General features: G+C 45.5%; 1 protein-coding gene across 4 annotated transcripts; it reads right to left on the bottom strand.

The window, feature by feature from the left end:
* Positions 1-26,699: 26,699 nt before the first annotated feature.
* On the bottom strand, positions 26,700-63,395 carry ESRRB (estrogen related receptor beta). Of its 4 annotated transcripts, none has more exons than XM_032188951.1 (6): positions 62,986-63,395; positions 53,060-53,176; positions 39,983-40,093; positions 39,155-39,316; positions 33,287-33,556; positions 26,700-26,944 (listed from the first exon to the last, which is right to left on the bottom strand). In XM_032188951.1, exons 1-6 carry the CDS (start codon positions 63,380-63,382, stop codon positions 26,700-26,702), a joined length of 1,302 nt encoding a protein of 433 aa, XP_032044842.1. In that variant the 5' UTR covers positions 63,383-63,395. The 4 variants fall into 4 exon arrangements, with proteins under 4 accessions (XP_032044842.1, XP_032044845.1, XP_032044844.1 ...); XM_032188954.1 differs by having other exon boundaries at positions 39,155-39,351; positions 39,973-40,093; positions 62,986-63,391; XM_032188953.1 differs by having other exon boundaries at positions 39,155-39,349; positions 62,986-63,103.
* Positions 63,396-71,796: the final 8,401 nt, after the last annotated feature.

Below are 71,796 nucleotides of genomic sequence, written 5' to 3'. Positions count from 1 at the left end.
GCAGAGAAAACTGCTGTCCAGGGCTGATTTTTGTGCAGGATAATGGATGGAGGAGATGGATTACCAAGTGATAAATCACACAGAGAAATTGGCTGGTGCCAGAACCCATGAGCAAGGAGATAGCTGGCATGCTCTGAAGCGGGTATTGCCATCTCCACCTAAGGAGCAATAGCCTTTATACATACACAGTAAAACAAAACGAGTTAATTACAGGGCAGCTTCTTGCAATAAGGCATTTACAACAAAACAAGAGTGGCAAAGGGAACATGTCAATTCATGTCTGTCTGTATATCTTTATTATTTTTGGGGGAAAGATCAAGGGAAATCCTCTTTGTTCTCATTTTTCCACTTTATTCTCATTCATTAAAGCCCTTAGTGTTATTTTGTAGGGAGAATCAAGGAGAATCACAGGCATCTTTCAGTAAGGAAATAGAGGACCTAACTGAGCATGACACAAATCAATCCTATTCCACATGGTTTGTATGCACTCCCTCTGTCCTGTCAGGCAAAGAATGGTTGCTGGCACTCACTATATAACTCTGTAATCAATTATACTGCTCCACATCACATCACCCTGAAGACCAATGATACTTCGAGCTCGGTGTACTCTGGGCTGGGCACTAGACAGAGTTACTTGGAGATGGTGGAAATTTGGCTTAGTCCTACAACATCTTCGTGTGGGCTGAAAGACTATACTATGCTAGGCACTCTTAAGCGCATCGGAAAAGTGTGCAGTGATGTGCTCTACATGTCAGATTTCCTGAAATGTGCAGCAGAAGTAGGGGCTGTGCAGCTCTCTAGGAGGCTAGGGAGAGGCTGGGAGCACCCAAAGAGTTTGCGAGAGAAAATCTTTGAACTCATTATTTTCAGGAAGACTGCAGCCCATGGGCACCTAAGCTTTGTCCCATCAAAGCTTTGGGTAGAATCTCTAAAAGTCTTGTGTGTCTTGAGACTTCTTCAGTAAGCGTAACCTGACACTGTTGTTTTTAATAATGTAAAGGATTTGACTGAACCTTGGCAAAGCCATCCATTACACATGGAGCTAACTCATAACTTCTGTGACATGTAGGGTAACTGAGATCCACTCTGTACCCAGACATATGGACACTGGGTTAGCATCTAACACACCAGTAGGGTGGTGGCACTGACCATCTCTTTTAGGTAAAGATCCTTGAAGCTTGACCTATATTTTTTGAACATGATATTAGAACTGTGGTTAGACAGTTGATTAATCTTCCAGCTGGCTCCTCCCAAGGACCTGGCATGTATTGAACACTGAAATGACAGATCCACTACCTTGCTCTGCTGTCTCATTGTTGAAAAACCCTGTGTGAGTGATTTAATGTTCAGAGTTTTCCCTGGAAATCCCTTCTATTTCACAGCAGTTTCATTCTAGAGAAAGAGGTGGTGACATAAGATTGCCTTGAATCAAGCTTTTTTGAACTTAAGTTTTTAGATATTCTGACAGTTCCACTGTTTCATGGCAGTATGAAATTTGACAGGTAAAGAACTTGTAAAAAGGGCGCTTTTTTGTCATTTTCAAGAGTTGACTGCTGGAAATCACTGTTTACATGCTGTAGCTCATGTTTTCCTGGGAAAACACTGTTAAGGTATCAAGGCAGTAAGTAAACATGCAGGCTCCAAGCTGAGGCAGAAAATTATGTTGAGTAGGCTGAAATCTGGCAGAGTTGCATAAGGCTGTGGAGCTGAAACTTCTGGCCTTGCATGGGACTGCCTCACAGCCCACCTCACCTTCTTTTGAATCCGTTAGATAGCTGCCCCTTGGCCACATACCCAGGGCTCACATGAGATTAAAAGCAAGGTCGCTGCATTCTCTGTACTACCTCCCAGTCCTCTGTGTGATACCAGCCATCTTCTCCCCACTTTAAAACAATACTGACTCCTCTAGCTGGGAGCAAGAGCACCTCAATGGTAGAAAACCATTGGATTTGGAGTAGAATAATTTTTCTGACACCCACATTTGATGTGGGGGGAAAGGATGTGCCTGAGTCTTTTTCTTCAGAGCAACTAAGGCAGGATCTATGGCCATCACCACTTCTCCCTGCTGCCTGTTCTCAGTACTGTCACCTTGCTTGTGAAGGCACTTTGTTCAGGAGTCAGGAGAGAAGGTTTGTCCCTGCAGGCCCAGCTGGGTGACACCAGCACCGGACTGAGAACTGCCTCTTTGTTCCATAGAAGGATGCTGGACCTTGCTGAGGGGACTGGATGTTTACAATACTATCACTGCGATAAAGGACCCTTCTCCTCTCGAGAGATCTCCAGGCAGTGCTTATGTTACCTGCCACATCCAGTGTGTCTTGAAAACAAATCTCTGCGAGGAAGGTTATCACAGAGCTCTTTATCCGATTCCCTCATATGTCCATCACATGAGGAAAACAATTAGGCTGTGCTGCCTACACCTCGCTTAGAAGAGAAAGGAGCTGGCAGGACTTAGGGTGTGCTGGAAAAGAGGGAAATGACTGTATTTCAGAATGCCTGCCTACAAGAAATCTCCGGTGCCCATTTCAGATTTTTATTTTATTTTTTTTTCACTGACACTAACAATGAAAAGGAAATGGACTTAATACTTGGGCTGCCTAAAGCATTTGGTTTGAATGACTCATCTATTGCATTCAGACTCTCCATCCTGCAACACCTATTTGCCAATTGCTAATTAGCTGGCATTGAATTCTCCAAATAGTACTGAATACTTTTTCTGTGATAAATTTGTTTAAAGAAACACATTTGACTCCCCTTGGAGAGAAAGTGGAGTTGATGTATGTTACAAGGAGGGACACATTTTCTTTAAGCATACAGCAAGATGTCTGATTGCAGAAGGTTTAACCAGAAGGACAGAAAGGCACAGAGAGACTCATGGATTTTGGAGGTAATACTCTTTATTTTATTAAAAAATTTCACTTAGCATTTTCTAGAAGTTGACTGGCATTTCTTACTTCTGTGACATGACAGATACAGGCTTAACACTGACCTTTCTAGAGTCTTAGAGTAGCAGAGTTTATCTCTGCTCTGAAACATGATCACAGTCAACTTTTCATTAATAGAGAGGGCTGGGATGCCCCAGATAATGGGGAAAAAAAAAAAAAAAAAGAAAAAAGAAAAAGAAAGAAAAATACATTTTTGAAGACCATCTTTGAATGTTACCTTCTTGTTAGCAGTTATGTTAAGTTAACCTTACTGACTCTGAAATGAAAATAAAAGCATGTGTGATCTTTTACTTTGTAGTTCTACTGAGGCAGTGGTGCCATGGGGAAAGATGCAGGATGCTGTTCCTCCGCTACCAACCAAAGGGTGCGATCTGACTTCCCAGAAGGCACATGGCAGGAGGCAAGGGAACGGTTGTATTGTGCCTGTAGCATTAGTCAGAACCAGACAGGATTTAAACAGCAGAGCCATTCTAAGTAGCAAGGCACAAGAAATTAGATGATTTTCTGAGGCCTGGGTGAGTTTGTATTCGCAACAGGTAATGACAGCATTATAAAACCTAAGCACATTAGAGTTGGAGTCATTAGGCTTCAAGTACTCACACCATCTCAGAAAGTTTTACCCACCATTTAATTTATGGAAGCACAGGAGAAACAAATAGATATGTATTTACATTACATTATGCACATATACACATACATGCACTGATGGCCAAGTGTTTTCAACAGAAACAATTCATTTTGTGCATCAGAGCCCAGCTATACTGACCTTAGGGAGTCCAGCAGGGCTCATCTCTTTCTTCTGCAGAAACAGCCTCCAGGTTTTATGGCAACAGGCTTTCAGCTTCTGCTTAGGAAAGATCTTGAACCTGTGTAGCTTCCAGGGAAGTTGCTGGTGTTTCCAGGTGCTCAATAGTACTCTGAACTGGAGCTTAGACAGACTTTGGAGTAGCCTGGGTCTCTTTATTTATGTGCTTATTAATGGGGATGTTCTGGGAGGGGTTTTTTCATTCCTTTTTATGGACATGCCTGGGTTTTTATAAGAAGACGTATCATATAAATTAACTCATAAATCTTTATTGTGGTCACTTCAAATACTCTGTGATTCACAGTACAAAAATGTGGTGCCTTGGTTTACCAAGAGGCTGCCTAACTAAACTTGCTTTCCTGAGTCTCTTCTGCTGTGCTAGGGCGTTTCTCAGACCACATATCAAGTTGCATTTTTATTATTTTTAAATGCCTCCATGCTTAAGTGCTAGAAATCTATCTTTAATTCCAGGCACTAATATCTCTGGAGAAATGCTTTTTTACATTAATTCAAAACAAAAAGAGACTGGAGTAAAAAAAATGGAGGAGTTCAGAGTCTGGTTATGCTGCTGAGACTCCAAAGAGTGAGTAAGAAAGCATAAGACAGTATCACCATTGCTCCCTCCAATAAGGGGACAGAATTGCCTACCTGAGTGCCATAACTCATTTACCATTAACAGGCAATAGGGATTTCTTTTTATCTTGTACAGTAATTTTGTACTCTTAAAGGAAGGAAAAGGACCTGTGCAAAAGCAAAACAGAAGTTGGGATAAAAAGCAATGAGATAGTTGGTCTTGACAAGATAACTGGCTAGAGCCTGTTTATCGTGAGTTCAGAAAATCATCTGATAAGGTGCCACATGGCGATTAGTGGAGGAATCAGAAGGGAAGAGGGGGGGACAGCAACAGGTGGTGATGAAAGTCGAAGTATTGTGCTGGAAAGAGGCTTTTCCAGAAATGATCTAACCATTAATGGCTTTGGCCATACAATTGGCATGGTGCTGGTGGAAGCTCTGAAGCTGGGAGGCATTTTCAGTGTAGAGATGCTTCCAGTAGACAAGAGGAACTTGAAATTGCCCAAGGGCCTGTTACAGCTGCTCCCAAAATAGCACATACAATTCCACCAATATCCCAGAAGGATGGGTATGAACTGGAACAGAGCACACAAAGGTACTAGGATGGCCAGTGATATGGGAAGCCTGTTTTACAAGATTTAGGAGCTTTGCTAGTTCAGTCAGGCAAAATGAGGAAAGAGGGGCTATGATTTCTGTCTATAAATACATCAAGCCACAAAACCCTCAAGAGAGAGAACAGCTATTTAAGCTTAAGGACAATGTTGGCACAAGAACAAATGGGTATAAATTGTCTGAGAATAAATTAGTCTGGAAATTAAATGAAGGTTTCTAAGCATCAGAGAAGTGAGATTCTGGAACATCCTTCCAAGGGAAAAGAAACAGAATGAATTTTAAGATGGAGCATGATCTTTCATGAAAGGGTGCCTGTGATGTTGCTGGTAGCAGGAAGAGGGTGGACTGTATGACCAAGAAGTCTCTTCCAGTCTGTGCTCTCACCACCTTTCCCCTGCCCTCACCCTAGACCATGCCCCTTCTCTTTTTTAGTACTCTGAGCTCCACCTGCTCCCGCTCTGAAGGCACCATGGACCCCTTATCAGAATTCTGCATTGCAATAGGTTGTTTTTAATCCTCCCCATATCTCCCTTATTTTTTTCCTTGCCGAGCTTGCTGGGCTGTAATGTTTCCCTTCGTGTAATCCATCACAGACACAATGTCGCTTGTGCAAATTAAAATGCACCTCGGAATAATAAAAAAGGGGCTTTTTTTTTTTTTTTCTTCCTTCCCAGCAGCAGTTCCTCAACACAAACCATTTGTCTCTGGGCAGGAATTCAAGAATGTTAACCCTGTGTGTACTCCTGTGGGGTACACAGCACCTCCTGTGGGAACAACAACTACTGGAGACCTATGCAGTGAAGGAGGCTGCCTTGTGGAGTGGACCTCGCAGATAGCTGGAACTATAACCCAGTCCTTTGCTCCTGAGCGCATTAATGGTAAGGCCCAATGCAACAAATTAAAGGTCCTCCATATCTGAACAAAACGGTACAACCCAGGAAACCTTCGTAGGAAACCATGTGGTGAACTCAAAGAGTGGTTGGAGCTGAGCATTGTATAAAGGGTCACCAGGCTATCCCATACTGCTGTGTAGTTCTGGAGGCTGTACTTCGCCTCTAGGTAGGGCGCTGGTAACTTGTGCCTTCGAAATAAAGTTACAATGAATCCTTGCTGAACCAATTCCATCCTAGCTGAGACAGTGCATCTAAGAGGTTAAGTCAAGGACAGGGTTTTATGTCTTCTTTCTTTCATTTGGGGGGAGGGTGTGAATTTCTCCTCGGTGGCATATAAATTCTTTAAAGTTAAATATGCATCTTAAACACCCATTTCATATGACAAGAAAGGTCCGGAACTGGACTGAGAGGTAGGCACGTACTAGAAGATCTGAGTGCTTGGCTGTAGAGAGGATGTGGCTTTGAACAGCCACCTAGCATGGAATGACACAGGAATAGTAGTTGGGGGGGTGGACAAAGACTGAATACAGTCCCTGGGAGGGGAGCACTCATGCTTGGATGGAAAATGCTTCCATAAGGTCATGATTGAGAGATAAAACATATTTGTAGATAATGGCTTTGGCTTTTGGTTTATGGCTTAGGTTTTTGTACATCCTAAATTTTTCTCAGGCACAGTTGGATGATTTTTCTTAATTCCCCAAAGAACCGTTTCACCCTGGACTTTGACTCCCATCAGAACTGTTTTATTTACAGTAAGGGTAGGTCACCTCTCCCTCCAGCAGGACCAATATTTCTTACTCTCCAACTCCTTTCTTGCATCTCCTTCTCCAGATCAGGAGCTTGCTAAGCTCCTCAGTGCAAGAGGTAATGGCAGTATTAGTGCAGTAACACTTCCACAGCTTTCCATGTCAGGCATGGGGTTTGAATCATCCAGTTTGACGTGGGGAGAAAGCTTATTCACAGAAGGGGAACTAGAACAGGCTACTCAGGATACAGAAAAGAAAACAAAACATTTCAAAACTTGAGGTTTCTGGCAGAGGAGATTTCTTCATTGTTCTTAATTCTTCTTTGGAATAACAAGGTCAGGAGTTGTTAGAAAAATGGGCACATACCCAACAGTGGGGAAGTGCACAGGCATGCTGAACACGACCAGCAAGGTTGCCAGAGGAGGCTCTTCTCTTTGGGTTGGCCTGATTTTGCCCTCACTAATCCAAGGGACCTCAGCCATTTTACTGTGCTGTAGAAGCTGGGTAGGTGGCTGGTATTCACTTTGTAGAGCAGCGAATTCTATTGATATAATAATTGGCTTTGTATTAACAGCAAGGCTGCTCTATTCATCATTTCCTTCAGGGGTCCCAAACAAATGACATAAAATCCTGGGAGATTGTTCCTTTTCAATTTATTATTTTTTCCAGCTCTTCCTACTGCAAGTCTTGCTCTTTCCAAGCTTCATCCTTATCTTCTGAAAAGAATAATTCCAAGTTGGATCTCTGCTCGTAATTCTCGGTGCCAAAGAAATAGTGCTGCCTTCTTGCAGTGTAATTGTCTTCTTTAATCTCCCTCTCATAATGCAAATCCTCTCATAATTCAAAGAGCCACAATTTTTTTGGAAAACTTTCCGTTTCCAGTAGATCTAAAAACAGCCTTAATTCCTTCAAGACTTATTTCCAAATGAAAAAAGGCTTAAGTGATCGAGCTGTCTGTCTGTGACTGTCAATCTGTCTATAGTTTTTCTCTCATTCCCAACAATAATTTTTGAATCTGTTATCCCAAATGGATTTGCTGAAAGAGATTCAGAAATCTTAAATGTGCTGGGCCCTAAGAAGTTCCCTGGACAGGGAAGAAGACTTTTCAGTGTGTGCTTTGGAATAACATTTCCAACCTCACCCCTTGCTAGACAGAAGGCAGTCCTTTAAAAGGGGTGCATGAATGTCCTAACAGTGGGAAAAACCCTGACTGGAGTTCATACACGTTTACATGCAGCACAGTAAATTCAGTGCCTGGCAGAAATCAGTAGGAAGGTGAGATTCATTCACCCTACTGCTCATGATGCTGTATTTAAGGACTTCAGTAGATGATTTCAGAGTTACACAGCTGTGCTCAGTTCTATCTGGTGTATTAATTTGCGTGTTCCTTTCTAATGCCTTCTTCCAGGCTGGATTTGTATTTTCTGTTGCATTTTTTTCACAGGACATACGTTGTTCATACCTGGCTTTTTCTTCTGAACACTCACTTTTTTCCCATTTTGCTGATTCTTTTGAGTGCAGGCTGACTTTAGCAAGGCAATTCATGTTGCTTAAGTTTCTGTGTCCCTGGCAAAGAGGTGAGGGAGAGCTGGTAAAAGCAAAACCAGGCATGACCAGCCTGCCCCATCCCATTCGTGACTCTACCCTTGCCATAAATCTTTTCGTCACTGCCAAGTTGTGGGTAACAACAAAAGCAGGAAGGCAGCTGCATTGAGCAGGATAATAACTCACTGAACCTGCTCCTCACAAAGACTGGCAGAGGTGATTTGGCATCCCTCCCTTCACCAGCTACTGCTTTTGCCCTGGTGACCTCCTCCTGTGAAGATGGGGTAAGCCCCGGGAAGGGATTTTTGTTCTTGTCTGAGGAATGGATGGCAAAGTTCTCTGGGGATCCTGAACCTGAGGGAGTATTGTGAAGCATATTTGTTGCTGTGGCCCTCATCTTCTGGACTTCTCTCTCCTTTTTATATTAGGGCCCCAATGCCATCACCTTGCTTTGCAGTGTCCTCAGAGTACCCTTGGGTAACTACTAAGGCAGCGTGAGAAGAAGCCCATGATCATCTAGAGCTCTCTACTGCACATCCTCTTATAACTATTCTGCATTGGCATCCAGCACTGACTTTGCTCTGCCTATTGAGTTCAATGTGCTGTGGAGCATCTGAGGTTCTTAGCTAAGTGTAGAGAAATAACTTGCCCTTTGTCCCATGCCCTCTTCTGCAGGAACCCATTGGCTCAGAGCAGAAGTAACCTGGTAGCTGTGTGCTTCTCTGGAAAGCAACCACACTGCCCTGTGCCCACATCTTGTTATGTGCTGGCATCATTGCTCTGACAGCATGAAGGATGTTTGGTTTTGTTCCTAATGCTGTTATCATTTATCATCCTATTGTAAAGCCAGAACCCACTGCTCACCCGCCCTCTGTCTGTTCCAGGTTTTCGACTCCCCTGCTTTCTGCTATTGTCCAGGTAGGGAAACAACTTGTATCATAGAAACAAGCTGTCTTTCCCCTGGGTACTAGAAAAGAAGAAGCATCCTTTCTGCTCCCTGAAGAGACTGATGATGATGCTGTGACTGATGATGATGCTGTGACTGATGATGATGCTGTGACTGGTTTTTAGCCCTTGAGCTTTGGAGAAACAACTCCAATTATGGACTGGAGAGCTGATAGTAAGCTTACTTGATAGTTGGTCATCACATAGAGATGGTAGCTGGTCCTGAATATGGAGAACTCCTATGCAGGTGATGCCTTTGGAAGATCTTAAGTTTTCTAATGCTAGAGATGGAGAGAGGGATGCAGTGTGCAAACTCCCTGCTCTTCAGATAGTGTAAGATCCTCAAAACTGCCTGGGCTGTAGCATGCCTGGAATATTTCATAGCCAGAGCTGTGGAATATGTAGGGGTAGAAAACGACTGAAAGAGTATCCTGTCTTATTCAGTCTTGTATCCAGGCCTCCAAATGATACAGAAGCAGCCCTCTAAGTGCAGATCAACAGGCCCATAAGTTTCTGTGGGCAAGCTGAAGTAACTCAGAGGCAAGGAGAAGCATCTGTTGGGACTTGGAGATGATGAGGTGAGGAATGGAGACAGCACTCACCTTGTTTGCTCTGGCAATGATTTCAGGTAACAACAACCTGAAGTTGACAAAAATGCACATTGCAGCTGGAGGTATGCAACATACTGCTAACATTTATGGTGTAACCATGAACTGTGCCAGAATGATTTTTCTCCTGCCTTTCCTGCCTCAGTCTTGATTGAGTAGTAGTGATGCATCTCATCTCTAGAAGCCTAGAAACATTGCCCTGTGTTTCCAGAAATATTGTGTACACCCTGTATGGGATTCCTCAGCCTGCCTTGGAGGGCCAGGCTGCAATGATAAGACTGTTTGCAGAAGGACCAGCTTTGCTCTTGCTATGCTCAGAAGGGTTTTGATAGGTATTGGACTTCGGGTAGAAGCTTGTTTGGTATGAAATCTTCCAGTAAGCAGAATGACCTCACTCCATGGACAGGCTTTATCCTATGCATCTGTTGGAGCTGTCAGCATTAGATTCTTATTATCCTTATTTATAGAGCAATATAAGTGCTCTGAGCACTTCACAGATACATAAAAGAGAAGATTTCCATTCTCTAAGGAGCTGGCAGTAACTCAGATGTACAGGAATCATGGGACAATAAGTCAAATTCTGAGGAGGTGTCCTGGATTCAGCTAGGATAGAGTTAATTTTCCTCCTAGTAGCTGGTATGGTGCTGTATTTTGGATTTAGGATAATAATGCTGATAACGCACTGATGGTTTAGTTGTAGCAGAGCAGTGCTAACACAGAGCCAAGGACTTTCCAGCTTCTCACTGATACTGCCATGCCAGCGGGGAGGCTGGGGGTGCACCAGGAGCTGGGAGGGGACAGAGCCAGCACAGCTGTCCCAAACTGGCTGCAGGGTTTTTCCATATCATATGGCATCACGCTGAGCAATTATATGGGGTGACTGGCCAGGGTGGGGGGAACCACTGCTCAGGGATGGGATGGGCATTGGTCAGTGGGTGGTGAGTAACTGCATTGTGCATCACTTGCTTTGTACATTCTATTATTATTACTATTAATAATAGTAATAATCTTCCTTTTCTGTCCTAGTAAACTGTCTTTATCTCAACCCATGAGTTTTTACTCTTTTTCCCCCTTGAATCTCTTCCCCATCCCACTTGGAGCACTATGTGCCTGTGTGGTGCTTAGCTGCCTGCTGGCTTAAACCCTAACAAGAGGGCAGATGTGGTGGGACAGTTACTCAGGGCAGAAGTCTTTGCAACAAGAGGCTATGACAAGAGGGAAACCCTGTTAGCAACAAGTTCGTGCAGAAAGCAAGTGAGGGTGATGGAGCAAAGGTGCCGATGAGGGAGGCTAAGAGATGGTGGCGAGACAGAAAGCTTAAGAGTTGACTGGGAAGAGAGGGTTTCAGTGGATGACTCAAAAGGAGCCCAACTCATGGTGCTCCATTCTTTTTCTGCTCCCAGCACTGAGAGAAGATTGAGAACATTTGCACCCTCCCTACTCTTCTACTTCCCTGTCTGCTGAGGAGAGGAGGGAATGATGCTAATGACTGTCATTAACAATACTTAAAGTACATCTGCCAGCAAGTGCCAGGGGCTGCATTTGCCAGAGAAGTTTGCTTGTAGCTGTAACTCCTCGCTCAGGTCGGGGCCTTGCCTTCAGTGCTCAGAGAGACCACCAGCTCCTGAAACCAGTCCCGTGCCATCACAGGCAGCCCAGCGCTGGGTCTCATGCTGTCACCATGCTGGGCACTGCCTGTGGGCATTGCAGAGTTGCTAGCACCAGCCTCGAAGAGCTGGCACAGGAGCAGTGGGGTGTTTTTTCCTCAATGACTGCTAGGGCCTGTGTGTATCCCTTCTCCTTCAAGTAAATCCTTGCAGTGTTTCTCTGTAAAACTCTATTTGTCCTAGTTAAGTAGATTCTAAGCTTAATAGCAGCATAGTTGCTTTACTTACCAATATTTGTGAACCCACGTGCCTCTGTGAAGGGAGCTACAGACTGCAAGTCAGCAGGGTCTCCTGTCCATGTCAGCGTACGTCATCCATGCTGACCTCCCTCCACAAGCCTGCTGGTGGTTGTGGAAGAGGGCTGCAAGGTTTTGCTGCTCTTTTTTTTTTCTTTTTTTGTCTGCGGTAATGGACAATGATTTCAAAAAATAAAGATACCGTTGTCCTCCCCCCTCAGCTCCCCCTCTCACTTTGTGCCCTGGTCGAACTAAGCACTCCTGCTGCCTTTTATTAATCTTCTCCCGGGACGGTGCTATCAGCAGCCCATCAGCGTTCGACATGCCCTCAGTCACTAGCGCTAACTCGATTAGGGCAGTGAGGAGTGACTTACAGGGGAAGCTCTTCTCCACAGGCAGTATTTGCATACAGTGATTGATGCTGATATGTCCTCTAAACACATCCACATTTTGCATTTTAAACAAAGCAATTGCTGTAGAACTGTTCCCTGTCACTCAGCGGGATTCCCAGTGTACCTTCCCTTTCTTAAAATGGCCTCTCTCTTTCCCCAGGAGGACTCTCAGGTGGGATGAAGAGAAGGTCGCTGACTCCACCTTATGCTTAGATGGGAGGAAAGAAAAGCCTGCTGTTTGTCCTGGCTTGTGAAGTTGCTTCTGGACAGCTCTGTGCTGCGTGGGCAGTGTCACACGGTCAATGGGCTTTCCACCAAGAAGGTCAAGTTTGAATGGGACAAGTGATCTGAACAGCTCCTATGTTTCCTTTAAAAACTTTCCTGGTCAGATTTTAGGCTCAGGGTGGGCACTCCCAGTATTGACTGTCCCCTTTCTGTCCTGGGAATATATGAGGTGGCTGGCACCCATGCAGTACTGCACATATGTACATGTATGTATGCATAAATGCACCTTCCTTGAACAACTGTCAAAAGAAGCTGTCATGCTTTCTTCCAATTTCTGCTGGGCATTTTATTGGTAGGGCCTGTTCAGATGAAGTTCTGATCTGGAAGTGGTGTCTTAAGCCATATCTTCTGTAGAGGAGAACATGCAGGGAGAAAATGGGTAAGTTTAACTTCTGTTGAAGGAAGGACAAAAGGAAGAAAATGATAATACTGGTATTTACCAAGGGAATTCAGCTTGCTTTGCAAAGAAGACAAAGAAGATACGTTTTTTTTTTTCTCCTTTTTTTTTCTTTTTCTTATATCCTAAGTGTTTCCTTCCTTTCAAAGAAAAAGTAAATTTGCCCAGAAAGCAACGCACTTTGAACAGCAGCAAGGACTTAGCTGTAACTTAGGCTGTTAAGGTCCTTGGAGCTGGCACTCAGTCCTCCCATTTGCATGTGGAGTGCAGGGATCACACAGGAGGAAAGATAATAAAATTTACGTAACACTGTATGGAGGTCCCAGAAAGAGCATCTCCTAGAGGCTGCCAGTACTCTTTGCTTTCTAGGTACTCGTGGTTTGCTGCACTGTTAGGGCCTAGGACCTTCAACAAGACTCAGAGGCCTGTTGGTGCAGTGCTCCAGTGAGACCTAAAAAAGCCTTGCTTAGACATGGTAGGAAATGCCTCTTTTCACCCATTCTGTCATTGCATTCTCATCTCCTGCTTATCTCAGAGGGCTTGGAGTGTGCTGCTGATTGCCCTTCGAGTCTGAAAACCTCATGGTTTTACAAAGCTAGGCACTTCGTTCGTGGGCTCACACTGTCTGGCTCCATAGACACGAGAGCTCTGCAGAGAAGGTGGCCCTTTCATCTCCTGCCACACCATATTAATTTTGCAAATGTGACAAGCTCAGCTTCGCAAAAATAACATATTGCCCGTGTCTTGTTCTATTTAATATTGTATTCAAATGGTCCAAGTGCTCAGCGGTGTGGGCTGGGGGGAATGGCTCTGCAGGTTTCACTGTCACTTGAGTGGCAGCTGGCTTCCAGAGGTAATTATAGCTGTTCGGTGCCATGGTGCACCAGGCCTCTTGGGGATTAGTGGGGCATCAGGTGCACGACGTCTCAGAGGGAAGCACACAGATGCTTCAGTTCCCAGGCCCTAATGGCCATAAGCTTTATGAATCGTAATATCCACTTGGACCTGGGACTAAAGTGAAAAAGAAGCATTGCAATGACCTTGCATAGGGTGTTTTAATTTTCCACAAGTCCAAAAAGGCAAATTTAGACCTAAGGAGCTTGATTAAAAGTGAATTGTATTGCCATCATCTGGATGCATGGAAGGTAATGTCCCCTCAGAAAAATTCTGGGGCTCTGATTTCTAAGTTAGAAAAGAAAACAAAGTCATTATAATTATGAAAATTGTTAAGTTAGAATGTTAACAAAATCTGTAGAGGAATTATAATAACAATTTAACTATGGTAGTATCCAAGTAAACACTGAAGTGAGTTTAATGAAAGTGATACGGGTAATTGGTATGAATTATAATCTAATGTGTTCATTAATGTCACTACTTAGTGACATTAGGTGCTTACAGAATTAGGTGCTAGAAACTTTAAGTACTTAGAAAATTAATATGCAAACTAGATAAAGTAATACGGGATCAGCATGGCCCTTTCTTGTCTTCTTTGGGGTGGGGATTCCAGGCACTGGACTGCATTAAGAGGCATTAGGCAAAAATCCTATATGCTCTACCTGAGCAATAAAAACTGTTAAAACTGATAACTTGTTAAGTTTCTGCTCAAGTAAAGTGATTTTCTGGAGTAATCGCAGTACCAAAAACAAACCTGACAAAGTAATGTGTGTTAATTAGGCTCTGTGATCTTAAACTAATCTAAAAGTTGTTAATCACTAGGCAAAAATGGTTAGACTTGCAAATACTCATGGTAAACAGAATGAAACTGTAGTAGCGTCTGTCTGTGCACCTTCAGGGCACATCAGGTGCAGACTGAGTGCCTCTGCGTCTCCGTGCCTCCGGCATAGGTTAGTGCAGGATGCAATCCTCAGCTTTAGGCCCTCCTGGTTGGGAGCCCTCTGCCTCTGGCCTCTGATGCTTACCCTCAGGTAGGAACCTAGCTGCATTGCCTGGCTGCCCCATAAGGATCCTGTGCTGGTTCCTGTCTTTGCCTCAAGGTCAACTGCTCTTCATTCCTGCAGTGGAGGTTACTCTGTATTTATCAGCTGCTCTGCTCCTGGCTTGCCTCATCCTGGCTGCGTTTTCTATAGCCTGGCCATACCTTGGCCAACATCTTTTGAAGGCTGCTGCTTCCTCCCTACTACTGGTTCACAAAAAGGAGTTGTGCTGCAAGATAAGTGAAAGTCCCAAATCAGTGGGGAGGGGGAATGGATGGGAATGCTTATTTCCAAGGTAAAAGCTTCTAGGCACAGAACCAAGACACCTGCTGGATCATTCTTTTCTGTGTATTTTGCCAAGGAAACAGAAGAGATCAGCCGGCCTTTCTTTGCACCCTAGGGCTCCATCTGGACCAGGCATCCTATAAGGGTTGAAGTAGTAAACTCTTTGCTATAATGTCCTTACAGACTGTTGTATGGCCCTTCTCATGGCACAAGTCAGTCAGCTGCCAGTTCTCATCTGTTAAGACTGGGACAAGTGAGGGACTGATGCTGGAATACCAGGACATCAGGCATAATTTCTGCTGCTCTCTTTTGTTGTAGTACCCACAATGGAAATACAGTTAGTACATGAATAAATACAAATATTTTGCTTATGCAGTTTTTCCCAGGACAGCAGTAGGTGGAATGTGGGAGGATGAAAAGCAGTTTTCTGTAGGATATAGCCACACACACAAAAAAAAAAAGAGGAATGAGGTAGGCAGAAGACTTCAGGAGAATCGAAGGAACTTTTAAGGTACAAGGGGGCAGTGGAAAAGAGGGCAAGGACACTGGAGCAAACTGAAATGAATTCTTTGTGCCAGTCCTTTCCCGTGTTTCTAATTTTACTTGATAATTCAACCAATTTACCTGATTCAAAGTAAAGCTCAGTGGTCTGTGACTTCCCAGATCACCCCATATGCCTTTTTTAGAACAACTTACAGCTTTGGCTACCCTTCATTACTCCAGCAGAACAGCTGATTTTAATGAGAGAAGTCATGTTTTCAGCAGCTCAGCCACTTCCATCCCAGACCCCTACGGATCTCCTGGATGTACATGGTACACCATGCAGGCAATGATTTGTTATTCTTTAGCAGTTTGTTCCAGCATCTGCTCTCCTGACACCTCAGTCTCAGTAGGTGTCTCATCTTCATTACTTGGGAAGGGTAATTCTGGGAGAGATGTCTTTCCAGCAGGTCTCTCTCTCTTGTGGAGACTCATACAGAGAAGCACTATCTTTTGATGTCTGGATAAGTATTTACCTTTATGGCCTGCTTCTCCAAGAGAGACTTTCCTGTGTGATGCAGCAACAGATAATAGCCATCTCTTCTCCATAAATAAAAGTACTAGGAACACATGAATATGGGACTGGGAGGAATGCTGTGGCTCACACATGTACATGGATCACGCTACATCTCAAAGGTAGCTGTAGTTTTGTTGCTGTCCTTCCTGCTGGGCAGCACTCCCAGAACATCCTTACTCCAAGTCTAAAGCCCCTTGTTTACCCTGTTTTGGATTCTTTGCTGCTGGCTATCAAAACCCAGATTTTGGGCAAGAGGTTAAATTCTGTTTCTCAGTCAAAGAGGTGATGATTCCCAGAGAACAGAGCTTGCAGTGAGGGTATGGGGAAACCTCTTGCTGATGGGAAAAATATATTGTAGCTTTTCTGTTGGCTCTGAAGAGTGCTGGGCTTCGCCTGCCTTGTTCAGATGGACTTTCCTCATCCTCTTCTATATTACTGTCCCATCTGGAAGTATGGAATATGCAGTAAAAGCACATAACAGCTGCTTGTCACCCTTCCTGTATGTGGGAGTCTGATTAAGTCCATTGATGCTGAAGCTCTGAATTGACATATTCTCCCTTTTGCTATGCATTTTTCTTCCCTTTCTTTTCCTGTATCAGCTTGTAAGCCATGAGAAATCTCCCAAATTTCTCAGAATGCATCATTAGTACCATGTTTTTTGGGCATGTTCCATGAGAAAAGCAAAAAAAGCAAAAAATAAAAGGGGTCATCGAATCCCTGTCCAAGTTGATTCAAGCAGTGCAGCCATTAAATCTCCTAGTATTTTGAGAAGTCCCAGGCATCACTTACATGAGGTTTCAGCCACTTTTCAGGATGTATTTATTTGCAAGCAGCATGCCTTGAGGAAGGAGAGCAGAACCAGGGTTGCTTTATGCGCACTGAGCAGCCACAGAACAGAAAAGAGACCCTGCCCGAAGAGCTGGCAGTAGGCATCAGGTGGAGAAGGAAATGCTTGCTGGGCTAGCATGGCAGTACTGATACCTGCAGTATCTGTTACTGATCTGCAGAAAGGGGATCGCATTTGCTTTTCTATTAATTACATTTTCCATTAGTTATTGATAGTTATAATGATCACCTTATAATTTTTGTAAACCCAAAACATTTTAATTGCCTCTCTAGGCAGGCAGGAGGTTTTGTTTAGCCCTTACGCATTTACAGCTGACAAAGTACAGGGGACACAAGGTAGTCCACGAGCTTTCCTTTTGTTTAGAAAAGGCAGAATGGTCTCCTGATTGAAGAAAGTTGAGAAACACAGCTGTGGAGCATATGTCCTGGCTTTGTCCTCTCCTTCTGGCTCCTTGGTTCTCTCATGATTCTATTCTCAGACACACTTGGAAGGTGTTTAAGATTTATTTGTAAAAATGTTTTTATCTGCTGTGATCACTAAATGTGATCATGATGGTGTTTCTATAATTGCTGTAACTCAAGTCAGGTTAATAACTATTTTGCCAAACGAACACAGCATCACGGGAATGCCACTTTTCTAGTTCAACACTGGCAACATCACATGCTGCTACGTGCTACCCTGCTGCACGGCCTTGCTGGCTTCTGCAGGTAAATTTCAGGTTCTCTTGAATTGCACCATGGAGCATGAGATGAGCATGGTATTTCACTGACAAGGCAGATGCTGCATAGTTTTTCGTATTGACTAGACCTGCCATGGAAGCTGCCGTGGTCTAGTCTGACTGAGGACTGTGGACTTCATTGCTATCTACTTTGGTTGCTTTGTATTCCTTGCAGAGCTGGAATGTCAGCACACCTCAGGAGAGCCTCAGCAATGGGGAACAATAAACATAGTTAACTGGGGTGCCCCTCCTTCCAAGTGGAAGCTATCCAGAACAGTGAACAAGGATGTCCCAAAAGGGGTTTGGAGCAGCTCAGTGTGGTCAGCTAGCACAAGAGTCTGCATATTCACTGACGTTCTTCCCACCCACACGGGCAGTGTGACAGAGACAGGGCATGAGGAGAGAGGCAGGAGAAAGAGAGGCTATCACAGCAGTGAAGAAACCAAAACACAGTGCCTGATCATGAGAAATCAAAAAATTGAGATGGAAAGAAGAAGCTGCAGTAGCAATTTAGTTTTTTTTCTGCAGCTCTGAAAAGCTAAAAATGCTCAAGGCAGTGGCAGAGCTGAGGCTAGCACCCAGAAAAGATAATGCCTATGCTAATGCAGTTCCCATAAGCATCACTTCCTTAGGACGCTGCTGTATTTTTATGGTTTGATGAAAAAAGCGGTGGGGGAAATAAGTGATTACCCCAGGCTTGGTTACAGGGGTTCATTAGATAGAATAATAGCTGATGAAATTGTATTTCTTAAGACTGACCCAAAGGATCGTTGATTTGTAGTAGCATTAACCACTGGCAAAAAAATATAAACAAGAGTTTGGTTAATGTGTTTGAGTTTAATAATGTAAATGGTAATGGAAAATTACTTGCACAATTGACTGCTTTCAGTGTTGCAATAGAAAAGAATTTACAATGCTGGAAATGTAATTATTGAAGGTGATTATAATTTTGGCTTCAGTTAGATCATTTTCCTTCCAAATACAACACTCTTCACTCCAATGAGATTATTCATAACTTATGTATTGCACTTGACTTAATTGGCATATGGTGTAAATTAAGCCCTCTCAAAAACATGATTTATGTGCTTTGTTCTAACCGATCTATTAAAGGCAGCTTGTTTTGAGTTGATTCTTGCCAATTTAGGCAAAGTGATTTCAGTTTGCTCTGTCGTGGCTTCTCCTTATCTGATCACTGTCCTGACTTATTATTCAACAACTGCAGTTAAGTTGGAGATGTGTGATAAAGCTGATTGAAAATGTAATGCCAGTTTCTTGAAATCAGAGAGCAAAATGTGTAGTAATTTCATTCATCAGAATAATGCACTTTTTATAGCGTGGTCAATGTGCTCATTTTAAGCGTCTGGAGAAGCAGTAGATTGGTATTTATGATTTTTAAAAGCTGAGATTTCTAAACAGAAAACAAATTTTAAAGTGCAATAGGAAGGAATATATTACCGAAAATCTCTTATCTAATACATCAAGGAATTCATTAAAGATCATCTGCTTTTAAAACACATTTCTGCTATAACAAAAAGATTAGATCAGATAAAGGGCAAGGAGTCTTTTTAGTTCCCTTATTTTCAGATGGAAAAAAATGGAGGAGAAAAACCTCTGTTGGGGAAGAGGCCTCAGCCATCTACAGGCAGAAGGATTCTGATCTGTTAATGTTATTATTGTTAGAAAAATATGGTTTAAATAGGTTATTTTTTTTAAAGCTATTTTGAAGAAAAATGCAAACTTCAGTAGTGCTGTGAATGAAAGCATAACCAAGAGACTCAGTGGGTGAATGTCTGCATGGAGATAGATACAGAAAGAGTGACCTGACCCTATCTGTGTGTCAGACAGGGACTAGGGTTTTGTCTTTAAAGTATCCAGCTCAAGTGGTGCAAGGCAGCCATTTACCTTTCTCACGATCACATTTTCCTAACTTAATTGGTGCAGTGTGTACCCAGGGAAAGGGGTAAGGATGGCAGCTGCATTTCAACCCTACAAATAAAGGACTGAGGGTGAAATTGAGAGAGATATAGACTAGTGTGAACAGTAGAAAAAGTGAGCATGGGTCACTGTTCCTTGTGTCTTCTAATACAGGCTGTAAGGGCATGAAATGAGACTTGCTGATGGCATGTTCAGAACAGGCAAGCAGCTACTTCTTTGAATAGTGAGCTAAGGAACTCATTGCTGCTGAGGAGCTGAACACTTGGATTGGTTGAAAAAGTGACTGGACAAATCCATGTAAGAAAAATCATCAGGGGTTATTAAACACAGAGACTTTATCTCTAGCTCCACAAGTCTTTGGTCCTTAAATGGCTGGGAGACTTGCTTTTATACCTCCTTGCCCTTTTTTTATGGCCTCTGGTCATCTGCTGCTGGCCACTTTTGGAGTGAGGGAACTGGCTTAAATGTGCCTGCAGTCTGAACCAGTACAGCTGTTTCTGCATGCGCTACCCAGAGATGGTTGCACAACGCTTTCAGCAATGTTAGCATGTGACTGGTGAGATCTAAGGGCTCCGTGAAGCACTGAAGTCTGTAGCAGTCCGTGATGAGTCAGGGGTAGCTGTTGTCTTTCTCAGTTTTTCCTAGTAATGATGCTTTGAGCCGTTGGCCAGTTCTGGTCTTTCCCGTGACTTCACTCCTGCTGATCATTATTTGGATGCTGCTACTCCCAGGGCTGATGACTTTTCTAGCCTTACCCAAGCCCCAAGGAAGGAAGCACACAAACACCATAACCATGCCGGTCCTCTCAAAGCTGATTAGCACTTATGGAAAGAGACTTTCTGGCTGCAGTTCTTTTGGATTGGGGCTGTTGTTTTTGGCAGGCTGGCAGCAGCCAGGACTGCTGTGTTTTGCTGAACCATCCTTGGGCTTTCTAAACCCCATGCTCGTTAGTCACTGCTCATCCTCTGTCTTTTCCAGCCACCCCCAGCACACTGCTAGGTTAGTCCTCCTGTTCTCCAGGCACAGGTGCTCAGGTTTTTCCACGGTGTCATTTCAAATAGGTTGCAGTGGGAGACACTGGCTTTGTAAAGAAATGGGCACAAAGCACAAACTCTCCAGCTTTCTGTTACTGGAAAGTTGAACACTGAAATCTTCTGTACATTACCTAATGTTTGCTTTTGTTCCATGTGTGATACCTTAGCCTGAAAAATGTTGTTGGTTTTCCTTTTATTTTGGGTGCAGGTAGTCACAAGCAACTACTTCAATCATTTGGAGTTGAAGAACATTTCCTAACAGTTAAACGTGCCTCTAACTTGACTTTAGAGAACTCAGTACAAAGAAACCTCCTCCCCAGCTACTCACAAAAACAAACAAAAACAAAACCCAACACCCTACAATTTAGTATGAAGCTCTCCTGTAAGATACAATTTCAGGTTGCCCTCAGCCTTTCTCCCACTGTTCAGTGCGCCTACTGTAAGCTTTTTTATTATTATTTTTTTAATTCCAGGGTGACTGAATAATAGTAAGGAAAGCCTAGAAGAACCTGATGGTTGCCAAAGCAGAAGGATGCCCAGGAAATGTAAGGAAGGCAGTTGCTACTTTAGAAGTACAGGAACGAGCAAAGCTTAGATCCCTCAAAGTGTTTGAAGTTAGACGCTGATCTCTGTAGCCCTCTAACTGCCCTTACTGATCCCTTGACCCCAGCAGCTCCAGGTGCCTCACCAACTTTTCGGAACCCCCAAACTACTGCTTTTCTCAGTACCACAGATCAATGATTCCTAGGCTGTATTTAACACAAAGTAAAGTCGGGATTAAACTTCTGCTACCATGGTGGCTAAAATCCAAACTTGCTATGAGCTGTTACAACAGTCAAAGAAGGGTGAGGGCTCTAGATGTAGGTGGACTACAAGGGTGAGCGTGAATATACACATGCAGACTTCCTAAGGGCCTGTGCTGGTTCAGACTGAGCCCATCACATAGCAGTATGACTGGGAGGCTGGAGGCAGCTCTTTTAAGTGTAGAAAAGTCTTGTCATTCTTCACCTCCCTCCCAGCTTTGTGCTCATCTTTTTTTTTTTCAATCGTGCCCATTTCTCTCCCATGGCCTCTCCTACCGGCCACTACTTCTTCAGCCACCTCCTCCTCTTCCTCTTCTTCCTCCTCCTGAGGGCAGGCTGAATGGCTTCTTGGTTGCATGTTTTAGAGGAACCATCCCAGTGAGTACCACTGTCTGTTGAAATTGTTTCAAAAAGGGCCTTGGCAGCACTGACTGAGGTGTATGGGGATGGCGGTGCTTACACAGGGTGTGGAGCTGTCTGTGCTATAGACTCAGATGTAGAATAAAAACCTGGGGTCCTTATTTCTCACGTCTCTGCCCCAGTCGCCACAGCACGTTTCCTTCTGCTTTCTCAAGCAGACACGAGCTTGCCCTCCTGCAGCACCTCACCACCAGATCAATGCAAATGCCATGACTTCAGCACTTGTACCCACTTTATAAGCACTGGACGGCTGCTGCAGTGCTTGCAACACTCTTGATGTCACCATTGGGCTTAAGCCAATGGTCTATTTTATGATTAGAGATTTTGTTTTTCCCTGGAACAACTTCAAGGCTTTTTCATCACTAGCTCATGTTTATTCCTTGCACCAGTGAAGTGCAGGAGGTGGGGAAAAACGGGTGAGTGGAAGAGACAGAGCGGTTCGTGCCAGGGCCTGACGGCAGTGCCTGCTGAACCAGCCCTCAGCAATGCTCATCTTACAAAAACTCAGAAGCTTGCTGAGAACTTTTTTTCTGGATATGGGAAAAAAAACAAGATGAAGACTTCTAAGTGAGAAGCTTGGACTTATTTTCCCTTCCACAGCGTGCAGTGATCAGGCCTTCCCCCACCCCAGCCCTGTCAGTGGGCCTACGTGCCTCCTGAGGGGCAAAATGGAGCGTGTCCTAAACACAATAAACATTACTCTGTCTGGGTTAGTTTTTACATTTCTGTGTTTTATTTCTTGTTCTGTTTGAAATGACCTGTACCACAAGAATACAATTTATTTCACAGGTTTTTCTTTTTTTTTTTTTTTTCTTCTTTTTTTTTTTTTTTTTTTTAGTAGCAGATAATAGTTAAGTAGATACTGTTTATGTCACTGACTGTCTATAACTCCCTGCATCATTCTCACAGCCTCTGTCTCCCCAGCTTCCCCATATAAGCCAGCCACAAGAACAAGAGTGGCCTTTGGCCATATGATTGATTATAGCTTGTGGATACAAAGTGGAAGCACTTTTTCTCAGCTCCAGTCGGCAATAAAAGCTCAACAAGTTACATTCTAGGGTCTTTCTCAGTGATTTTCCCCTCTAAGAGCTGCTTACATGTTCCTGGTGCAGCATGTTTTATTTTATACATTTGTTAATTGTTTTTTAAAAAAAAGATGACAGCTTACAAAGAGAAAAATAATGCCCCCTTAGCGTGAACAATACTGCAAGGTTCTGATCGTTGCAGGGGAGTTTCTTGTAGCTTCACAGTTTTGCTGCGAGGTGTAATGCCCAAGTTTCCCCAGAAACCTAATTCTGTGTGGTATTTTACCCTTTCTTTTAATTGATCCCCGTGAGATTCATTTTGCATTACAGGCCAGAGACCGCTGTTCCCAGAGAAGAATGTGCCCAAAAGAGAAGAGCTGGTCACTTGGGAAGAACTGCCTTTTGCAGAGGCTGACAGGTAGGTGGTTTCTGTTATCCGCGCATGCAAATCAGGGGCTCGAACTGTTTTACCATCACAGTAGCTGTATGTCGGCTTCATGTTTATTCACCATCACTGATACACTTACCTCTTTCTTTTCTTTCAGTCACAGAGGCCGTTTGTGTCCCAAGGCACAGACTCTGGCACCTTTTGCCCCACGCAGAAGGACAGCTGTATGGAGCTGACTGTGACTCCCAAGTTACAAACGAATGGTATAAAAAGCACTGAGCAGAGCCCAATTCCTGGTTCATGGCTGAAGTACTACATCTCCAGATCTTTTTGTAAGAGGCTATGAGCATTCAAAGAACTAAGCAGCTGCTGAAGCCTCATTTCCTATTTCAGACTGCACTGAGAGAACTACACTAAGATGCCACCCCTCTCTGCAGGCCCAGCTCACCGTGTAGCTGGACATGCCCCTCAGTTGTGGCAGCGTGCTAGTACTAGTGATGTACAGACCAGAATAGCTGGGAAGGGAAGAGGCGCATGGGATTCCTGCACTTGTCTGAAGGGTCCAAGAGACCTGACCTGCTTCCCAATTAAAGATGGTACAAGACTTTTAAGGGTTAAATTTAGACATGTGTTTCTATCCCAGTTCCTGGGGAGGAGTTTGCATTCCTGGTGTAAAGAGATTAATAAATGTTAATTACTGCCTGCTTCAGGTCCCATCCTATTTCAGACGCAAACATTTCCGAGCCTATTACCTTCAAGCAATGGGGGATAACCAGATGGGCTCCAAGGTTATGCAGCTGTAATGGAGAAAGATGGTCCTGGAAAAAAAAATGCATTTGGTATCTGTGTATTGTTCTGCTAAGGCAGGAGCTGCCTCCATACCATAGCTCAACTCTAAACAGCCAGCAGTGGCTGTGGGCTACAAGCTGATGCAGCAGCTCTCCTTCATAGTCATGCCTGTAGGTTGTTCTCCCTTCTGTTCTGGAAAGCAGGCCCAAATCCAAATTCAATAAAGCTGGAAGAGCCTTTTGCAGCATCACAGAGTGGTTGAGGTCATCTGCTCCAAGCCCCCACTTGAACAGGGTGACTTAGAGCAGATTGCTGCGGACCATTTATTAAATGACCTTTCCAGCCAGGATCCCACAGAACAGGACTTGCTTCTTAGGAGCTTTTGAGCCCACTTTGGGACAGCTGCTTTTGCACAGCTGTGAAGCAAGTTCAAACACAAAGTACTGCGGCTGGCCTGAGTGGGACTCGGCTGGGAAGCAACAGTGGTCAAGTGAGTCCCACTTAGAGGGGATCGTGCAGCCCAGCAAATTTGTGAGTATTTGTGCCACAGCCAGAAAGGGTTGCCAGGTTGCAACACATGGCAAGCTGGCTCTAGTGATGGCTTGCATTTCAGTTTGGTCCCTCTCAGTCACAGATGGGTACAGGGATCATCAGCGCAACCAGAAGCTATAATTTTCTCCCCAGCTGCCTCTGGGAGGGAGATGAGGAAGAGAAGCACAAGTATCTGTTCAAAGCACAAGGCTACTGTGTAATTGCTGCTGCAAGCATGAAAACAGCCCCAGCTCCCATGTGCCTTCTGCCCCTTAGGTCTCTGTTGGTTTACTAATGTGCCTGAAGCAAGACTGAATTCCTTTATTGAGTACAAAATGGGTGAGAGCAGCTATGACTGTACAGTGCACGGAGAACTCAGAGGAGATGGAGCCAAACTGACTCACATACCAGGAGTGGGCTGGCTACATGAGCTGAGAGCTCAGTATCAGCAGCCTCAGTCTCTGAGCTAGCCTGACCTTCACACTGCAGCACCGAGAGCCTGCACAGTGACACGTTCTGCTCCAGTAGAAAACAAGCACCCACTGTCTCCCTGATCACACATCTTGACCGTCTGGAAGGGTTCCTGCTGGGGCTACAGCACCTGGGCTATCCAGGAAGGGACAGAAGCTTGATGGGAACAGAGGCAGTAGAGGTCATGGTGTCTCAAATGCAGATCAGAGACTTTTGCTCACCTCTCCTGCCATGCCACTGACCACAAAACAGACAATATGTTCAGGTTTCATCAGCTCAGGCTGGCTCAGATCTAAGTGACCAAGAAAACAACATCTCAGAGAACGCAAACAAGCCGCTTTTGTCAGTCACCCAAATTCCCTTCTGCCGACTGGGAATACAGCAGTTGTGGCTTAGACAGCAGATCTAAACCAAGGCTTGGATGCAGCAGGAACCTTGTTACATGAAAGGAGTAAATAAACATTCCCCCACTTCTTCTCCCACCACCTCGAGGTCAGGTATACAGCTTTTTCCATCAGCAAGAGAACCTCTTAACAGGTCCAGGGGCAATCTATGCTAGCTAGCTCTTTTGCTGCTGTTGAGGATAATAGGATGAGGCAGGGGAAGACAGTAGTTGGGATATTGGATTTGGGGGTTCCACACCACCCTCTAAGTTTATTTCCCTAGGCTGTCACAAAAAAAATAAAATAAAAGCAATCTCTTGGGCTCAGGAGCTGCCTCCACGAAAAAGCGGTTCCTTTGATTCCTAACTAGCATTTGGCAATAAGCCTTAGTCTGTGTGGAGGCAAGGATCTATCACTTTAACGAAGTCTAGGAAAGCCCTGGTTCGGGGTGTACTTATACTTGGGCGGTAACCATGCAGACAAAGCCTTGTGTTCTGTGCCACAAGGAACGAGTGGGGAATGGCACTCAGCTGAGCTGAAGAGGCAGGTTTGATACACTACAGGGTGAAAAGTGTGGAAGAATTGTAGTTAGCACCACATAGGAGAGGATGCAGAGATTATCAAGTCAACCCAGCACGAGAGCTTACATCGGGCTCTTTTCTTTCCTTGCCCTCTGGGAAAGGAGACTTGCGCTCTCTCAGGGACGCACATCCTGCCTCTTCAGGGTCCTGTGGGGATTGTGCATGGGAGGGACTAGCCAGGCGTAATGACACACTGTACAAGGTCGCAGAATATCTTACACAGTTAGGAGCATCTTTCCCGGTAAGAAGTGGGGCCTGTATGTACAAGTGTTAGCTGTCGCTAGAGGAGCCCGGGAGGCAGCCGTTGTGATCAGGAGAGGTCCAGTAGTGCCCCTCTCCAAAGGAGCACCCGCCCTATGGTTAGAACCAGAAAGGTGGCAAAATGAAGGACCCTGGCTGCTTCCCCTTCTATCTGACCCCTCGCAACACCAGCAGATCAAGTTTATATTGACTCTATTCTTCCTTTCTTCCTGCTTTAGTCCCCAGTCCCCCTCCAGCACTGGCGGAGGGAGCTGGGGAGCAGGCGGCCTGGACAGTGCTAAGAGCATCACCGCTCAGAGGGGCCGAGCCCCAGCGACCGCCTCAACAAGTGCAAGAGCATATTCTGGTATTTCCCACAGAGAAAACAAATGAAAAAAAGAGAAACAGGTGACTGATTAAAAGAGTTTCCCCCCTCCTGTACACGAGATTCTGCAGTCACGCCGACAGATAGACATTAAATAATTCTTCCATAATAAATGATTGGAGATAAAAGCCGGCGGTGGCTGCTGCTGCTGTTTGGATTGCTCCATTGTCTGCATCTTTGTTTCTAGTTTGTTCCCCGGCCACTGTCGGCTGGCGCTGGGGCTGTCAGACCTTTGCCTCTAGCATTTCTAGGAAGAGTTTATGCATGGGAACCTTGCCCTGCAGTTTGATGCTGTAGAAGTGCTGCACAGCTTTGGCGGCCGTCTGCCGCAGGAGGGGCAAGGTCAGGAGCAGCTTGCCTGCTCGCCGGGGCTCCTCATTGCGCTGACTCAGCTCGTAGTCCTGCAGGGCTTCGTGGAGAAGGTCCTGGAGTTTCTGCACTGCATCCATGTCCTCTATGTGCATGGAGTCTGGGGGGAGGGAGAAGAGAAAGCAAACAGCAACATCAGACATGAGGAGGGAAATGCGTTACAGTCCTTAAGCTAAAGATGCTTCCTTTATTTTATTGCTTTTCTGGTTTTGTTTTGTTTTGTAAATGAAAAAAAAAATCTTACTGGGGTAAAAACACCTTGCTGGCAGGTGCTGCTGCTCCAAAATTTGGCATGAGCCCCAGGAGCTGACCCTCACAGTGCAGGAACAGTGAGGCTGTTGCTGGGGTTGGTGACACCTTGTGCCCCATGTGCCCGCTTCGCTGGTACCCCAAGTCTGTGTGGGGGTCAGCCTGGGGCCTTTGCGACTCACACTTCCACTTGCCCTCCATGCTCCTGCCGGGGAGAGTCACCCTGCAAGGGGCAGCATCTGCTGTGCTGCCACTTGGGAGCAATCTCATTAAGAATAATTAACACTGCTATAGTGCTTCATCTGTCTAAACTGCCTAATTGCCGTGCAGCTGCTCAGGGTGTCAGCAAGACAGAAAAGCCCCAGTAGGTCACAACCAGTGTGCACAGGGGTGTTGCTGGCCCCACCTTTGTGCATATGCCCCTGCTTTCAGAGACTGCCAGCAGCTGCTCGGAGAGCTTCCTGTTTCAGTCCATCACAGAAATCCGTGTGTCCTGCAAGGCCCCTTCCCCCAGGCTGCCAGTTAGATTCCTACAAGCTTGCAGAGTGTGCAAGGCTCCCTGGTGTCTCTCTGGGGCAAAGGTAGCTCGTAGTGACCCCATCCAGGGTCAAGCTGAGGTATGTGAGGTGACCACGGGCGAACACAGGCTGCTGAACTCATGGGTAAGTCCTGATGACAGAGAGCAGCACCACCGAGGGGAGAGGTTGTTCTGGAGAAGCAACCCAAAGACAGCATCGCTGATGGCTTTGCTCTCTTTCATCTCACTGATACTGGCTTCTTCCTTACAACTCCAACAAGAGCGAGAGACACCGTTGCCTTGTCTTCATTGTTCAGAGACTTTTAATCAATATTGAACCTGTTGATAAAGATTGCTGCCACAGGGCAACGAATCCAGGAGCAGCAGCAAAGGGATGCTAGAATAAGCACGCGTGCACGCAGAACTGCACCCGTCTGCCTCTCTATCTGGGCTTTGCAGTGTAACAGGGGGCTGGCTCAGCCCACACGCATCCAACACAAATGCAAGGGCTTGGGTTCCTGGGTCTGACAGCAGTGAAGAGGAGGGAAGCTGGCTGAAATGCCCAAATCTCTCTAGAAATATATGTCACCTCTGTGGAGAGCTCAACACAAATTAGGGACTGTGAATTTAATAAAATACATGTACAGTTATATCATTTATGGTGCATGATTTATGAAGTATTACAACAGTTGAGAAAATATTCTGTCTAGCAAGAAAGCTGTTTAAGAAGCTGTTTAGAAGGACTCCACTAACTAGAGGATATTAAAGGGTTGAACTTCAAAGAAGCCTACTGAGGAAAAATCATTATCGCTACATTTGCTTTTTGTATTGAAGAGACCAGGCAACAAAGGCCATAAAAGGGCTGGCAGGTCTTCACAGAGACCTGAGCTAGCCACAAAGGTTAATTTGGAGGAGTAGAGAGGGAGAAGCACATTGCCAAATCAGTCTGTCGACTTCCCCCAGATAGGCAGCACCTCTGGAGAACTCCCATGCACAATCAGGGGAAGCAAGTGTGCTTCCTTCCAGATGGCAGAGGTGATTTTGGAGACAGAAGCATTGAGAGCTGGAATTTGGAGAGAAACATGCTCCAGCCTTCTTATTTAATGTTTTTTTTCTGGCCAGGGGCACATGGGGGAGAAGTAATCATATCTTATCAGAGCTCACAGATCCAGTGGGTGCAAGAGGTACCAAGCAGTAAGCCATGCTTCAGCTCAAGGTGGGTGCTCTGCTTTTGAGTACTGATGCTGCTGTGCAGTAGACAATGCTTAAGTTGTGTTCTCATGCCACCTACCCTCTGTACAGTGAGACCTAATAGCCCTAAAAAGCTATGCATGTAGATGGAGAGAAATTGGGGAAATAAAGATCAAGGCCTGCCTTTCCTCTCTTTCCTGAAAGCAGCTCAAAATTGGCAGCTGACTGCAAAAAATAAAATAACATTGCAGGATTAATTTCCTTGCAATCCATCAATGAGCTGGTGTCAATGGCATTGATAAACTGTTAATTACAAAATCAATAGCTATGAATTTTTACAGCTGCCAGTGCACTGAGGTGCTCTGGAGGCTGCCTGGCCATGTCCCTGAGGATCAGCAGGCCTAGATGTGAGGCTATATGGCAGGAGCCCTTCTTTCCAGCACCGCTGGCATGGCACATAGGGCAGGTGGGAGGCTGGACAAGACCTGCTGCCTCCTCACCTAACACTCTTCTTGCAGCTTCTGGCAGAAGAAGCAAGAACCTACGAGGACCCATTAATGTAGAATTTGCTACACATCCCCTTGCTAGATCCAGACCTTGTTCACTCCATCTCAGCATTAAATGTACTGGCAAAGAAAAAAAAGGTGGGGGCAGGGGATAACGTTTCTCTCTGGCCATTCTAGGTTGTCCTTAACCGAACATGTGCTGTATGCTAACCTGGAGGGCTCTTCAAAACACAGGTTGATCAATTTGTATTCTTGTGGCAAGAGGACCTAGAAATGCTTAAAATGAGGCTGCTGTCTCTGAAGGGTAACAGGGTAAGTCTATAGCATGCTTACTGTGTCAAAAAATGGGTGATGATCACACTGTTGGAACATGCTTGTTGCTTTGGGCATTAAGAATTCATTTCTCAGCTCTCTGAAACACACTTAGTAAAGACAGTCTTTGCTTGGATTCTCTCACCCACCAGGTGAGCCCTGGTGGCATTTCACTGAGGATTTAGAGATCAGCCACAGCTCTGGCAGGGCGGCTCCTTCAAAGCAATGCCTGCCCTGTTGTTGGTTTCTCCTCTAGTGAGGAGTGAGTGAGCTGCCCCTTCTGGTTCCATTTTCTTTAATTACTAGAAACAAAGGGTCAACGTACAACGAAGAGAGGAAAGTCCCGAGAAGCTGGATTACATGAGCAATTACACCCAGCAGGGATAGGGGAAATTCAGGAATTTACCTAGATGGAAGGCAAGCAGAAGAAGGCAGGTCTAGGCAGCACAGGTGCTAATCTAAGAGTTCAGCTTTAAACCCTGCCTCTGACCCAGGGGAGTTATGGACTAGCCCCAAGGTAGTCTGCATTCTTAATGGTTTAGGAGTCAGCTGTTTGCATGCAAGCAAATACATGCAGGCTCTGCAAGTTTATTCCATGTCAAAAATACATTAAGAATAATAACATATTAAAAGAATGCAAGGTTGAATGTGAAGGTTATATTATAAAAATACAGCTTGCGCTATCTAGCTTCCTTGTGTGTGTGTCGAAAGGCTCTAGCTGCATGAAAAACAAGATCTCATGTTTTACTTTCAGCAGCAATACGATAACAAAGCAGGATTGTTGTGGCTTATGCTCCTACAGAACCGCACGTCTACCTGCACCAGAACAAACCGGTGAAGTCAGAGTGGCTCTTCCCATCCAGCTGAGGACATGCAGTGGCCTTTGCCTCCTGACCCTTACCTCGGTTTCTTTATTCCACCAAGCTGGAAGCAGAACCCTGAAGCAGCTGATAAGTGTTGTTTTTTGCTCTGTCATTGCTCAGTGTTCCTCCACTCCTGATACAGACCATCCCATAAGCCTTACACTGGGCTTAGTCCTGACAGCAAAGTGAGCAACACCAGCAGAGTGCTTCCGTTGCACTGTGAAGAGCTTGGTGGCATCAAGGCTGGGGTCCTACAACAGCTCTGCTCATAGCATGAGCCAGATAAGTGTCTCAGTATGGCTCGTCTGTCACCCCGTCACTGCACTGAGGAGCCCTTCTCCTTGTTCAGTCCTTGTGACCTTCCTGGTAGACAGGAGGCAGTTTTTTTTTTAACAAGAGTTGATTACATAGCCAAAAGCCACCATCCCACAATCGAGAGAGGCCAGCCTTGGCCATCTGCCCATCCTGGTTCAGTGGCAAAGTGAAGGCAGCAATTAGAGGTAAAAAAAAAAAAAAAAAAAAAAAAAAGCAATATATGAGAAATTGAAAAAGGGAACTAGATAGCAATTTATATGAATCAGAAGTTATGAAGTGTAGAAAATCGATAAGGGAAGTGAAGGACATTGGAAGAAAATCCAGGGCTGAAAGGGCTAAGGACTCCTCAATAAAGAAGAGTTTTATAAATATTTAAGAAAAACAATCATTTGTAGGGGTGCTCTTTTCTGATGGAGATGATTAATCTATTAACAGAATGGGGAGACAGAAGTCCTCGGTGAGTATTTCTGTCCTGAGTTTAGAAAAAAGAAGTGTTATGTACCTGTCTTACATGAAATGAAGATCATAGAATCATAGAATAATGACAATGAAGACTCCTTAGTCTGTTGTTTATGCAAGAAGATATTAGACATCTGTTAGGTACAAACTTCACAGAAATCAGCAGACCTTGCTTTAAGAGATCTAAAATTGCTGGTGAAGGCTCATCTAGAGCAGATTAATGATGAACAAGTCTTGTTATTTTTGAGAAATTCAAAATGTCTGGAGAAGTTCTAATGATGCATATACTTTCCTGGGTCCTGTTCGATAATTGCCATGGTAGCCTGGTGTGAACCAGAGCAAATAAAGGAAAAAGAAATGTGATGTTCAATTAAGACTTAAAAGATGGTATTACAACTACTGCCAGTCAACAGAATACTTTGGAATAAAGGTCTTGTCAAACAAACCTGATTTCATTCTCTGATGAGATTACAAGTTTGGCTGATAAAGTTAACTGTATAGATATAATAGACTTAGGCTTTTATAAGGCACTTGGCTTAGCACCACAGGACATTCTCATTAAAAAATTAGCACTGTGCAATACCAATAAAGCACACTTTCAATTGATTAGTGAACTGGCTAGATGACAGATTTCAAAGTAGCTATCAGTGGTGAATCATCCCTGAAGGAGGAGTTTTCTAGTAGAAATCCACAGGGATCAGTAAAAAAAAAAACAGATGCTACCCAACATTTTTATCAATGATCTGTAAGTAATTTCTTTCTTTCCTTTTTTTTTTTTTTCTTTCAAATTTCTGCTAAGATGTGTGGAAGACAAGGAGGAACAGAAGGCTGTAAAATAGGCAGGATAGGGCAGCCTCACAGAGTGTTCTGGACACTTGACGTAACACATCTATAGGCAAGAAATGCAGCTATGGGACAGGAACTGTATCATGTCAAGCTGTAAGGTCTAAAGGACCTGGGATCACAGGAGGCAGCTCAGAAAAGATCAGTATGTGGAGGGTGAACTCAGGCAAAATCACATTAGGAATATGGTACTTTTTTTTTTTTTTTTTTTTTAATTGAGGGAACAATTTATTTCTAGAGTCAGCTATCATGAAAGGTTTCAATTACCCACTTTATCTTTCTGGAAGATGGCTTTAGCTGAGCACAGAAACTGGACTCAGTGCTGACCTGCAAGGGTGAATTCTGTTGAAAGTTCGGCGAGATGTGAGACAGTGAGACTCCGGGGATGTAGAGGGAGCCCTCGTCACACGGTAGCTTCAGCCAGCTTCCCTTTGGAAGGGACTCCTGAGCAAATATGTGTCTGGCTGTTGTGCAACAGCAGCACAGCACGCAGCACCTCTCGTGTCTCCCACAGGCACAGGCTTCCAGCCTGCTGGCCTGAGAGCCGTGACCTTCCCCACACTAACATGGAGGTACTGGGCTGAGGGCCCTGGCCTTTCTCATCCTTTTCCCGAGAAGAAATAGCACAGTCACAGCAGACTTCTGCCAGCACATCTTATTCTCTGTCATCCAGATGGAAGGGACCCGGGGGGTGGGTGGGATTGAGTGTTTGTTGTCACTGAACATTTCCAGGACCAGACCAGGCAGTCCCAACCCAACAGGGTTCTTTTTGGGGGGGGTGGGGTGGTGGGATTTAAAACTGGGACCAGGGTGTCCCTGTTTGTTGTAACTGACCAACACTACTCAGCTGAATGCATGCTTGGCCTAAATTCCCTTATCTGAGCTCACGGCACACGGCCTTTCTCTTAGGGCCAGAAGCCAGCAGCCTGCCCAACCCTGGCTGGTCCCACTTCCTAATACAAGGACAGATTGCAACTGGGGCTGTAGTGGCAGCAAGCCATACTTCTCCCTCCTTTTCAGCTTGGAGCCTCCATCTCTCTCCTGTCTGTGGACAGAGGAACTTTGGGGATGCTGTATGACATGGGCAGAGCACAGTCTCGGGCACTGGGCCCTAGATTGCTCACAGGCCAGATAACAGCATAGGCTTTAACTCCCTGATCGTGAGGCTGCCTGAGCCAGGGCTGTACCTGAATTGGCGAGGGCCAGAGCTTTGAGCGTGACAAACTCCTCCTTTTCCACCTTGAGCTTCTTGTAGCGGCGCACCAGTTGTAGGATGGCCAGGTAGAGCTCCAGCAGACCCGTCAGACGAGAGTGTTCTTCGTCCATGATGTAGTCCTCAGCATAGACAAGCTTGTCCTCGTACGGCAGGGAGCGGTACACAATGCCCAGGATGAGGATTTCCATCCAGGCGCTCTGCAGTAGGCTCATCTGGTCCCCAAGGGAGAGATTGGAGAACCCTGAGAGGGCAAAAGACAGCCAGGGTCACAGGGGTGTACAGCAAAGCCTCTAGGAGCCTGGGCTCCTTAATTTCCTTGGGATTCATCCCAAGAACTCTCCCCCACTGACCTGCCACTCTCAAAACAAGGCTTACTGAAGCAACCTCTGTCTGTCTGGCAATCAGCACATGCAGAATATGGCAACCCAAGGCTAATGATAACCTCTTTTTAGTGATTTCTACTTCTCCTAATACAGCAGCTGTTTCATACCACGTTTTCCCGCTCACTGTTCCTCCACAGTTTTGTACTGCAGCCTATTTAGTCTCCCCAGCTGAACCAAAGAGCAGAGCAGAGCTCCAGAGAGCAGAAAAGAGGTATCTGATGGGATAGGAGGAAATGACACGGGCCTGAATTTCAAGCACAGCATAATCTCATTCAGCCAACATGAGAAAAGGTCCCACCACAACAGAGCACTGAAGAGTCAAAAGCTGAATATATCTGTGAACAGAATCCTCTTCCACTTGTCACCACTCCCTGAGCTCCATCAGCTTTCTGCCCCTCACAGCCAACAATCCTACGCAGCATAAAAAGACCTTTGTGGTGCTATTCAAGTACCTAAAACGCTGCCAGAAACTGTAGCAATGGAACAAGCAGCCAGCAGTGAAGCAAGGCAACCTCCCCAGATACAGAAAGAGCAATCACAGTCTGGACATAGACAGTGACAGCCCCGGAGCCCTGCTGGCAGTGCTGAGAAAGTGGAGAAGCTGGAACAGAGAAGTCCTGTCTGTCCTGAGGGGAAAGGGGTAACAACAACAACAAAAAAAAGTGCACAGGAAGGAAAGCTATATCTGTTCTGTCCTCTGCACCAGGCATGTGAGAAGGCCAGATCACGAAAGACCCTAGGAGGCAGGCACTGTACACAGCCATCACAAACAGAGATGCGTTGGTCCCCTCTAGGCAGCTCCTGTCCACTGCTGACAGGCAGGAGCTGTGCTTTTTGGCAGCTCCTTGTGTCTAAAGGTTCCTAAGGCTGTGGGAGAACAGGACACCCCCAGCTGTGCTCCACTCACCTCCCCTGCCAGTTTTAACCCCAATGCTTATTAAACCTCGGGGCTCACTCTCTTCGAGAGGCCTGGCAGCTCATTAGCTGCTGTCCCCAGGAGCCTCCCAGCCCTGCTCACTGCATGCTAGGCCCAGCAGGACGCGTCTGTCCCACAGCCCTCCCTGCTCACAGTCCTTGGCCCCACATCGGGGCCTAGGTAGCCAGCCACCATGATGATCATTTGATTTCTCTTGTTATCAAGTTGGCAATTAACAAAAGAGCTGATGATTGCTATATTGACTGGCTGTGGGTTCTCTTTTTCTATCTGCACTATCTCAGCCGGGGAAGGGAAGGCAGAAGGGTGGGTTAGTGGTATTTATTTATCACTGCGCCATGTTTTGTGTTTGTGTTGCCAGGGGAAGCAAAGGGTGATAATGGCCTGGCAGCCCTTGGACATCCAATTTCCCTTATCAGGCCACTGAATAGAAAAGAGGCCCCAGGCCACATTAATTAACAGATACCAATCAGCTGTCACGTGTTGTGTGTGCAAGGTCTGAGGGGAGCAGTGGGTGGGAGGGAAGAATCAATAAACCACTGGGGAGGAGAGCCAGAGGGAACAGCTAAAGAGGAGTCCAGGCTACTCGGGAGAAGAGCTGTATATCCAGCTCCATGGCTGTGAGACCGATCCTGGTGCAGCACAGCCCTTGCTCCACATAGCCCTGCACCTGGTGAGGATGTTAGTGCTGCAGCAGTGCTGACCTCCTCCTTCACCTCAGCCTCCTGCAGGCAGTACTGTGCTTTTGTGCTGCTCCTGAATGTGGCCCTCCTGACCGAGTCCAGCAGCAGGCTGAAGCAGCTCTCAGGCTTGGGATCCTGTATCCTCACATCTCCTTGCTGCACAGGGATCTGATGGAATTGGCCCTGACACAGAGAAAGCTGTGCACGGGTACTGTCATAGTCTGGCACCTGGAATCTGTACCCTGCAGCCAGCCAAAAGCAGTCCTCTGGGCACCTGTCTCCTAGTGCTGACCACAGAGAACAGCCCAGCATTGAGGCTGCTGCCTTAAGTCCAGTTTCTGGGTCAGTCACGTGGCCGTTCTGCACCGTCATTACCCATCTGGGTTACAAGGGGGGTTATGCCATCTCCTCAGCACAGCCTGCCAACAAAATTTGTAAAAGATTGTGAAACAGTGAGGTAGTGCAGGGAGAGGATCCAGAACAGACATGACTCACGCATTTCTGCTAGAGAATAAAAAGTGGAAAATTTTTACTTAACCCAAGCAGTAGCCTGTACACACAGCATCTCTGTGAATCATTCTTTCCCAGATGTAGTTATGGCAGACAGGGAATTGCACAGCAGAGACCGTGCTTTACCTGTGCCAAGGAGGACAGAAGAGCCAGCTGCAATTGCCCTGCCCACCTGGCAAAGCCCCCTGCCAGAATCAGTCTCAGGTGGCCAGCGACTCCAGCATCAGCAGGTGGGCATGAAGGAGGGAGTGTTGCAGTGACAGCCCTGGATTTGAAACACGTGGCAGAATTGGGACCCTCCTCTTCCAGTGTTTTCACAAGTAGAATGCAAGTGCTGGAGGACTGTGCTGTACCATATTGCACTCTGCACAAACAAGGGAAGATCAGGTAACGTGGGGTCTCCCAGGGTATAAAACTTGGGATCTGGAATGATAAATGCTAATTTCACCTGGCCAAAATCACAGGCTTGCTATCATAGGTTTGTCACACTGGAGAACCTCCAGCTGTGAAATTCAAGTGCCTTGCCATCATCTTACAGCTTTCAGAAATTGCTAACAATCCAGCTCTTTTGCGTTCCTGAGCTATTTGATGGCATAGCATCCAGAACTTGCCCTTAATCTGTTTCTTGCTTTTTATTCTTGCTGCAGGTCTTATCCTGAAAGATGCTGAATACTCCACAGGCATCAGAAGAAGCCCGAGAAAGTATTTCAGGACACAGAGCCTCCGTCTCCAGCACAGAGCTGCATGAATGTTTCCCTCCTTCCCAGGTGCAGGTTGAGCAAAGCTGCTTTATTTGCAGCAGCTGATGTGACATTCATTTTTTTTTTTTTTTTTTTTTTCATTTTTTTTTCAGTGGTTTGGCAATGGGAGCTCCCAGAATTACAAAAAAAAAAAAAGTCACATAATTTGTGGCAAGTGGAGTTCATAATCTGTTAATTTATTATCATTTCTGTCATCCTGGAGGGCCATTAGCAGAGGTAATAAAGGGAGATGTAATTATAGGATCTGAGGCCACTCCAGACACAGCTGCTGTCACTCCACTTGCCATATTTCATTCTGTGCTAGTACTACCATCTTCCTAGTGAGAACAGCACAACAGCTACCCTGGGAGAGTCTTCATCGTCACCCCTCGAGAGGAGTCTTGTCTCCCTGCATCAAGGTATGCAGAGAAGGTAGATGTTGTTCAAAGACAATTAGCACAGGGGAAGGGGAAGTAGCGGGGAGGGAGCCTTCTACAGAAGGGTACAACTCTGTACTGGCTAAGTGTGGCTTTTGAGCTAATAGCTAGTATGGCTATTGAGCTAATACCACTTGCTGAACACCATTAAATCATGCTTCCTTGTTATCATAGGAGAGTGACTTACTTAAGCTTCACTGATTTTATTTGCTAACACTTGAGGCAGAAGTTTGTGCCAACATCTGGGATCCTGAAGGGTTGGCGTGACTTTAACATCACGCAGTGCTTTACTAATTCCAGTGTGAGCACAAGGCAGGGATATATGATTTTTGTTCCTTTCTCAGTGCTCTCTGTGTCCAACACACAGGAAGCAGTGTCTTTTTTCTCAAAATCTTTGAAAGGCAGAAATACAGGGCATGCATAATCTAGACACCTGGCAGCCTCCTGGCCCTGCCCTGCCCTGCCCCCTTGCTGCCTAACTCAGTAAGTTTCGTACTTGTTTCAGAACTATAGGGTACTTTGTTCCATTTTTATGAACTGTCTTTTATTATGTTTGATTCTTGGTACTGCTCCCTTGTGTAACAGCCCCTGAGCTCTCTCCTGTATACACAGTTGTGTTATGATACTGCTACTGGTCTGAGCTATGCCAGGCTGATGGCTGTTATCATGTTGCAGGGGCTTTGATAGGAAAAGAAAATACAGAGAGAAAACTGAGATGATGACAGGTGTGTCCTGCCTTTCAGAAAGGAGAAGTCCTTTTCAAAGTGCAGGAGTCCTCACTACTATAATCCCATTCTGGGAAAATGATTATGGCAAACTCTATAGGAGCTTGGAGCTGAACATCCCACACTTATCCCACAGCTTCAAGCAAGGGAGCTACAGCAGGGCACCCTGTACAAACAGAAATGGCCAAGGTTAGAGGAACAGACAGCAACACCTTACTGGATGGCCATAGTGGATGACTGAACTGCATTAAAACCACTCCTGTTAACACCCCAAGTACTGGGTTAGTAGAGCAATCCGGGCTGAGTTCCCTAATCGCCACTGTAACCCCACTTGTGATGACTCAGCCCCAGATGGATTCCAGCACTAGTGATGGGTGTAATCCCCGCAGATCTCATGTAAGAAGGGCACCACTGATATTAACCTCTAGTCAGAAACACTGCCCTCAGAAAGTTTCTTCAGACTTTATAGTCCTGCTACGGACTTATTCCATATAGCCCAGAATACCACTGACCTTTTAGTCACAGGAGAAATACTCACACTGAGAAAGAAGGAGCAGCCATCAAAGAGAAAAAGAGGGGTGACAAAAAGAAGTAGAATACATAGGAGAACTGAACTGTCTGCTCACTCATGCTAAGATGCCTCACCAACAAGAGCTTAAAGCCAAGAAGCAAAGTCTGAATCCATCTCCCCAGAACCTCCTTGAGGCTCATGTCTGCTCCTTGTGCCTGGGCCCAGCCTATCTGCAGGTGTGAGACGCTGGTGCTATGTCACTCAATTGCACAGGCACACTCAATTGGACACAGACAGTGAGCTTTCAGAGGCCAGTCACATTGCCAATAAGTTGTCCTCATTATTTTTCAGCACAGAAGCCTGGAGATTCATTGACAATAGTGAGTATGTCCTCCAACCCAATGGGATGTGTTCTGTGATGAATCCAGTATGAAGAAAGCTTTCCTGAGTCTGGGGGCAAGAATGCCCACTACAGACAAGGTGGGTACCTGCCTTGTCATTAGCACTGAAGTCTGGTCACTATTGTAACATTTATTCATCTATAGGCACAACACACCTAGCACTTATTAACGCAGTTCAAAACCTCTAGAGTCCAGCATTCCAAGGGCTGTTCCCCAAGTGCTTTCTCTGTGCCACTCAATACCAGGTATCACCAAGAACTTTACTATAGCCTCTCAAAGCCTACTGCATAATCCCAGGGCGCACACACACACAATCATCAAATTATGCACTTGCACCAGGGGCTATAGTGGAGTTTGTTTCCCATGAAAGCCCACCATAAGCAGTTTTCTGTGACAGTAGTTTCCATCCATCACTATACATAAAAATCCTACTTGCAGACAAACTGATAAGCACAGTGATAAATAATAGCTCCCTTTGCTGTTCATGCTTAGGCCTTGTAATTTCCCCTGTTTACCTGGGATGTGCTTTGCCCAGCCAATGATCACCACCAGTTCCCTGTCTGCCAGGTCACAGAGGGTTGTCAGGGCTTTGATGTCACTCTCCGGCATGGTTGGATCAGGCATGGCATAAATCTTCTCTGGCTCTGCCACCAGCAAGTGGGAGACGATCTTAGTCACTGCACATTTCAAAGGAGAAGTTGTTGTTGTATCTCTCATGACATAAGGTGTCATAACAGCCCTTTCTACAAGGGCCTTCCTGGGAGAACACAGCTAGAACATAGGCTGCAGGACCTCTGAAATGGTTTTGGTCACAACAAGAGGACACTACGCTGCAGCTCTACAGGCTGTAGTGATTTGCCTATGTCAAACCAGCTCTGTAGAGGGCTGACAAAAGGAGCAAGCTACTCTAAGGCTGTCAGCCGCTCTCTCAGGTAGGTCCAACAAGGCTGGGAGGAGACACAAATTCCAAAAAGTAATGGGAGGACTTGGAAAAGCTTAGAGAATTGTTGGAGAGTTATTGGTGATTGGAAGAGAGAAATCAGCACAGGACCAGTTTTGCCAATGCCAGAAAAGTACAGAAAAAAAAAAAAAAACACTACATGAATTTTATAATCTCCTACGAAAGTTCAGTGATTTAATCCTAGGTACAATATGTATAGCACCTGGGTTACACCTTAGATGTATCTCATCTGCCTATGCACTATGATCATAAGAAAAAATTCCTAGTTCTGGTGACCAATATGGGAACCAGAAGTGACAACTGCTCCGTTGCACATTTTGGGAGACCAATGAAAAGGAATGTAGTGGCTGTCAGATGACCACAATTCAAGACCGATACATACGTGGCTTTTTAGCTGGAGGAGGGATCTGTAAGCTCAGGTAAGTGCTACTCTCAGAATCCAGTCTCCTCTTGTACTTCTGGCGGCCTCCTCGGACTCGATCCAGACGAACACCTGCAGATAAAACACAATAAATTCTCATGATTCCTTATTGCCACAGGAAATCTTGACATTCAGATGTAAAAAATCTCCTAAGATGTCCCCCACAGTCCAGAGATTGTCTCTCTTCCAAACACCTGAGATCCTAACTGAACCCAGAGATCCCAATAATACCACATAAACTGCCTCCAGCTCTAACAATACTGCTGTAAGCTTTACTTTTATTCAAAACATTAAGGAAGACAAAAATTAACCCATTCGAACTCTTGAATCACCATCAATCAAACAGACAAATGAAAAGCCTCAGAATTCAATGCCCTCTGGATGATCTTGCTTTTAAAAGAAAGACTTTAAATGTCAATCAAACCTGCCGTTATAAAAATAAGCTTTTAGATTGTTCTTAAAAATGAGAAGTTAAATGTTCTGTGACCTCTCACTATTTATATTTGAAAAAAGTGATCTATAGCAAATAGATTATGAACTATGAATTCAACAAAAAATGTTTCAGGTTTCATCAAGTAAGGAACTGTAATAAAAGTAGAACCAAATAAATAGAAACAACCTCTACTATAATAAAGCAATGATAAAACTGAGGCAGGGAGACACTGAAGAATTTGTTAGAGTTCTTTCAAAATCCAGTGAATCACACTGAAAATAGCACACTGAAAACAGCTCCCAGTGACTGTCCTCATACAAAAAAAAACAACAAAACAATAGCAGCATCAATAACCAATTGAACAGGAACAGCAGTTGAATTGCTGTTATCTTGTACTGTATCAGGACAAGATAAAATATTAAAAAACAAATAGTGAAAAAAGTCATAGACATTTGTCCATTTGTCAGTTATTTCTGGCCAGTCATATTGCTTCTGGTAATCAGCTCCTGTGAAACTGGGGTAACTCAGTCTTGCTGGGAGAAACAGCCATCGTCAAAAAATCCTTCAAGGTAAAAGTAGGTGCAGACAAATAGAATATTTTTTTGAATCTACTCTATACAAGTACTTCCTTAGAAACACAAGTTTATCTAGTCTAATCACAGGAACCAATTATGAGATACACTTACTAATCACACTGAGACATTAATATTTTGCAATCAATTTACTGCATAAACACAAACAACTAAAAGCAAACACTCCAAATCTGTTTTGAAACGATGCTTTTTGAACAACCTGTACCTCTGAAAAACCTGAAGCTGGCTGACAAATATTTGACCTTAGAAAGAGGCACATCTGTCGTTTACACGGTGTGTCTCCAGCCAATGCCACATTTGCTTACTATAGCATGGAAAAGAGAAAGCTTTTTCTGTTGTGCTCACACCAGCCCACTGGCACCACACGAAACCATTACTTGCCCAAGACCTAGATCCTGACACTTTGCAACTGGAGCACCCAAAGCAGCTTGATGGACAAACAGCACCAACATCAGCAAGAACAACCAACACCAACTATGCCATCAGTGCCATTACAGCGTGCCAGCAGGAATCCCTGCAGAGCAGGTCTGGAGCTCTCCAAAGCAAAGGAACTGCTGCTCTGGGAGGATGGAAGACATTAGGTGGATAGAAAGATATGAAGCAGAATAGGAGAATTTGGATCAAACTTTTCCTTCCCCTTCCTGTTTTCTATTTCTGAGACTGTATGGAGAATTCACTGATGTCCATGAGCAGAAGTACCACCTTTCCTCCTTTACACAGCAGTTTTTCTGCAAATGTTGCCTACTGCTTCTTTTATCACCATTCTCTACAGCAAGTAGTCTGTGGGCTAAATTTCTTCTTAGGAGCTCTAGTATGTTCCAGAGAGTGATTTCAGGCAGACAGGGAATCCCAAACCTGAGATCATCTAGGGGGATCCCCAAGGAACAGCATTAGTAGAGTCCTGGGTGAAGCAGGGTACTTACACTTCTGCCCATGATTTCTTTCCCACTATAATCATTCCCTGGTTTCATAAGAAAGGAGACCTCAATGCCACACTGGGCTGAAGGAGTGACACCTACCTATAGCCAGGAAGGAAGGAGAAACACACATTTCAGGAAATGACACAAAATTGAGTACCCAGGTGTGAAAATTTGGAGGATCGGGAATAAAACTGTTCAAAGGTTATGGAGGAATGCAGAAAAGGTTGCAGGATCCTGAATCAGAGCTTCCCAGGACCCTCATAGAAGAAGAGACACTGGAAGGTCCATTCCCTCATGCCACTGGGCAGGATGTCACTGCAACAGGGAACCATCCTTCTCAGCCCAGGAGAAACCAGCACACAGCCCTCCAGGACGCTTTTGCTGTGCAGTCTGATAAATAGTGCAGAGGGTGGGGTGAAAATGGGGGAAAGAGCTTTCTTTTCCTTCTCCCAAGGAGAAGTGTGCCATCTCCGGTGCTTGGCAGAGGGACGGCTGCACAGGTTGCAGCAGTATTAGGGACCCTCAATCAGATTATAAGGACACAAAGGACTTAAGTGCATTAAAAAAAGATAAGAGAGACGCAGGGAGATTTACCCTCCATCCCTCCTTCCCTCGCCGAGCAGATAGAGGTCTGTTTGCCCAAGGACTTCAGCTTGTTAATTTTGAACAAGGCTTTGTCCTCCTCTTGTTCCCCATCCTGTGCGACACTCCTTGAGGCAAACGCTTTCAATCAGCATTTGCTGAGCCACTGCTGTACCCTGCCATCATCAGCTCCAGCCGCAGAGCCAGTGAGCGGGCTGACCCCTACGTAGCACATCCCAGTGCCCGCTGCTGAGTGCAATAGCAAATAAAAGCATTTCAACCTGAGTCCCTGACTGCAACAGTCCAGAGGTGAGCAGCAAGGCCAAAGCCCTTCCCTAGAGATCTGACAGTCTACTGGGTCATGTTCAGATGGCAGGAAAGGGCACAGCCAAAAAGCAGGGTCTGATACTGAGCTGTGGTATTCAGGTGGCTCATTAATGCCGGCTGCTCTATGATTTGCTCAGCGGTTGATTTAAGACGGGGAGGGCTGGTTATAATGCAGCTCTGAAAGGGGACACACTACGGGATGTTAAAACAGAGTGGGGAGGCACAGTGGGTAGCTCAGAGAAGCAGTGTGAGGGGAAACATCGAGTGAAGAAACAGAGTGGGAGATAAACTGAGATACGAATGGAAGCGAGGGGGGGAGAAGGGAGATGAAAGGCAGGGGTGGAGCAAGGCTGGGTGGTACATACACTGTAATCCCAGGTGCAGATCTCACACCAAACATGCAGCCACCTGTGCCTTAACTGGAAGGTACAGCATGCGGCCGGTCCATACTGAAGACTAAGAACGGGTTTGGTGCCACAGCCTGACAAGACGACGGCAAGAGAAAGCAGTTGCCCTACAGCTCCTGCACAAACCCATTTCTCACGTGGATAACAGCTGTCCAACTCCCAGGAGAGAAGACACTCATCCTACAAAACTCACCACGACAGGCACTGCTGGACCACCCTTCTTGACACCATCAGCGAGGAGGGGCAGCTAGAACAGTGGAAACAGGAGCGCTCACATACATGATGTGAGGTGATACAGTACAGGGCTAGGTTTGGGAAGTACCACCCCATTATAACCTAACTTTCTGGCAGCTGCTTCTTCAGAAATGAAGGCTATCTGTGCTGGAAACATCCCCTCTTCTCCCATTCCCGTGATGCAAGGAACCTCCTTACCTTTGCGGGGAACAGCCCTGCCACCCCATGTGAGTGAGGTGTGGAGCTGGTCCCTGTGTCCACCACAGGGATCGGGTTCCAGCTCACCGGTGGCACGCTGATAGCTCCCCAGCCTGCCTGAGCCCACCTACAGAGAGAAGGGCAAACCCAGGGCTGGTGCAGGACTTCTCAGCTCAGCATCCCGCCTGGGGGAGGGCTGTCAGTTTTCGAAGCGTCCTGTGGGTGCCACTCGTGTTCCAAGCACTCGTGCGGAGAGGTCTGTGCCAGCACCGAGCCTCTGCAGTGGGAGAGCTGATCTGCTGATCTGTTCGAGCTCCCTTCATTTCTCTGACATGCCCCTCGGAGAGATGTCTGCCCGACAGCTTTGGGATCAGATGTCCCCTTGCTGACTTGATAACATCAGGCTTTGGGTTTTTTTTCTTAATGGAAGTAAAATAATTCCAGCTTTTTTTAAAAGCTGGAGCTAGGCCCAGTCTGTCGGAAGTAAAAATAGCCGAGTATGCAGAGGCAACAGCACACAGAGTCAGGTTTAGTTTCTCTTTTATTTTCTGGGGACTAAAAATAATCTTAAAAGCTCTGTGAAGCTGAGGTCTGGCCATTGGGAAATGCAGTCTAGGCCCAATATCAGCTGTCGTGTCAAATTACTAGCCTCACCTCACTTTCCATCGAGTCCTATCACATGCCTATGAATTGATAGGAACAGAAAGATCCATCTTGCCAAAAGAGCTAACAGAGGAGCCAAGCTACAGGGTTTTTGCACAGTACAATGTGTGTCTAGACCGAGAAGGACACGACTGAAGGGAACACAGGACAAGCACTGGCCAAGGAGCAATGTCCCTGGGACTGCTTTTGCCCAGCTTCCCTGTTACACCAGCCAGATCCTGTGCCCACTGCCCACCTATACCTTGCGTTGCAGTTTCTGCATCAATGCATCAACCAGCCTGGTTGCTCTCCTGGAGTCTGGGCTGGGGTGGTGCTCTGCAGGTAACAGAGACACCTCTGTCCCCGGGAGCTGCAGTCTGAAGCCCAGGGGTTGGCACTGCCCAAGGAAGCTGGAAGGGAGAAGTATTGTGACCAAGGTGTTCCCTCTCCCCTGTTGCTCTGAACCTCAGGAAAGACAAAAGGATGTGGCAATGGGAGGAGTGAGCCAGGAGGAGACCTATCAAAGAAACAGAGCAACTAAAGGCTTGCTAAGATGGGGAAAGAAATAGACGATGGGGAAAAGTGGGACTGTCTAAAAAGAAGATGGAGAAGCTGTAACCTAAGCTCTCTTTTGTTACTCTGAGATTCCAGCATAGGAGGGGAAGTCCTGTACATACCATTAGGCTCTTGAGCTGCTGCAAAAGGATGCCAGCCCCTGGAAAATCTCCTGGCAGATGACTGGTGCAATTCCCCAACTCATCTGTAATCTAGGAAAGTGACTTGGGGGTCACAGGTCAGCATGGCCAGAAAAACCCTGTGATTAGTGTGGTGCATGTCAACAAGCCTGGGAGTGACACCTGCAGCAGGAGGGTGGGGAACTAGCCTGGGGAGAGGGGCTGTGGCATCAGAAAATCCATCTCCTGTGTTATAAGGGCCTACAGAAAGATTGGATCAGGTCAAGCAGGATGTTGCAGATTGCTCTCCCTTTGATATTTTCAGGGATGTACTAGTTATGTAGAAAAGCTCCTTTCCTGCCCACCTGGCTAAAGAGTCCCTAGACTCGGAGGGACAGGTTATCCCTGTAATGTCTGATGATATACCTGGTTCCAGAGGCTGTCCGTGCATTGGAGCAGCGACACAAGGTGCCCTTGACCCTCACACACAAGCTGCACATCCCAGGTGGTTGGTTCTGGTGTAACCCGCACAGCTTGTGAACTAAGCCTTCTCCTCCTCCACTGTCTCTGCAGCACTAGCCATTGTTGTCCCTAAAACGTACAGTTTCCTTCCCATGCTGCTGCCCCTCAACCTCACCCCCAATCACAGCAAAAAAAAAAACAACACAGGAATTAAGAAGGGCTTCAAGGGCAGATGGGAACAAAGAATACTTTAGTACCTTGTTCAGCTCTCTGTAGTAACCCCCACAATCACACTCTCACCTTGTGTTCAGGGTCCATGCAAATCTGCTTTGATGGTTTCCCCTCCTAGCCCTCTAACCAGTCTGAGGCAGGACAGCGGCTCGCTCTATTGCCCACAACAGCAACACCCCCACAGCAGCAGGCTGAGGGGCACTGTGTGAAAGGAGAAGACACAGGCATGCACCTGCCAGGAAAAGACCATGGATGACTTTCACAAAAGGACCTAAAAGATGGCAAAGCTCCAGCCCCACTCACTCTCCAAGACACAGTGCTCAGAACTAAATCCCCTAAGGGGTGTTTTATGCCTGGGTGTGATTTGACTCACTTTACTTTAGACTTTAACAATTTTCATCTGTGCATTTGGGCTCCTTTGACAAGCAACAGAGAGAAGCGGGCACATCCACATTCGCCTCACCCTCCAGACGCTCACCTGAGGAGGAGTGATGACAGATATTTCTCTCCACCGACTATCAGGGGAACCTCATAAATGCCCTGCAGGGTCAGACCAATGCTTTCCCTAGCTCAGTTTCTTATTTTAGTCTATTTAGGTAGAGAATGCAAACCTTTTGGAGCAGGTAAGGGAGCCTAAGCATGGGCTAAGAACCAAATTTTTAGATTTGTGACAGTGGAGAGGCCCCCACCAATGTGTGGAGAGAGGCCCACTTGTGACAGAGGTCTGCAGGGGGATCCTCAGGCCCACCAACACAGCGTGCTGCCACTTCAGCCAGGCCTCACAGCACAGCTCTGCTTAGGCCTTGCAGCCATAACTGCTCTCCTGAAGCTCTCACCTCAGCAGTGATTTTTCCAATACTCAGAACTAGCATCCAGCTAATATTTAATTCTTAAAATAGAACAGCTTTCCTGGGCAATTCTGAGTAAATACCCCACCTCCCCCAGGATACCCTGCAGCCCAAGGGCTAGTGCAGTCTTCTCAGGTAGATGAGAAAAGGGGATTGAGAATCTCAGCCGAGCTGAGTCATTGGTGAATGTAGGTCACCAGAGCCCATGAAAATGGTCGTGCACATGCCTCAGGTTACTGTAGAGCAGTGGGACATACATCCAGTCCCAATCTGCTCCTGGCTACCTCAAAGGATCTCACTTACTGCACTGTTAGAACTGCCTATAAGTTTGTAGCATGATGGCTGGCAACTAAAGATCCTTAAATGGTTGTGTTTTTTATCAGCTTCTCCTTTTCTGTACATGTTATAAAAGTACTAAGCATAATTTCTGGTGATGGAGTACACAGCGTTTATCATATACCTGTGTAGAGGTGATGCCTCTCTGAATCTGCACTGCTGTACATCAAAGGTCTGAACTGCTTGTTTGATAGAACAGAGATTTACTTATAGCAAGAACCATGGGGACTCATCTAGGCAGATCAATGGTTCAAAAGGAATGGAGGAAACCAAACTAGACAGACTGATAACCCAATGGAAGTGCCAGAAGGTATGGGGAGAGTCCACGATGCACCAGTGATGTGATCAGAAAAGAGACACCAAGTGCCATCATCCTAACACACGCTTTATTACAGCCCATCCACTGGAAGCCTCTTTGGAGATTTACCGCTGCCCTGCCAAAGGCATCACATGCTCTGCGTCACACCACCACCAAGCCCAATTCCAGACGCATCGCAAATGCTCAATTCATGCCTTGGAAAATAGCTGGGTGTGGAAGATATAGACATCAGGATGCCACTCACTGCACCTGGAGATCCTGTTTCAAAGAATGGGGAGGTTGCCTGTCTGTTTTTAAACACAGGGGCATTTTAGAGAAGGAAAAATCATTTTTCATTCTCTCTCTTTTTTTTTTTTTTTTTTTTTTTTCATTTGGATGCCTCCAATAGTGATATTTCTGGCACCGGCTGGAGGCAGAATACTCTATAAATACAAAGCCATTAAATCCCATGCAGCAGCAACCTGATCAGGGCTGCCTTTTAATTTCCTGACATGAGCTGGCCACTAACCCAATTACCCAGAGTCCCCGGAGGAGCCCTCATCCCTTCCCAGGAAGCACAAAGCAAGAACCCGAGCATATTGCAGGGACGTCAGCTGAGCTTTCACTGAAATCAAATATCTTTTCGAGAACACATGGTTTGGAAGCAGGGATGGGGGCAGGAGGGAGAGCTTGCTGGAAACACTTTGCTCCATTGAGAGATTCTGACACTTAAAAACTGAAATGAAACACCCTCCATTTAGTTATGTTGCTAAAAAGGAGCTCCACTGTTGATTCAGTTACCTCAGTTTCAGTGAGCAATGAAGGCAAAGTTACTGAGATTGCCAGTGGTAGGAATCCGTTGTTCAGATACTAAACGACTGCACTCAATTTGTACAATCACATAGCCAGGCCAGCCCAGAGGTGATGGATTTGTTTCCTTGGGAAGCATTTGCGACATCAGCCACTGGTTGTAGCTTGTAAGGGAAACTGCAGAGTTAGGACTATTTGTTAGGGATGTTCCACGGGCTACAGGCTTTCCTAATCAGCCAGGGTCTTTAAAGTAGCAACAAGGATTCAAGAGACAGCCGCATTGGAAGTCTGTTGATTCCATGCTCCATCATCTCTGCATTGAAGTGGGGACCACCCCCAACATTCAGAGATGCAGGGACTTGGGCAGCACAGGAATTATCACGCTGTTTTAAGTTCCTTTCCTGCTCCACAGAACAGGGAACAACATAGCTGCAGAAACATTATATGTGGGAATCCACTGAAGAAAACAGTCTGCAGGGCTTCCAAAACTGTAAAGAACCACATGCCCAGATGATGGTTGGTATGCTCATGAACTTCTACAGTTGTTATCCTCCTAAAAGCTGCCCAGAATCCTTCCAGATGTTGGGCTACAATGGCACCCTGATGTTGATTTGTTATGTCCAGTATTGCCCATTTGTCATTTCCATCCAAGGAGGAGCTCTGTATCGAGGAGCCTTGACATCCCATTGCACCTCACCTGTTATATCCCACCTCTCTTCCCGTGTCCCCAAAACACTTCCCTCTCAAGAGATTAACACAAAAGGAAGGATTAACATCACTGCCCCCACCGTGTCCTTGCCTGGATCATGGTTCTGCAAGGTGACACACAGGACTGTGACTTCAGAGAGGCAGCAGAGGTGTGGAAGGCAAGGCTGGGAGGTCATGTTTAACCAGCCAACATCCAAAATCAAATGTCTGAGCCCACTTAAAAAAGCCATGTGTCATCTGAAATTACATCCACCTCTTGATGACAAGCAAATTGCTGTAGAACAGAAAGGCCATGGGTAGCTAGAGCGTGAATGGCAAGGGTATATTCTCCCTATACCTGACAAGGTATATTGAGGTTTTAAAAGAGACCTGCCAAATCACTGAAATTTCTCTATCCATCATCTTAGAGAGCCAGAGAGACATAGACCTACGCTGTAGAGTCCAGAGCTGAAAAGCTACACTTAGGCCATTGTGGGCATGAGACAGTGCTGGGAGCAGACAGGGATGCCCATCTCTCAAAAATGCCTCTTCTGTGCAAGATGCAGAGACACTTTCCCTCACAAGCCATCCCCACTGCCTCGAATCCTTGTAGATAACATCTCCATGTGGGGACAGCAGTAACACAGGTTGCTCAGGTCTTCCTGATTCCTGCAGAACAGGAGACCACACATTTCGGTTGGACAAAGCTGTGGAGATGCCTCAGTTCCCTCTGCCTGCAGGGTGGCACTTCAGGGAGGCCAAGAACAGCAGAGCGTGGGTTTTCTAGGGACGAGACCTCTCCACGGGGGCACTGCAACTGGGATCTGCAGGAATCTCAGCCTCCAAGTTTGACACGCTCCAGATGGAAGGGGAAAGCAAGAGACAGGCAGCCAGATGGACCAGCACCTTGGGCATCCAGGGCAGCTGGGCTCTGCGGGCAGAGCTTTCTGCCTGCTGCTTCCCCCAGTGAGTCTCGCCTGCCCTGCAGCATCATGCCTGGAGAACCTGAGACAGCAGCACAGCTCTGGTGTCCGTGCAGCTCCCTCGTTGCGATGCATTGATCGGAGATCTCTTAAAGAAAGTGGCCTGGATATCTGAGACACCTATTGATTGCTCCATCGGCTCTCTTCCTGCCCTGATCCTCATTCACTTGGCATTGCCCGAACAACCTGCACCTCTGCACTAGGGGCAGTCTGCCCAGTCCTTACAGGGTGACAGCCAGCCTTCTGCCCCTCTGCAGCCCATGTGCAAGGAGAGAACATGCCTGGTGACCCTAACGCACATTCCCCATGGAAGGACCTAAGTCTGCTCCCACTGAACCCAGCTGAGCATTTCAGGAGTAAGGGAGAGGCTTGGAATCATCACTGCATGGTTTTTGACATGTTTGAATACTGGTGCCCCCTTCCTAAAAACAAACTCATACCGCATGCCCAGCAAGCAGAATGTGGGACATGCATCATGTATAAGGACAATCACCAGAAAAATCTTTCATCTCTTACCAAGAAGAAATCATGAAGCCCTGAACTAGGTACTGATGGAATATCATACTCTTCTTCCTCAGAGTAAGGACAGTTTCATTACCCAGAAATGTTGCCAGTAAGTTACCAGCCCAATGACAAGGACCTCAAGGAGAAATGTGGCAAGAGAGGAATCAGTTTCCAGACCGCTCATTTAGCCACAAGACAATTTTCCCAAAACTCCCGGCAATCAAGCAGGAGAAAGAATCTGGCTTGACAGCCTTCTGCCATGGATGAACCCAAGGAAGATGAGAGGTAAATCAAGGGTAAGGAGAAATAGGAAGGGGAACTACTGAAAGGAAAAAAAAACACGTATCATAGCTTGCACATCAAGACACATCTTATCCTAACGAGTGCAGGGTAGGCTCTCTGGGAAAGCCAAAGCATCAGGGATTTTTTTAAATGGTCAAACTACTAGAAACGTACAGCAGGGAACACTGTTGCCCTGGCAAATAAAGGGGTGGATGAACTAACAGAATGACAGATCAGAGATGGAAAAAAAACAATGAACCTTTTCTAATCCAAAATCCCTTGTCAATTCTGCATTTTTGAGCAAGTCAAACAATTATGGATTTGTTCTTTCCAGAAACTCCTGGCTCTGTGGAGACCGAAGACTGTGAAACCATTTTTCTTCCTTTTTGGATTTTGCTTTTAAAGATGTGTATTGATTCAATACTGTATACTAATACTTTGTGCTTCCACCAGGCTTCACTTAAAGTTAACTAATCGGTCTTCACGATCATTTTGCAAAGCAATATAACCCTTATTTCTCAGCTGGGGAAACTGAGCAAAAGAAAGAAAGAAAAAGAAGCATGTCCTACATCACTTGACCACTCAGTGTTAGGACACAAGACTCCTGTTCATGGATCGCTATTGTAGGCTCTTCTGCTTCCCTTGATATTGTCACATGTTCTTGCATCCCACTGCTATCAATAAATCTTTACACTGTATATTCCACAGCTCTAAATATTATGGGCAGGATCACAGATACACTAACATCAATAGCAAACCACCCTTCCCTAGTGGCTTTAATGATGCTCAATCAATCCCTATATGAATAACTAAAGACACTTCAGCACAAAAGCAGCCTCAAGAGTCAAATTTCAGTTTGCTGTGGGTAGTATCCCCTAGGGTTCAGGAGTTCAGGCACAGCATGGTGTCAGTGAACCTGCATTGCCTTACAGCCTACCTCTGGTCTGCAAGGAGTTAACGGTTTTCATACAACTTGGAGGCTAAGCCACTGTTCAGATCCTGCTCTGGGCGGTGTTGCACTCATACAACTGGGAGCAGAGGTTGTCCTGGCCGCAGTCAGACAGGCCAGAATGGGCTCCTGCAGCTCTGCTCCCTCAGCTGCCACCTCTGAGATGCTCAACTACATGGATGCTGGGCAGTGAGCATACCTGGACCTATGCTGCTGCTCTGCAGGGTGTCTGGAGCCATATCATACTTCTAGGGTTGTTTTATGGGATTCGTATGAACAGGCTTTCTCATTACCAATCTGCACTCCCACTAAAACCGGTGTCACTAGCATGGACTGGTGTGTGGGTGAGGAGATATTACACCACCCCAGAGCTACCACATGCAGAGAAGCTGGTTTCCAGCAGTCCCTCTCTAACTCCAAAAGCAGGTGCCTCCCTCCCAGCAGTAGATCAAGATCCTCTGTCTATCACCTCTACACCCCCGTGAGGGATGCCAGACTATAGAAGTCTGCATCTCCTCCCCTTGATACCTGGTGTGCTCCAGCAGGAAGTTATTTACCCACAGAAACTATACATCCATCAAAGCACGGGACAGGGTTTAACATCTAATCTACATTCTTAACAACAGTGGCTGCCATCAACTTGCCTCTCAAGAAATGAGAGAGCGCCAGTGCGAAGCAGAACACGCTCAAGTGACATCGTGCAATTCATCACCAGCTGCTAAAATGGTACGACCTGGAAGCACGCTGCGTGCTGGCATCTTGGCTCCAGCATGCTGGACTTGCGCAGACCACAGCCAGCTGCTGGTCCTTGTCGCTAAACTGAGGGAACCATGCTCTGCCAGGCGCGGCAATGCAGAGGGTTACACACAACTCTTCTTCCTCCCCCCTCCTCCTCTCGCTGCCTCTCCCTGAGGGACCCAAAGGAAACAAAGCTTTAAAGTCAATCCATAAGAATGTGTTTAATTGCCACTGAATTCCCTGTGGTTCACCTTGAATGGACAAGGACTGGGGAGGCAAGGGGGGGAAGGGAGGAAAAGCAGCGCAAGAAAGAAGCTGAACACTGCTCAGAGAATACTGAACAGATCAATAGGCTCAGCACAATGCAGGTTGAGCATGCAGGGCAGACGACCCACAGCTCCCAGACAAACCTGTGCTCGCCACCATCTTCAGAAAGTCTCCTGAGTGGGAATACTGGTATACCTTTGCAGCACGCTGTGCCATAGCTCTGCATTAACTCCATCCTTCCCTTCCACAACCCAGCCAACTCAGTCATGATCAAGCAAGAACCTCTCCTTCCCAACACTGCAAAATGACCTGGAGGGCAAGGAGATCAGCACCTTCCAGCATGGGGTTCCTTCAGGAAATCAAATAGTCTGGCACAGCCAATTTCTAGTTATTTGTCAAATTTGCTCTGATGCTGGAAGTAATATCCCAGCACAAGGGTGCTGACTAGAACCACTCTCCTCTCTGGACTGCCCTCTTGGTCACTGGTGATCCTGACTCTTGTAAAAGTCTCGTAAAGAAATACTCTAGAAAAGTCAGAGAGGGCAAGTGTGTAGTTATTCTATGGCATCCTGCAAGGCCTGGATCCAGTTGCTGCCAGGACAGACAGCGATTCTGAATCTGACTCTGTCTTACCTTCTTTCAGCATCCCCACTTTGAGGCATTTCATGAAGCGACAGGCCTGACAGGACTTGCGCCTCCGTTTCGTGATCTCACATTCATTGGTGGCCGGGCAGCTGTATTCAATATTCCCTGCAATCAAACACAGAGATGGTCACCCATGTTCTCCTCACTGATCCAGGGACAGGCTGCAGAGCCCAAATATTCCCAACACCATCAGTCTGTAAGTTTGCTTACTCATTCGCACATACACACACACACACTAAGACCACAGCTGGCTTGTGATGGCTCTTTGAGAGCCCAGCACTACTTGTCAGAACACATTTCAGAAAACAAAACAAAACAGAAAACAATATTGCTGTAAGTATTGGGAGAAACCTGTCCATCCAAGGGGCTGACTCAGTGCTTGGCTTTCAGGCACACTGTGTCCAGCACATCATCAGTCCTTGTGCTGCGTTAGTTATAATGTGGCCTGTTCCCTGGAGCCCAGGGCTGGGAGGGGGAGCAATCCAGATATTAGCAACATTCCCCTTCCTGCCCGTCTTGCTTAACATCTGTGGGATGGATGTCACCTGTCCTTTCTTGCCTTGCTCAGGGGACCAGGGAGCTCGGAGGCAGCATTTTCTCCTTTGCTTCCTCCTGTCAGATGACACCCTAAAGGTAGCAGGGAAGCAGTGATTGAGAAAGATGGATAAGATGTCCTGTAAAATGAATGCACATCTTTTAGATTTTACTTTATGAATCCTTGTGCACCTGCCTCTCATCCCTTTGCAGAGAAAAATCAGCATTTCTTTCCTCATTCCCTTTCATTTACAATCGCTTCACAACACTGCCTCCAAGACAAAACAGGAAAAGAAGCATCCAAAATTTATTTTTGGTCACATCATATTTTATCATAAGCCAAGTATATAACTGAAACATGGATGCAGGGTCCTGATCTGAGGACATAATTGGAAGTACACTGAATCATGAGTAATCCAATGATTATTTAGTCCTAGAAGACAACAAACAGAAACAGCTGTCCCTATCCTCCATTCACTTTGAAGATTGTCAAGAAAGCTTGACAATGATGCATTGACTACGACAATGTATTTAAGACAGTCTGGCTGCTAGGTAAAAGAAGCAGCTCCTGAAAAGCTTTCTAAACTCTACAATCAGCTCAACAGCATGGTTGTTTTGGTGGTTCAGATACTGGAAATCGAGATTCAAGAGTTCAGTCAGAGCTGTAGGAGGGAACAGAGAGGTCACAGTCTGGACTTCGTATACCATCAGATTAGAAGGGAAGATCAGAGTTTAGTAGCACCAGGACAGGATACTTGAGTTTTGTTCCTACTTTGGCAGTGGATTTCTATGCTCTTGTGGAAGACGCTTCCTTCGTCTGCATAAAGACCAACATGTAGTACATACCACTCTCTGGGAGTGGTGATTAGACCTTGGGGCTAAGTAGTTGGAAAGCCCATTGAGCATCTGAGTTAAAAGGGCGTGGATCCAAAAGGAAGGAAGCACCATTTGATTTATCTCATTATTCTTGGCCCCTTGAAACCCCAGAAGCACACAACTCTCAAAGCATAAACATTGCCTGCCTGGTAGTTACAAACCTTGTACCCCCTACCTCCTGCCTTGTCAAAAGACCTGCAACTTGACCCTCAGCTCCAGACCAGCCATCCCATTTCTCTCCATTGCTCCTCTGTGCCCAAAACACAGTCAGTCTGCAGGAACAGGGAATGCTGCATGAGTTGCTTCCATTCAGACTAAATTTTGTCATTGTGCAGCACTTGAATTTCAATAGCCAACAACGTATCAAGGTTCTCAGCTGGAAACATATTCAGGCCTGATCTCAAGGCAATAAACAAATCCCTGCTCTATACACAGAGCTCCAGCACCTTACAGACCCATGAGTACACAGGCCCTGACCTCAAGATCTGATACTTGCTGTCTCCCACACAGGAAGAGAGAGAGCAGGAACAAACCTGGGATAAAACTTAATCACAGGCTAACTTTGGAAAGTCTTTCCTAAGTTTCAGTGTCCACTTTGCACACCAAAGCCAGGACCAGAGTTCTGGAGAGCTATGAGATTTCATGTTTGTTGGTCCCAAGGTAAAAAAATTTGCCTCCTAACACAGGCACTATGCCAAAGACACTAAGCCCTTAGAGTATCCGGAGGCAATGACAGCCCTCTCCAGCAGTTCAAGGTCACTCTACTTAGTCAGGCAGATCCTCCAACATCCTCATGCCTCTCCTTGACAAAGCACTGGGAAGCCTACATCACAACTAAACTGTGATGGTGTCAGAGTAGGTATGGGGTACCATACACACACTTGAGTATGCTGCTCACAAAGGCATTTCGGTGCTGGGATCACACCTGCTAAAGCAGCAGAGCCAGATGAGGGTAGGCACTGGGCAGGCTCCCCTTCCCAGTGGCAGTGCAGTGGCCACCGCATAGCACAACATCCATGGGGATTGCTAGTACACAAAGGTGAAAAAACAGACCTAACACTGGTGGGACATCCCTCTGGGCACATCATATTGCCTTTGCATCCAACACAGGCTTGTGTGTCCCTTCCACACACACTGTACACTGTCCCAAGGAAGAAGGCACCAGCAACTGTGTCTTACAGCGCTCTTTACAAGGGTACATGCTAGAGGCGAGGCCCAGGGAGCCCCTTCACACAAGACAAAGCTGCAAAAGCAAACGGACTTTATACCAGCCTCCAAATGTGCCCTGCACTGCATGGATGGAAAGCTACAGCTGGGGGCGATACCTGCCATTTTTGCAGGAAGCAGGGACATCACCAGGGAAGGCACAATCAGCATTACCCAAGCAGAGCTCATCCAAGAAAACTATCGTCTCCAAAACTTTAACAAACTTCTCTGACTTTTTTTTTTTCTGGTCTCTCAATTTCTTTTATGGTTCCTGGGGCCGGCTGCCAGCACAGCGCACTGCTCACAGCTCCCTGTAATTTCTGTAAGTGCCCTGTGATAAAGTGATGAGATTAACTCATCGAAATTCCAGCAGCCTCCCAGCGGCTGGCGGTCACACCGCCTGCCCGGCTGCCGGCACAGGGGGCTCGGAGAGAGCTCCCCCTTTGCTGAGGCAGTTCAGGGTGCTGCCAGGCCCTGCTGAAGGGTCTCTGTGCACAAGGGCTCACAGAGACAAGCCTGTACTACATGAGTGTAAATGTGGGGTAAGCCTGTGTGTGATTATGTGACCCAGAAGGAAAGGGCAGAAAATGGGATAATCTAACAGACATGGCCTTGCTTTGAACTGTCATTTATTAGAAGAGTGTTCCTTGATTTAGGCAATATTTACATTTGGTCTGAAAAACCTGCCAGGACCTCCCTGATGCCACTGCGCAAGATTAACCTTAAAAAATGTCTTCAAAAAAAACCACAAGTGGCTGGTGACAAGATCAGAGTCTGGAGTTGCTCTAGCCTTCATATGTAGCCTTGGAGGGCAAATCACTTCCTCTCTCTGTCTTAGGCTTCCCATCTGCAAAATGAAATGAGCACCAAACCTACCTTCTGGGGGGATCGTGAGTCTTGATTCATTAAGGTCTAACTGCACTTTAAAGCCTTTAGATGAGAGATGCTAAGGAACAGCCAAGGACTATTAAAGTGATAGATCATGTTTTTTATGCTGGAGAACTGCAAAATTACCCTATTTTCTGTAAAATGGGGACCTTTGACTGTTAAACATTTTGGAACATAATTTCCAGTGTACACATAATAGGAGCACCTGAAAACTGCACTCCAGAACTTGGTTATCCAAGAGACCCCGTGGTCACCGTAGCTCTCCGGAAGGGGCAGGTCTGGAAGACGAGAACTGGGGAATGTGGTAGCATCCCCCACAGCTCCTGCTTAGGTCATGGACAGGGCTCCTCAGGGGAGATGAACTCAAAATCATTATAGCACTGAAAGCACAAGCTGCTCCCCACCTTACTCGCTCATTCTGCCTTCTGATAAAGCCTTCTCCAGCTTATACAGAGGAACTCAGGAGAGATCAAACAGAAGTAACCATGAAAGTCTTTAGAGCTAAAACCTTTTCAATCTCTGCTTTTTGAAACAAACAAACAATTCTTCTTTCGGGTTCTTCTCTCTTTCTGGTCCATTCCCTTTCACCATTCTTTCCCTCTCCTCTCCTTTCCTTGCATGCTCCATCCTGCTCTGAAATGCTGCACATGGACCTCTCCTTTCCTCTGTTTCATTGGGAAACATCACTGTAGCTTTTCCCAAATTTCACGGAGAAGACCATATTTGGAGATAACTGCTGCTAAGTGCCAAATTCTATTCACCCAAGACAAAAAGTCACACTTTTTACCCCAGCAACTTGATGCAGCACACTGCAGGTTGTAACCAGCAGCGTGGTGCTACTCTCCTTTGGCACCCTACAGCCAGAGGACTGAGAGCTGTAATTCCCAGGGAAATCCATCTCATAGCCTTCTCAGCTCATGCATTTGTTTCATTTTATCCCCCACCTTTTTTTTTTCTTTTTTTTTTTTTTTTCCCCCCCCAAGAACTGCTTGCAAAATACCATAGGTTTAGGGAAGTCCCATCAAGCAGTCAGTACAGTGCCTCCATGTCAGAGCTGCATGTGACAGTCTGCAGGAGAAAGCAACCAAACCTCTCAACAAGTCATTACCTCCTTTTATTTCAGTACCCCCAAAATTTGGTCCAAATCCTTTTTATCTCCACTTCCAAGGGCAAGTTTGTCATTTAGGTATCCCAGTGAAAAGGGACCTGAAAACTGTAAAATGGCCCACAGCGAGTGCAGAGCACTATTATATTATCACATATGATAATATGCATGCAGTGGATTCTCTATTACCTTCTGCTTATATTAACAGAGACATTATAGTCTGAGTCCTGATGTGAGGACAGGTGTGTTGTGAAAATCAGAGGAAAATCTCTCCAACGATCTGAGCGAGGTGAGAGGAGTTATTTTTTAGGCCACAATTTTTAAGGAAAGGGATTCTAATATTGGACCTGTACGTCTCTATATAGGCACCTGAACAACAGGCTTGATTTTCAGAAGGGTTATCCTGGGCTTCCAGGAACATGCTCCTGACCTAGGTGCCTAAGCATATGCAAGCATCAGTGGATGCTCCCATTTTCTGAGAGGAAAAAAAAAAAAAAAAAGCCTAGTATTTGTGTAGTATCTGTGTATACCACAGCCTGGGCTGGTGCTTGGATTAACCAAAATTTTACTTCACATAATTAAAACTGAAATAACAGGGCCAAGCCTCTTAACACTGTGTGAGCAAATGGGGCTAGCTACAGGTCTAACACCGGCACTGTTCACCTTCTCAGGGTGGCACACCTGGCTTCTGCTCCATGCAAAAGGACTTAGACATTTGCACAGCCTGACTCAAGTCATTCTCCTGCCTGCAAGTGGGTGCAGATGTGCCCCAGGGCTCTCTGCTGGCAGCACACATCTTTCTAAGCCTGATGTGCTTTCTCACAGACACTGGGGTTCTGACACAGAAATCCTTATTTACCAAAGGTTCAGAGAACAGATCCTTCTGCACAGAGCAGTCTCTGCAGATGCACTGAGGCTAAGATTAAACAAAACAGAGCTGAGTTGGACTGGAGGTAGTTTTCTGACTCCAAGTGCTAGGGCTGTGATAATAAACAGCACTTAAGCATCAGATCCTAGATATACCATGCTGCTTCTGGTTATGTTGCAAAAGCTTTTGGAAAGCTTAGAACACCTCCTGTGTTTCAACTGTGAACTCCCATCTGAGAAGCAGCAGGCACATTTCTGAGAAGGACGAAGGGACAGGACAGGGCCTGACCGCCATGGCCTCTACTGCAGGGATGCAAACCTCCCTCCTGCATCTCACAGGCCCTTTTCTGCTCCTGTGGACAGAAACACACTTCCACTCAGGAAGATGTGCAAACTCTCTCAGCTGTTCCTACCTTCCCAGCAGCCATGGTGACCACTACAACAACAATCAGGAGGCCCTAGAAGAGTATGGATTTTGTTACAAATCCCCGCAAATCTTCTGAGCTGCATTATCCACATGTTAAGCCCCTTATTGGTGTAAGGGCATCTCAGCACAGCAGCTGTGGAGCTACACTACAAGAAGCTTGCAAGACTCAAGCAGGGAATCCACAGATGCAGACACTTTACCTGATACACAACCTGCCCACTCAGAAAACGATTGTGCATGTCTCTTCTCTCAGACTCTCCAAAAACCAGTTCTCCCCAGTACAAATGCTTGCAAGTTCTGTTGTATCACCATATGGGTATGAGTTCCAAGCATGCAATGAGCCGATTCACAAAGGTCAGAGGGTGAAATCTTAATTCAGATTTATTTTGCTGAATTTTAAGATTTTATTTTATATTAATGGGTCATTTTAGAAAAAGCCTTAATTTTTTTCTATTTAAAAATGAAAAATAGATGAAGGGTAATCATGAATATGTTGAATAATAAAGGGCTCGTATGGTTACATAGCACTGTTATTAGCTTAATATTCAGAAAAGGTAACTACTCACCAGTTATAACGACTGATGAACAAAAGATAATGACAATATATTTGATTTATATATTATGTTCTATCTACTGAACAAACTACTTCAAGAATGAATATACTTAGATTAAGAATATGTATCCTGTAAGAAATTCAGCATTTGCACTTGTCCTGAATTTGGATGAAAGGATTAGTTAGGATTTCCATGGAATAGAAATTTAAAAAGTTTTAATTCAGAAACATCCAAAACACATTATCTTTCCTGTAACGGACCTTTTCCATTTCATTTGACTAATATGAAATTCTTGGTTTCAAATCACACCTACCTTAAGCACCAAGAGCAGCACACTTCAAGGTGCCTGAAACTCAGGTTCTCTCCTATCTTGGCTGGACTGCACCATCCACATGCTCACAGTGGCCACAGTGTTTACAAAGGATACCTGCATCAAGGAGGTAAATGCAGACTGCCCCTAGAATCTAATAGGGACCCAAAGCACAGTTCTCACAAAGCAATACATTGATAGAAAAATAGGGCTCAAATTTTGTTGGACAGCCTAATTGACCAAAAATGCTTCAAGTCAATTTAAAGTTTCTGACTCTTCCCCAAAGCACAGCAAGTCCACCCTGGGGACAAAATGACATGTTCAGAGAGAAAGGCCTGCAGCCCAGTGGTGTGTGCTATCATCTGGTCTCAGATTTTTGCCTTTTTATCTCAAGCACTGCCAGTGCTGCAAATTGGAGATAACACAGGTTTCCAGGCCTTGATCCTTGCCTTGGGTCACATCACACAACAGGAGAGATGTCACAGGCGTGACCCCTCTTAACCTGCAGGGCAGATTAGGATGTGGTGTGGGATCCCGGCTTAAGTTTGGCAAAACCAGCTGTTCCAATTCAGCTTGGTTTGGATCCTGCTGACTTCTTTTTTTCCTCCTATCATCAAAATTTTCCTGGGGGAATTCTGACTTGGTAAAAATTCTGCTCTTTGGAGGAATCTTACTGATGGAAAACTCTAACATAGCTGTAGTACTGACCTTGGAGATAACCAGCCATGTACCTGCTAGCTTTCAGCCTATCTCGCTCCCATCACTGCCCTGGCTAAGGGGGAAAGTGAGTGGGAGTTGCCAGGCTCTGCCATACTTTAATTCAAAAGAGGTCTGCAGCTTGGGTGTCTGTTCTTCTTCACTGCTGTGGCAGAGGGGCTGTTGCAAGGTCCTCCTGTCTCAAGACATGTAGGTTTTACACGTGATAATGCAGCTAAAAAAAACCACAATACACACTATGTCATTCGAAAGGGGGTGAGGGAGAACGGAGCTGTTGTTTAGAGGGGAACTTAACCTGACATTCTGCCTCACGATCAGGGATATCTAAGATAAGGCTGTGGTAGTCTAATCATCCAGGAACCATTTTATAGCAGCTCTTGCTAAATAAAGGTACCAAACGTAGAGCCAACAGATTAAGTACTCTTGTAATAGTAATTGGTTTTCCAGATCTCAATACCCAAGCACAGGGAAGTGGAGTGGCTGGTCCGAGATCACAAGAGCTGGATGACGAATTTAGCTACTACATCCCCAAAACACCTGGAGCTCCCTCCCTGTGCACAAATCTTTCAGTCAACACCATTCCCAAATACCAGAACCACAAGAAGACATGAAGATATGATCAGGGAATGCAGCTGTATAACACACATATCTGCAAGCACCACAGAGACATTGGGCAGCCTGGATGAAGATTTTCCCATTTCTTCAGCTAGACAGTTAATACCTCTACTGAATGTACTACAGTTGACAAATGAATACCTTTTGGAAATGTTTTTGCCTCATTGTCTTGTACGTGATGCTTAAACTCTTTCCCCTACATGTCCAGGGCTGTGTTTGAATACATCATGCGCTGCAGCACCACTCTGCGAACATTTTCTTGACTCAGCCAAACTGTGCAGCTCTATTTCCTACCCAATTTCCTCCCTACTTTTTTCCTTCTCTATTTCCTCCCAGGCTCAGCCTTCAGCTCCATAGCTGCAATTGCTCCTCCTCAGCAAAGCACTCCGGGCTCTCCCACTCATGGGAACTGAAGCATTTTGGTGTCTCCATTGCTAGCCCAAACTGATGACAGCGTGAGAGAACTCTCCACTTCCTCCTTCCCTTGTCTGTTACACATTAACAGGCAATCAATTAGGGAACCACAGGGAGGATAGGGCTGTCCTGGGGAGAGGGGATTGGAGGGTTGCAGCCTCCCTTCCTCGGATGAAGTCAGCTGCCATATTACCAAGGCTGATACAGGCTCTAGTTACTGTTTCTCTGCATCACTTTCTTTTGAATTATTATGAAAACTCTTCAAAACTTCCTAGTTTCTTTTTTTTTTTTTTTTTCCTTCTCTCTAGGTTAAGCCTATCTTCTCCTCTGCCACAGATGCTCCTGTATCACTCCTATGAGGGGTTAGTTTTTTGGTATTTTCCTCTATAATAAGTCCCTAGAGCTTTGCTTTCAGAGTACTACCCTGTTCCTGCTTTAGTACCTGAACATGCCAAAGAGAAACACTGAAAATGGGTTCAAGTGCTGGAGAAGGGACAGTCTGTGATAACAGCTAGAAGTACGAGTAAAAGTTCAATCACAGGAGATTCAACAATGACAAATCACAGAAACTCTGCGAGAGTAGATGCCAATGCCCTAGGGATGAACATGCCTTCCACTTGGCATAATGAAAGAGGAAAGCTCAGTGGAGCAATACAGAGTGATTATTTCCACAGCTGGATAGCAGTAAAGAAACACATCTGGAACCTATGAAATTAAGCTAGAAATAGTTGATTCTGTAGAGATCTGGGCTGAACCACACCCTGTATTGCTCTGTCCACTCCAGAGCTGAACACCCCCAGTGACGGAATGTAATCAGGCATGACTGGCCCAGTCAATGAACAAAACCAAATTGAATGCTCTCCCCACATGTGCATTTCTTTCATTTTGCAGGGGTCAAGGGAGTGCTGGTGTGGTGGGTTGAACCCAGCCAAGTACTCTCACAGCTGCTCATCCACTAGATGCCTATCTCTAGTCAACCCACCACAGCTGGGTAAACCCAATGCACTTTTGTGAATTATTCTGTCCTTTATTTTTTTTCTTTTCTTTTTCTTTTCATTTCTCCCCAGTTAGAGAGTGTAGGAAACATAGGGAGTATTTGTGTGTTTAGGCACATACATGTATGCTCCCACACAGCCTGCTCATGTAAGTACACCCAAGCATACCTGGATATTGGAGCTTGCCTGGATGCACTTCTACTTTTGGCTACACTGTTGTACCTGTACCTGTGTGCATCTTCAGCAAGCATTTAGCAGTCAGGACACAGACAGATACTTCATATGTGAATTGTACAAGGAGATCAACGCACTGCAGTTTGTCTACACATACATGCACTGAGGATTTCAAAGTCACCTATGGAATTTCCGATCCTTAGTAAGACTAACAAAAAGTGGTACACCGTACCTTGAATAGTCCTCTTGAAGAAGGCTTTGCACGCCTCACAGGAAGCCACGCCGTAGTGGTACCCCGAAGCAATGTCCCCGCACACCAGGCAGAGCCGCTTGGGGATCGCATTAAGCATGTACTCGCACTTGGTGGGCGAATCCTCCATGATGGCACTGGCGCAGTCATCGTAGCGCTTGCGGCAGGACCCACCGCCAATCCCTGTGCCGTTGAACATGGGTGGTGAGTCCAGGCCGTTGGGGTGGCCACCCATCGCAATGCCGTAGCCACCGCTAGCATCAGAGGAGCCACTCGGGCTGTGGTGGCTGATGGCGTCGATGCCAGAGGATGGGCTGGAGGGCTCGGTCTTGATGAAGGACCCGCAGCTGGAGGAGAGGTGCCGCTCCTCCGTGGCCATTCTGCCGAGCAGCCTGTAGAGAGAGAGAGCAAAAGCACTCAGCGGCCTCCTGGCTAAACGCAGCTCCTGGACACTCCAGAGAGAGCCCTCCCTTTCCCACCTCAGTTCAACTCCAGTTGGCTCAGGCAGTTCAGCCCCACACAGGTGCTTCTCCTCAGGGATATGATCACAACTCACTATGAAACACCTTCCTGCTTCCCACCAGCTCACACCAGGAGAAAGTCAAGGCTATTCACGTAGATCACAATTTCAGGCTCTCCACAGTTTACACTGCTGGGAAGGGGTATCAGTGCTGATGAGGCACAATCCACCCACTCCAGGTATCCCCACAACAACAGAGCCTCTCTGTAGCAGGCCAAATTAAAGATGCTCGATTAGTTCAGGATGCCCCACCCTGGCTCTAAGCAAAGAGCTCACAAGTACACCCTGCAAGAAGGATGTGCTCAGCTTGGATTTTTATTTGTAATACAGAAGACTTTGGGTTATTTTCATGTTGGATTCATTCCCTCCCTTCATTAACATCACTAAAAGGGGAGATCAGAAACAGAAGGAAAATCATCTGATCAAAAGCTTCCTCCAGCTTAATCTTAATCTTTCTTCTATCTACTAGTATAAGTCTTTTGCATGGAGAAGCTTTTCTTAAACTTTCACTTCTTAGAGTCTTATGCTCCGAAGTTGCTAGCATAACTAGCAACAGCATCTTTACCAAATCTGCAAGCTCTTCTTCTTATTTACTGTAGTCATAGATAATCTTATTGCTCATACAAACGTTCAGTCTTTTTTTAGAACTCTGCTAATTTTGATGGTATCTTATGGCAATGAGTTCCAGGGATTACTTGTGCAGTCTATGAACAAAAGGAAAAAAAACACTTCTATTGTGCATGCTGTATTTGCAGCCTTTCAGGTTCCCTTAATATCTCCCGATTTTCCTTCTCAGGAAATGTACTTTTGCTATGTTCTCCTCATTCAGCTCTTCATTATCTACACATCTGTTCATCACGCAGAAGTTTTTGCAGACCTCTTATCTGCTTCATCATTCACCTCTGAACTTCCTCTAGTTTGGCTATTTCTGTTCAGTCCCGAAGAGTTCACTGAGGCAACTCTTCAGCAGCATGAAACTGGCACCACTCCATCACTCCTCCAGCTGAAGGTCTGGACAGTAGTCAAGACAAAGGCACGCCATCAATTACCTAGTGACGTTACCATATTTTCAATGTTATTTTCAGCCCATCTCTTATATAACTCCTTATATTGTTTGCTTTTTTTTTCCTTCTTCAAATTAGAATCTAAATTGTTACTATCTCTTCCACAGACTATATTAGCAAGTTACTTACTGAGGTCCTCAGATCTTTTCCTGAGTTGCTACAGTTAATTTAAAATCCATTAAGATCTATGAAAAATCAAATTAATGCCTTCTGAAATGCAACCCTCTGCAATGGTCAACAGTGCACTTCATCTACCACGGTGCTGTCCATGTACCCAGCTTTATTACAATCCTCTGGAGTTCTTCAGTCTTTCTTGAAAATTTAATGTCATCTGCAGAGTCTCATTGTTCGCCCACTTCCAAGTGGAAGTGCATCATTAATGCATGGATCAAACACCACAACACAGATCTTTGTGGGTCATTTATGTTAACCTTTATCATGCTGAAAATTGACTTCCCTCTCTTTCCTGGGTAGGGCATGCCTACTCTTCTGTCTCAGATGCTTATAAATAGATAATAGTATTAACCTGAGAGGTTAAATTTTCCCTCCAGCAAGACAATTTGTCAACAGCTTTTAAGAAAACCTAAATACATGCTAGCAAATGATTTTCCCGATGACATGTCCAAAGAATTCTGACTGGCTGGGGATGCTTGACTTTTCTTCTTGGAAGCTCTGCTGGTTTAAAGTTACCATACCATGGTCATGTGGGTAATTTCTATTTCTATTTCAGTTTCAACCTATTTACCTGGTACTTGTGGTAACTCCTCCTGCCAAGAGGTCAGACCCATCAGGAGATAGGACAAAACATTCAGTGATACAGCAAGGCTGGGGTGCACATGTTATATGCATCATTTCTGTGTGTCTGTGGATATGAATGTACGTACTTGATATGCAGCACCTTCACAGTCCTGCATCCTTATGATCTCATTTGACCCAAGTATCTCTTAATTTTCCCTTCTCTCTTTCATCCTCAATGTTTGACCTCATCTCCCATCTCTGGGATCGATCAGCCAAGTCTGTTATTTAGCAAGACTGTTGACCTTGAGAGTATGGGCAGGCATCTCACGTTCCTGAGCTGCTTTGCCTGGTGTTACTTGAGAGGAATCCAGAGTTTGGTCCCACTCAGAGATGGTGTGATGAGTTGATGAATGCCCATGCCTTGCCCAGAGGGTCACACTGGCCATGGAGCTGTTACAGGAATAATTGCTGCAGGTGCATTCGTCTTCAATCCTGCAGGACAGCTAGACAGAGTGCAGATCTGCTAGTGTAGCGCCAGCTGACCGTGTGAAGGAAGATGAAGCTTTGCTGGATGAGACCAGTTTTTAGTATCTCACAGCAAAGCTGAAAGCCGCTGTGCTCACCAGATTCTGGAACCTCTCCCTACATGAGGGGTGCATATGTAGTAAAAACCTGAAGATCGCCAGGCACAGAAACCTGAGGTTAGGGTTAAAGCAGAAGGCGAAACCACCATAAAACATGCTTCTGCACTGAGGAATTCCACGGTAAAAGAAGTTGAAGTTGCAATGATAAGGACAGAGAGAGGACAACACCGTGAAAAAGGCATTACAAGGAAGTGAATTACACTGTCAGACTCGGTCAGGGAAGTTCACATCCCAGCTTCTGTCTCTTAAAATGCCCAGAATTCACTGACTGGGAAGAAATGAAGAGGCAACAAACAAAATCCTGAGCTACATTACAACAGATACTGAAAACTGGGAGCAGAAGGACTTCAGAGAATTAAGGTTAAGCAGAGGTGACAGAAGTCCTCTGTGTCCATGCTTTTATCTACTCCAACTAGGGAATAACATTTCATGTTCCTCATGTTAGTCATAAATGAACCACCCTCACCCTGGTACACTTCCTAGTCCTACAGTTACCCTTTACAAGTACAAAGTCAAACCTGTTTAAGGAAAATAAAGCTACTACTGCCATGTCTGGTTATGGGAGCATGAGGCGGGGTGAACTCTCCCATTGTTGTATGGTACAATATATTCAGTCAGCTACTCACTGTCTGAGATTGACAAGTATTTTTGGAAGTTCTGTCTACCATATTCCTAAGTGTAATCACCATTTGTAAGACAAGATCCCACAGTGGAGATTACCTAGGAACACCATTCCCTCAGCCCATCATAAACCAGGGAACTATTAAAAAGTTGTTTGCAACCAGTTCTCAGGACCGTTGCCATACATCCAGGCCTCACCATTTAAAAAAATCTTGGTTCTGGACTGATAGACATAACAACTAGCACTGTTTTGTCACCAGCAAGTTAGGGAAGGCTGGGCTTGCCTCAAACCGACTCAGTGAGGTGTTTCCCTCCACTGGAGAAAAAACACCACAAAACACGAGGCCAGTCTCCTAGGACCATCTCACTTCTCAACTCACAACCTCGGTTATGGAGGCCGGTGGTTGCAGTGACTGTCTGGTGGTCAGTCAAGGAGAGCAACACCCCCTACATCCTTACAGCTGAGGACACTCCTGTTCCTATCCAAGGCACAGTAATATATAGCAAGTTCTGGTTAGATTTGAACAAATGCTTTAGGGACAAAAGCCCTTAGCACTAAGACAGACCAAAGATCCTAGCTAAGGTGTCTCCGCCACTCCAGAGGTTGTTTTTCTTTTCTGGCCTCTGGTACAGCTTGCATAGTTGGCTTCAGCTGGGCAGCACACACCAAATCAAGCCTCACCAGCTCTGACTTTTCTACAAGTCTCATGAAGATCCTGCGGTGATTTTTAAACAGACTCAGCGTGTACCCTGGCAAGGAAATAAGACATCTTGAACTTCAAGAGCAGCTAAACGTTTTTTGCAAAGAGTTCAAAGTGATGAACAGCCATTTTGCTCAGCTCTAGTTACCTTAATAGGAAAGTAAAAGGAGAGAGACTTGATCCAACTCTCCTCCGTGCTGGCACAGGAAACTCCGTTACTATTTCTGTGCCCATGTAACAGGCTTAGAGGTTCTAAACGTTTCGTTCTTTTTCACCTTTCCTCATCATAGGTCATTCCTTCTAATCCCTTTAGCACCTTTGTGGCCCTTCTCTGGCCTTGTTCCAACCAGCCCGGGTCTCTCTTGCAGCAAGGTGCCCTGAGTCGCACACTGCAGCAATGCCACAGCACTATGGGGAGAGACGCTCTGGAAAGCACACAGCCAGGCAGACTCACCGACCAACTGAGCAGCAGCTCTGCCAGCCACCAGGCTCCACACCAGCTCACATCACCTGATACCCACTGTCTCACCGGGACCTCTCTGCACATAAGCTGCTTTTGCCACCTTGCTCTGCACAAGATGAAATTTGGATTCTCCTTGCTGCAAAGCACACCCATACAGTAGTACCACCTTTAAATCACATACTGCTAGCTGATGATTGTTTTACTAAGGTCTTTTAATAATGCTTTTTTTGTTTGTTTGTTTTTCAGCCTAGAACTTTTTTCCACTCTGAATTGTTTCTAATATTTTCAGATGTGTCAACTGTAAATTTGAGAACCATGTCTTTTACATTTTCTTCCAGGTCACTAATGACTATTTAAAACTGAAACATCGCCCTTTTGGATACCACCTTTGCAGAAGGATAAAGAATGTCTCTAACCCTTCTGTTTACACTCTGTCAGCTAATCCATGATTCATTTCACAGGATTTGTATCAAAACCAATTTGATCTAATTTCCCTAATAAGATCTTGAACAGCTTTGTGTCAAAAGCCCATGCATGGTCCAGAGACAGTCTATCCACTGCTTTCATTTTGCCCACTAATTATCTAATTGTATCAAGAAAGGTTATTGTCTGCTCAACTCCTGTTTGATAAACCCACTGCTGTTTATCATTCACAGCACTGTTAGCCTTTGTGTGCCTCTAACTGCCCTCCGACAAGCATGCTCTGATCTTTATGATCCTGGATGTAGGTATGAATATTTAGACCAAATCAAGATTGTGCTTTAGGCATTCGCAGTGTTTATCCTTCAGCGTTATCTCCTTTGGGCAGTGATGCTGAGTTAATGTTACAAGTTTCTCCAATTCTTCTCTAGCTTTTCACCTTTTGCTACTCTTCTACAATGGCTGGAGTGCTTACAAGTTCAATGCTGTCTTGAGAACAATAGCAGTAATGAGAGAGAAAGACTAGATGGTCAGGACCAGAAAAGGAGAAAAATTAGTGTTAAAAGTCCAGGGAGTAAATATTACCTCTTTTTTTTTTTCCTTCCTTTTAAACCTGAAGGATTATGAGTTTCAGATCCATGCAGATAAGGCTATTTTATTAACCCCCTTTGAGGTTATTTTTTTCCAGAAATAGTCATTTGTAACTCTTCACCTCATTACCCCAGTTCTAGATAAGAAAATGACAGGAATTTAGTATTATCTATGTACAAGTCTTTACCTGACTCAAGAGAAAAAAAGACATACCTCACACTTGCTTAGCAAGACAGCTAAAACAATACCCAGCTCTGTAATAGATGGTAACTTTCTCCCACCAAAAGGATTCTCTATCAGCTAAGATATCCAGAATTCAGTAATTTGGTTCCCTCTCAGGAGCTCTCAGTGCTGATTCAAAACCAAATATCTGACCCTGCACCTTCTCCAAGCAGCCCTCCATATTCTGATCTGGAGCTAGGAGAGTTCAGAGGCACTGCTTCTGATGTTCTTTAATTGTTGGTCCTCATTACATGACCTTCAATAAGAAACTCAAGGTTATCTCGGTGCTATGCTCCAGTTACCTGGAGGAAGGTAAAAATGGGCATCAGAAGTTCTGCCATATAATCCAGTCCTTCCACCAGTATATTCTAAGAAAATCACACACCCACCAACCCAACATGCTGGACATTTCCAACATTAAGACTGAATTTGTCATTAGAAAGAATGTTGAAGTATATCTGTACGACTAGGATGAACCTGGGGAAGGAGTGAGCAAGGGAACACTCTCTCAGACCCTCCTCAGGCAAAACCTTTTTTTTCTGGGTACAAGGAACAATGCAAAAGGTCAGAAATGGTCTTTTTTGGTGGTTCTCACGGCCGGATCTGGATTCAAGACAGCATTAAATCTTGAACTTTTAAAGTCCTAAGATCTACCATAAAACTGAAAACCCCTGCAGGCAACATGCCTATACAGGTTGTAACTTCCAGGGGCCCGATAGCTCTGCTTGTGGAACTGTGCTTTAGTCCTGAAGGTCACAACTGGGGAGTCCACAGGGGATTCAAGCTTTTCTTCTCTTTTTTTTTTTTTTCATTTTTTATTTTTATTTTTTAACTGAGAAGACTGCTAGTATAAATCTGCTTACTTCAGGTCCCAGCTTGTGACAAAACCACTCTTTGGACTGCACAGACATTTTTAGACCAACCACGAAAGACCAAAGACTCTTTAATCAGCAGAAACACCAATGGTTAAACAGAGATAAAAAAAATACCACCTCTTCTTGGTTACAGGCCTATTTTTACTATCAGTATTTGTTAGCCCAGATGACAAACTTACACTGCATGTGTAAATGAGATGTGCGTATCATGCCATGGTGCCATTTGGGCAACACAGACTTTGTGTCCTCTACAGGCCATATGAGAAAGCTTCGCAACTCACAGCTGGGTGACAAGCAATAGATCAGCTTCTCAAACACTCGCCGCAGCTCCAGGAACAAGCCAAATTTTGTCAGGTGTTTGTTTTTAGATACAGGAGACAGAAATAAATAATGTTTTCCAAGTGGCAGGCTAGACGTGACAGCTGCAATAACAGCCCGTGTAATTTTGGGTCACGTACACAAGGAGCCTGTGTCACGGAGCCGAGAGGCTCGCACCCGCCGGGCCCCGGCCTGCACCATGGACAGCTCACACGCGGCTCCCTGCTTCTGGACACCCCTGTGGTGGTACTGGGAAGGCGAGGCTAAGCACGCCCACCCGTTCTGCTCATCCTTTCGATACAGACTTCAGATGAAACACACCTCCTCACCCTTACTGAGGGGTCCTCTCCACACAATGGGCCATGAATAATGGGATCTGCTGATGTGCCACTTCTGCACTGCAGGTAATTCAGCCGTACCCACCACAGTCCAGGCAGCTGTTTGGGGCATATGCTATCAAACAGGAACATATCCTCTTCCCAGGGCAACCTTCAGTTCTCTCTGGGGCTAGGCAAGAGCTTGGGTGCTGCACAGGTGATGGGCTTCGTTAAAATGTTGGACACCAGATCATAAACATAATTTGCCAAGTTACCAGTGCCTAGGCTTTAGAGGTTTTTATTCAAATAACAGCATTTTGCTTTTCTGTAAAGGACAAGAAAGTCAGAACCTCAAGCCAACCTAAATATTTTTCTCCAGAGTGCAAATATGATTTCTAAGGGGTTTGTTGTGCTTGCTAGCAGCAGCTTCCTTTGGCTTGCATGGGCTACGCTGCTATTTTGTAGAGCATGGCAAGACCCAGACAGACTATTTGCAAGGCATTTGTCCCTAATATGCCCACACAAATACCACATGCTTGTCTTTGGAACAAACACAAACCACAGCTTAGCAAAATGCTGATGAGTTGCTCTCTAATTTGGAGTGGAAAGCACCGTGTGACTTCTACTCCACACCATGAACACCAGCCTGGACTGTCAGGTTGTACCAAGGTCCAACCGCCAGCCTTTTATTATAAATGAGTGACACCGTCCTAATTCAAATTGCAAACTTTTTTTGACACATCTGGTTTTGCTGGGCATCTAGTCCTGGCTTACTTTGTAAAAACACATCACACTTGGCTTGCCTTTTACCCCTGCTCTGAAGACAGATATGGATTTATTTATTTATTTTTTTGCTTTATAATTTGAGGAGGCCAAGAGAACTTTTGAGTCAGGAGGCTGAAGATGCTAAAACACAAATAGGTAAGGAAGCCAACAAAGTCCCACAGCTCCCTAGCTGCAAGAGCCTATCTAGAGATCCATCTCCAGTGCTCAGCTCTGAGGACTGGAGATCCATCTCCAGTGCTCAGCCCTGTGCATAGTATGAGATCTACCAAAGTGGGTCATGGCATGACACCAGTTCTGCCATGTAGACTGGAAGAACAGATTCCTTGCAGAAGAATGGGCAAAGGAAGCCCAAGCTGGTCTCTTCTGCAAGATAAGGAGATGTGGGACAAGTGCTCATACTCTGGCTCTTACACAAATAGTATTTGCTTGTCTAATGCCCAGGAGATATTTTATCCCTTTGACCTGTTGCATAACCAGAGCCCAGTTACGTATCAGTAGATCTGCTCTAGCCCA

This window comes from Aythya fuligula, chromosome 5 (assembly GCF_009819795.1).
Source record: "Aythya fuligula isolate bAytFul2 chromosome 5, bAytFul2.pri, whole genome shotgun sequence".
Taxonomy (NCBI): Eukaryota; Metazoa; Chordata; class Aves; order Anseriformes; family Anatidae; genus Aythya; species Aythya fuligula.
This window is presented reverse-complemented; position numbering and strand designations above follow the sequence as displayed.

Bases quoted from the DNA above. Each gene is read 5' to 3' on its own strand.
- ESRRB (XM_032188954.1), bottom strand. From the start codon at position 63,382: ATGGCCACGGAGGAGCGGCACCTCTCCTCCAGCTGCGGGTCCTTCATC. The intron at 40,094-53,059 runs GTAAGACAGAGT...TTTTATCTGCAG, and splicing joins AGTGGGGATGCTGAAAGAAG to GTGTTCGTCTGGATCGAGTC. The intron at 26,945-33,286 runs GTACAGCCCTGG...CCCTCCCCCCAG, and splicing joins TCTGGCCCTCGCCAATTCAG to ACTCCATGCACATAGAGGAC.